The 72,089-nt window shown below is 41.8% G+C and overlaps 1 protein-coding gene across 1 annotated transcript; it reads right to left on the reverse strand.

The window, feature by feature from the left end:
• Nucleotides 1-20,620: 20,620 nt before the first annotated feature.
• Nucleotides 20,621-31,527, reverse strand: VMA21 (vacuolar ATPase assembly factor VMA21). Its single transcript, XM_030846951.2, has 3 exons — nucleotides 31,355-31,527; nucleotides 25,398-25,507; nucleotides 20,621-24,828 (listed from the first exon to the last, which is right to left on the reverse strand). Exons 1-3 carry the CDS (start codon nucleotides 31,405-31,407, stop codon nucleotides 24,686-24,688), a joined length of 306 nt encoding a protein of 101 aa, XP_030702811.1. The 5' UTR covers nucleotides 31,408-31,527; the 3' UTR covers nucleotides 20,621-24,685.
• Nucleotides 31,528-72,089: the final 40,562 nt, after the last annotated feature.

Raw genomic sequence — 72,089 nt, forward strand, 5'->3', positions numbered from 1 at the left:
TACAGCAAAAGTGATATATTGCATTAGTTATCTATTGTTGTATAACATATTACTCCCAAACTGACTGGCTTACAGAAACAATAAATATTGATTATCTCACAGTTTCCGTGGGTCAGGAATTTGACAGTGGCTCACCTGGGTGGTTCCGGCTCAGGGTCTCTGGGGCTGCAGTGACCTTAAAGCTTAAATGGAACTGAAGGACCTGCTTTCAAGGTGATTTGCTCACATGGCTGGCAAGTCGGGCTGCTTGAGTGTCCTCATGATGTGGTGTTGGCTTCCCTAGAACAATTAACTCAAGAGAGCAAGGCAGAAGCGGCAATGCTGCTTATGACCTAGTCTCAGAAGTACCTATGTTATATATACAAAGGAATATTATGCAGCCTGGAAGAAGGAAATCCTGCCATTTGTGAGAGCATGAATGAAACTGGAGGGCATTATGCTAAGTGAAATAAGCCAAACAGAGAAAGACAAATACTGCACAATCTCACTTAAATGTAGAGTCTGAAATAGCTTAATTTACAGAAGCAGAAAGTAGAATGGTGATTGCCAGGGACTGGGGGTTTGCAGAAATGGGGAGACGTTGGTCAAAGCGTACAAGGTTTCATTTATACAGGATAAACAAGTTCTATAGATCTAATGTACAGCAATGTGACTATAGTTAACAATATTATTGATATATTGTATATTTGAAGTTTGCTAAGAGGGTAGATCTTAAGTGATCTCATCACACACACATACATACACACATACAAGGTAACTATGTGAGGCAATAGAGGTGTTAATGAGCTTGATGGTGATGATCATACAACAATACACACAGTGTAAACACATATCAAAACATCAAATTGCACACCTTAAGTATATGCAATTTTTATGCATTAATTATCTGAATACAGCTAGGAAAAAAGAAAACAATATTCAAAAATTAATTAAATTAAATCAAAATAAAGAAGTACTACATACCTGTCATTTCTGCAATATCCCACTGGTCTCACAGGACAACCCTATTTATGAGAGGGGACCACACAAAGGTGTGAAAATCAGGCAGTGAGGACAATTGAGGCTGTCTTGGAAGCTGGCTACTAGAGATATTTTTACCTGGTTAATACTTTGAAGTGACTTGGCATCAGCAAGAGTGGGAGAAAATGGAAACTCTCACACACTGCTGGTTGGTATTTAGCCTTAAAATGTGCAGAACCCCTGACCCAACACTTTACATTCTAGGAATCTGTCCTAAGGAAATAATTATAGACGTGCAAAAAGACTTAAGTGTAAGGATATTCATCTTAGTTAATAATATGAGAATGTTGCAATAATTTAAATTTCCATAATAGAGAATTGGTTAAGTCAATTAGGGCACCTCATACAACGAAGTATTATGTGGAAGAGTATTTAATGACATGAAAAAATATTCATTGTGTATTGTTAGGTTTTCTTAGAGGAAGCAACAAATCAGTCACTCACTCTATGAGCACATTGTTAAAGCATTTGTGTAACATACGTAGGTAGATGATAGAAAGACTAAACTTCAGGTATGTTTTAAATGTAAGCAGTGGTTATCTCTGGTGGTGGTTTTGCTCTATATATGTATATATATTGCTTTTTGGAAATAGTAACTTTCTACAATGAATATACATCCTCTGATAATAAGAAACAAATGATATATTTTAAATTTTACAAAAGACTCAGCGCAGGCATCACTGCCTCCCAGATGCTCCCCTTAATCTCTGGTTTTGCTGCCCTTGCCCTCCAGCCTGAGTTAGCCGCTTCCTTCTCATGGGCCCAAAGCACCCTGTCCATGCCTCCTTTGGTGCACTTTCCACGTAGTACTGGCCTGCTTGTCACTACGTTCAGATGGTACCATGTCTTACCCATCTCAATACTGATGTTGCCATGTACAGGGCCTGGTAAACCACAGGCACTCGGTGTGGTTGGCCCAGTGGAAGTGCATGGCATTGCTCGCCTACAGCCAAGCCAGCTGGTGTGTATGGGTTGGGTTCCATTACTCCTGGGAGGAGTAAGGGCGTCGTGGATGGTGTGGGCTGAGTCAGCTGTGCTTCTGGCCCAGACCCTGGCACCTTTCTTTGGAATGGCTCCAGAATTGAGGAGCAGCTGTGGCACAGTACCTATTTAGTGGTTCTCTAGTGAGAGAACTGAACTGGTGAGATGTTATTAATCATGCTGTTTGGTTTCAAGACAGTAGACTGACCAACAAATTGAATTTGAACTTTGTTTTGCTAGCCTTTAGTTCTGTCCCAGGTTTCCGCAATTAATCGATGGCAGGCCAAGTTGAAGCAGAGATGAACTGAATTCAATTAATAACGTCTCAGGAAATGCACTAAAAATAGCACATGATCCAGTACCTAAGTTGGCTCCTTTACCATCACCCATTCAAACAGATCAGATAATGCTATATATACAGGCACTGAAATATGACTGCCCAAGTCCACCAAGGCTTCTACATTTCAAACAGTTATGAACAATTTAATCGAGATGACAAGCATTTGGGACAAGAACACATGGCAAAGTTGAGTTATAAATGTTCTTTCCTTACTGAAAACATTGGGGACATTTTAATTGGGTCTTGAATGATGTTTATATTACCAAAAGGGAAAATTTATTATTTTTTAAATTATTTATTTATTTCTTTATTTATTGGTTGCATTCCGTCTTCATTGCTACACGTGGGCTTTCTCTAGTTGTGGCGAGGGGGGCGCTATTCTTCACTGCAGTGCGTGGGCTTCTCATTGCGGTGGCTTGCCTTGTTGCGGAGCACGGGCTCTAGGCACGTGGGCTTAGTAGTTGTGGCTCACAGGCTCTAGAGTGCAGGCTCAGTAGCTGTGGCACATGGGCTTAGTTGCTCTGCGGCATGTGGGATCTTCCCGGACCAGGGTTCGAACCCGTGTCCCCTGCATTGGCAGGCGGATTCTTAACCACTGTGCCACCAGGGAAGTCCAGAAAATTTATTATTAATGAGGAAGGCTGTTTCAAGCTTCTAAACTTCCTTTCTATAATAAATGTCACGAAATTAATCAAGGACAAAAGGACCACAGATGACTCGTGCCTAAGACTCAATTCCGACGGGATCCACATTAACGGCAGAGCTGGGAAGTTTCTTAACATCTGAAATGTGGAGCCGGCTAATGATAGCAATACCCTTTGGTGGCAAACTTTCCTCAGAGGGGCCAAGAAAAAAGGTGAGTGTGGGGAGAGATGCACAGCTCAGCTCAGGAGCCCTGCGTGGGGTGCGTGCGCCTGGCCTGAAGGGTTGGCTCTGCTGTGGCTCTGGTTTGCCTGGGTGATCTCAGGCCTGTCCTGAGCCAGCTCTGAGACTCTGAGTCTGCCATCACCAGAGGACTTCAGAATGGATTGAATTTTTTTCCCAAGCTCTTCAAGGCCATGAGCTTCCTGGAAAGTTTCTCAGGGGCTGCAGGTGGGTGTAGTGGGTATGGGTGGAGAGAACATTCCTCAGCTCCCCAATACACACACACACACACACACACACACACACACACACACGTGTGTGCACTTCAGCCAGGGTAGTTTTGCTCACAAAACTTTCCCATAATGACATTAAATTTTGGTAGGAAAAGATGTTCTGTTTAAAAAAAAAAAAGGAAGACTGTTAAGAAACTTCTGGATTCTTCAAGCTCTAAGATTCTATGATCTCTACGGAAGCTTTGTTGGTTCCATACTTCGATAAGAAGTCAGTGAAAATATTGTTTTTTGTTTTTTATTTTGATTTTTGGTCTTGTTTGTTTATCTTCATGTTTCTATTCCCAATTGTCAGTTGCCTTCCAGCCTCCTTGTACAGAACCAAAACAAACTGCTCAGGTAAGTGACAGCCTGACATTTTCGGATTTCTGATTCATTTGATGTTAGTCACATTTTTCCCCACTGGGAAGATCCATATTTTCATGACAAGCACTTCATATTAATTTTCAAAGTGGATTCAGTGATGTCATAATTCCTCATTTTGTTCAGTCCTGAAGCAAATAAGTCATTCCCTGTAGAGAAGGGGGATGCATTCCACCAGAAAATTACTGTTGTTTATTATGGAAGCAGAAAGAGCAATAATATCTTCTTTTCTAGCATATTCCCCTAATTCATAATAAGGAGATTAATAAAAGATTAAGGAATAATGAGGGGATCGTTATTCTATTACGAATTATTCTTTTATTTACTGTTCATAGGTACTTGGTAAGAAAAAATGTTGGACTTTGAAAAATAAGAAGGTCTTTCTGAAACTTTTGTAGCTAATTCCTAATATTCGGTGGCAGTTATGTAATCTGACTTGGTCCGAGGTGGCAGTGAGGTTCACTCGGGAAAAAATGTTTTCTGTAGATACAGAAAATGTTAGGTTTCTTTTAGAGCTCGCTTGAGCAGTGACCATTGGAAATGATAAAAGCAAGGTTTCTGCTCACCATCTAAGTGTCAGCCTGGTAAAGTATTCTGACCTGGATGTGTCTGTCTGTCCCCAGGCCTGCAGTTAATTAATGTTGCTAGCAAACAGCTCAGGAGGTAATTGTGCTGTGGCTGGAAGGGTAGTGAAATGGTAGGTGCAGACTCCAAGGTGGTTCTATTAGAGGCTCATATTTTTAAATTGCAGTTATTTTCTGCAGAATGTAGCCTTTGAGGGACATTTGTGAGTTCACAGAGTGGACCATGCTAGCCACAGGAGTGGATTTTCATTTTGTTTGGGTACATTTTCCAAAATCAATTTCAAAATAAGCACCATTAATCAGCAACTAGGAGTAATAATCTCAATAAGGGCACATTGAATTCACCACCCCACCCCCTGCAGCATGCTCACCCATGAGGACATTAAGACACAGGGTGATTATGGGAATTAGCCAAAAGTGTCCCCCGAAACTTGTGATACACTTTCCCTAATGTTATTGCTTGTCCATGAGACATGCCTCTTAAAAATGGAAAAAACAAACGTGGGCCCAAATCATCTCCATCAAGTCTCAGTTCCTGGGTGCTACCCACCCTTGTATTTCTGAAAATCAAGGAAAAATAGTCTCTAAGTAGAAGGTTGGACAGTCTCCTGATGCCCACTGCCACCAGAAGAAGCACCAGGTTAAATGCCCAGTTGGCCCGTCACTCAAAGAACACAGGCTTGTAGCAAAGCCACAATGTTCATATAGAATGCAGCCTCCAAGTTCCCCTTAGTTCAAAGCCAGCCTTCAAAAGTCCACATAAAAGCATCCCGAATCCCTCCCACTGCTCTGCAGTCCACCATGCTCTATTAAGCGCTAGCTCATTCATTCTGTCATTCCTCCTCCCTAATCCCTGTAGGGGGGCATTCAGCAAACATTCATTACATGTCTGTCGTGTGCTAGGTGCTATGTTTCCAAATGCTGAAAAGTTTCTAAATAAAATAAAAAGTGATTTTGTCAAAAGCATTTTCTTCTTCAGGATATTGTTTCAACTCAAGATATCCCATCATCCTGCCACACCTTACTACCCAGACTTACCTTGCCCTCGTCTCCCAAGGTTCAGATTGGCTGGGCTCCCTCCTATTCCTTCAATATGCCAAGTCCATGCACTGTTAACTAAAAAATCCTATACCCACCCCACCACCACCGCCACCAGGCAGCCATGATTACATCCATGTTTCAAGAAGCTCACTGGCACCAAAGCCAAATGGTACCAACACTGGGCATCTCAGTGGATCAGAAAATGTCTCCTCATATTGGGCCAAAATCTACCTTCCCTGGCCCATTTACACAGCCCGGGACACGGAGATGCTGGTTATCAATACTGTTACCAGGAAAACTTGTCAAAGAGGTAAGCAAGGGAAAGTTTTCTTTGTTTGTGTGTTCATTTTCCTTGTTCTTTCTTTTCCTTTCTATATAACTCACATTTAAATTACTTGCTGGGGGAGGAATATCAATGAGACTCAGTCGGACCTCATGAGTCATCGTTTCAGTGGGACACAAAGCAGCCTTGCTTCAAAAAGCAATTTAATTAATTTTGTTATGTGCTGTGGAAATAAGGTTTTAGAGATGATTCAAAACACGTGAAATTGTCTAAAAATAAGTGAACAACGCAATTACTGTCTCTTTTTTTGGTGTGGGAGTATTAAAATAATAGGAAGATATTTTAAAGTGTAAAATAACAAAGTTTTCATGTAATATTAAAAGAGGAAAAACCCAAAGTGGATTCTTAGCTGGGTGCATGTCAAAGGTAAACAAAAGCAAACATGTCATCCACGAAAGACAAGGCTCAGTTTTGTTTTTGTTTTTTTTTGTATTTTATCTTTTTTTTTAACATCTTTATTGGGGTATAATTGCTTTACAATGGTGTGTTAGTTTCTGCTTTATAACGAAGTGAATCAGTTATACATATACATATGTTCCCATATCTCTTCCCTCTTGTGTCTCCCTCCCTCCCACCCTCCCTATCCCACCCCTCCAGGCGGTCACAAAGCACCGAGCCGGTATCCCTGTGCCATGCGGCTGCTTCCCACTAGCTATCTACCTTATGTTTGTTAGTGTGTATATGTCCATGACTCTCTCTCGCCCTGTCACAGCTCAACCTTCCCCCTCCCCATAACCTCAAGTCCGTTCTCTAGGAGGTCTGCGTCTCTATTCCTGCTTTACCCCTAAGTTCTTCATGACATTTTTTTTTCTTCTTAAATTCCATATATATGTGTTAGCATATGGTATTTGTCTTTTTCTTTCTGACTTACTTCACTCTGTATGACAGACTCTAGGTCTATCCATCTCATTACAAATAGCTCAATTTCGTTTCTTTTTATGGCTGAGTAACATTCCATTGTATATATGTGCCACATCTTCTTTATCCATTCATCCGATGATGGGCACTTAGGTTGTTTCCATCTCCGGGCTATTGTAAATAGAGCTGCAATGAACATTTTCGTACATGACTCTTTTTCAATTTTGGTTTTCTCAGGGTATATGCCCAGTAGTGGGATTGCTGGGTCATATGGTAGTTCTATTTGTAGTTTTTTAAGGAACCTCCATACTGTTCTCCATAGGGGCTGAACCAATTCACATTCCCACCAGCAGTGCAAGAGTGTTCCCTTTTCTCCACACCCTCTCCAGCATTTATTGTTTCTAGATTTTTTGATGATGGCCATTCTGACTGGTGTGAGGTGATTCCTCATTGTAGTTTTGATTTGCATTTCTCTAATGATTAATGATGTTGAGCATTCTTTCATGTGTTTGTTGGCAGTCTGTGTATCTTCTTTGGAGAAATGTCTATTTAGGTCTTCTGCCCATTTTTGGATTGGGTTGTTTGTTTTTTTGTTATTGAAGGCTCAGTTTTAACAGCCCTGTTCTGACCTAGGAAGAGAGGACATACCTCCTATTCCAGCCTTTGGACTTCCCCCTCTCTGCATCCCAGTTTCCTCTCCTGGAAAATGAGGATGAATCCTGTCGTACCAACTTCCAGAGTTGAGAGTCAGATGGAAAAGTGGATATGAAAGCACTTTGTAAACTGCAGAATGCTGGACCCGTATATGACATTGTTCCACTTACTCATGAATGACTCTGAACCTGTGGGTAATCGTTAGTCAAATCCGTTTCACTTGCCTTCACTAATCAAGGTCGTTTTGTTGCTACAAAAGATTTGCAGGTCCTCCAACTGGCAGGGAGCCTAAACAATAAGATGTTTGCTCAAGTTGTTTTCCAGGAACTTGGAGTCAACTGTGTCTAGTTGGAGCTGAGCGGGTTAAGACTGGGCAGGACCACTGACCCTCCAGCTGGGAACTTTTGTCGCCAGAGGGCTGAAAATTCTACCCTTAGACCCTAGGAAGCGCCTCCATTTTTGAACATGCAGAGGCCTGGCGCTTAGTTACACCTGCCCAGAAGGACAATTTCCACACTTTCTTTCCAATCACCTTTCCCCTTGCTCCCCATGCCTCAGACCACCCTGCTTCTTTATTCTGCAACCCAGAAATACCCCAAGCCCCTTGCCTTCAGGGAGGTGGATCTGACACTTGCTCTCCCATCTCCTCGCTTGGCTTCCTTGCGAATAAACCCTGCCTTTGCTGCAAACCTCGGTGTCAGCGTTTTGACTTGCTGCGTGTCTGGGCAAAATGAACCTGTTTTGGTTAACAGCTCTATTTCTTCCGAGTAGAAAAATATCACTCTGAGTTATAGCTCTTTTAAGCAAAAACACTGCCTCTGCTTTATTTTCTCACCTCTATTACGTGAAAATATGGTGAAACAAGACATTGAGACTGGCTCCTCACATCTACATCAAAACTGCATCTGCCCCATCTCCTGGAATGACACCCGGTTGTCCCAGCCAGAAACCTGGGGGTCCTGCTTAATTCAATTATTTCCCCCAATATCCAGTCCATTGGCTTGTCCTTCAAGTTATATCCAGAATCCAACCACCTTCATTCTGTGAAAGGTCCCTGGGTCCGAGGCCCCATCATTTTATCATTTCTCTCCTGGACGATGGCACTGGCCACTGGCCTCCTAAGTGGTCTCCCCACATCCCCTCTTGCCCCTTCCAATCCAATCTTTTCATTTTTAACTTTATACTTGGAGCAGGTACTGTTGCCTGTTTGCTGCTCTATCCCTTCCCCCCTCCTAACTGAAGCCTTCTCTACACTCAGAAGATCTGACTGCTTCTTCCCTCAGCCCCAGGATAGCCATGTGACCCACTTCTGACCAGTGGGATTTAAGGTGGAATCTGCTAGAAAGTTTCTGGGAAAGAATATCCTCCCTGTTAAAAAAGTGAGAGACACATGAGGCAATACCGCCACCCCTCCCAACCAACCCACCTCAACCTTTGGACATTGTCATGTGATACGTGATGTTTGGACCATTTCAGTAAATGGCAGGGGTCAGCAAACTCTTAAAGGGCCAGACAGTAGATAGTTTAGGCTTTGCAGTCTATCTCTGTCTCAACTCAGCTCTGCCCTTGGTATGCAAGCGCACCCATAACCAATACGTAAATGAAAGGGCATGGCTGTGTGCCAATAAAACTTTATTAATAGACATTGAAGTTGGAATTTCATACAATTTTCACACAACCCAGAAATTCTTCTTTTGAATTTTTTCAACCACTTAAAAAGGTAAAAAATATTCTCAGCTCATGGGTCATATAAAAACAAGAGCAGGGACTTCCCTGGTGGCGCAGTTGTTAAGAATCTGTCTGCTGGGCTTCCCTGGTGGCACAGTGGTTGAGAGTCTGCCTGCCGATGCAGGGGACACGGGTTCGTGCCCCGGTCCGGGAAGATCCCAAATGCCGCGGAGTGGCTAGGCCCGTGAGCCATGGCTGCTGAGCCTGCGCGTCCGGAGCCTGTGCTCCGCAACGGGAGAGGCCACGACAGTGAGAGGCCCGCATACCTCAAAAAAAAATTAGTTAATTAATTAAAAGAATCTGTCTGCAAATGCAGGGGACACAGGTTCAAGCCCTGATCCGGGAAGATCCCATATGCCGTGGAGCAACTAAGCCCGTGAGCCACAACTCCTGAGCCTGCACACCACAACTACTGAAGCCTGTGCGCCTAGAGCCTGTGCTCTGCAACAAGAGAAGCCACCACAATGAGAAGACCTCGCACCGCAACAGAGTAGCCCCCGCTCACTGCAACTAGAGAAAGCCCGCATGCAGCAACGAAGACCAATGCAGCCAAAAATTAATTAATTAACTTTTTTTAAAAAAAGTGATGATATCATTAGATGTTTAAAAAAAAAAAAATAGCAGGCCAGATTTGGCCCACAGCAGGCTGTAGTTTGTCAACGCTTAATGGGATAATTAAAAATCTATTCTTAGGTCTCTTTCTTATTCTCTTACTTGCAGCCAAGGGTACAATAGTTGATACAATAGTATTTTTCTTTTCTTTGTTCTACTATAAATTTGAATTTTGAAATATTTCAAACACAGAAAATAATACAACAGACACCTATGTCCCCATTACCCAGATTTCACTGATGTTAACATTTTACTTTTTATTTTTATTTATTTATTTTTATAATTTTTTGTTATTATCTAACTTTAACAAAAATTTTATTGGAGTATAGTTGATTTACAATGTTGTGTTAGTTTCTGCTGCACAGCAAAGTGAATCAGTTATACATATACATATATCCACATTTTTTTTAGCTTCTTTTCCCATATAGGTCATTACAGAGTATTGAGTAGAGTTCCCTGTGCTATACAGCAGGTCCTTACTAGTTATCTATTTTATATATAGTAGTGTGTATATGGCAAATATCATATGATATCGTTTATATGTGGAATCTAAAAAAATGGTATAAATGAACTTACTTACAAGACGTATAGAGTCACAGACATAGAAAACAAACTTATGGTTGCCAAGAGGGAAAGGGGGGGAGGGCTAAATTAGGAAATTAGGATTGACATATACTTTTTTTAAAATAAATAAAGCCTTACCAAACAGCTGAAGGCCAAACCCTGCTCCCTTCCCCTCTCACTACAGGGGCACCCAATAGCTGAGGTAGGTGTGTGCTCTTCTATTCACCCCATGCACTTGCTTATCCACAAACAATGTGCCTTATTGTGTGTTTTTAAACTTCACATAAGTGGTATTGCACTGCACGTAGCCTATTTTCAACTTCCCTTCTCCCCCTCGATACTATCCACATTGATACATGTGCAGTTGGTTCATTCAGTTTTGCCATTCTATGAATAAGTCACAATTCATCCAGTGGTTCCCCAGCTTGGGGGGAAGTTGGTCATTTGCCTATGATTTTCCTTGCACTCAAGGAGACTTATATGGGGGTGTTCACTGCAGCAGAGTTGTATCAGCAAAATAATGGAAACTAGCAAAGTATCCCGACACTTCTCCCCACTGTTGGTAAGGGAGCTTTCTAACAGCACGGGTTTGATCATGTCCTTCTCCTGCCAAAAAACCTTTCGCTGGTTCCCTGTTGCCCAATCTCGTGACCCTTAGACCTGTGCTTCTGCCCCTACTCTCTGCCCTTGAAGATCTGCAGCTCTGTTCCAGTCATATTGAACTCCCTTCCACCCCTGGGCCTTGGCACATGCTTTTCCTTTGGGCAAGCATGGCGCTCACAAGGCCCTCTGTGTCCTGAGCCTGCCACCTCCCCAAACCCCATACCCTCTTCCCCCTTCCCACCCTGATACGCCACCTCCTGCTCTGCACTGTCCCTGACATGCCCTCCTCCCAGCACCTCTAAACATGGAGTATCCCTACTTCCTTGCCACTTCCCCTCTCCAATCTGGGAGCTAGTTGCATTCAGGAACCATGTCCTTCATGCCTCTCTGGACCTCACCCCTGATTTGGCAAATGGAAGTTACTCACTAAATATATTTGATGAATTAATATCTGAATGAATGAATAAAAAGTCTGATCTCTATGGCATTAGCCCCCAGAAAAATGAATTCAAGAATTACACAGACTAGGATGTGTGTGACAGAGTCCAATCTAACTGACTCTTCCCCATGGATATTTGAAACCAGTAAATACTGCTATTTATAGCCCTTGAAGCTTCGTTTTGCTTGATGATTCAACCAATTACTGAATTGCCTAAGTTTTCTTAAAATTCATTTAAAACGATTTGGAAACATAAACAATCGACTCAGTTATCTACTTTCAGTTCAGGCAGGCTTCTTGTGAAAGTATGTAAATTTTTAGGAAGAAGAAAATCCGTATCTACTAGGAAGCGAATTTATAAAAAGGATGACCAGAGACTAACTAACTAGTAACCTAACCCAGGGATAAAAGAGTTAATATAGCCTCCAAAAGGTGATAATCGGCCCCTTATTCACCAGAAGGATCTGTTCCAATGACTACACATTAGTGATTTTATTTCCACTACTTTGAGGAAAAGATTTTCTTAGTACCTTATGCCAAAGCCGAAGTCTATACATGGTGTTCCGTGAAGTTATGACTCTAAATTTCTTGTGTCTCTTGTGGAAATCAATCTTACTGACTTACAAGCACATCATGAATCTAAAAGCATCTTGCTTACTAGAGACCAAGAGGCAACACAGAAAGGAATTTTTAAAATATCTTAATTTACCCTCTTTGAATCCCAGACCTTATATGCTGGGACCACTTGGAAAAGCAATGTTTGTAAATATACTATAGACTTCTCAAGCAGATGGCACAGAATATCATTTAACAACACTCTCCTGAACACCCAACATTACCCCCAGGGGCTCCGATTCAGAGGGGCTACTGAGATACCAAGGGGCTGGCCTGGGAGCTGGAGAATTAAAGTGTTGCCTCAGCTTTTCCATGGCTTGCTGTGTGACCTTCAGCAAGCTACTTCCCCTTTCTGGGCCTCAAATGCACATGAAGAGTGAGACTAGATGATCGATCGTGAGATAGTTGCTTCCAGTTGTGTGAGGTATTTATCAAATTTTCAAGTACGTGCAATTTTCTGTTAGTATTTTACAAGAGGAATATAAGTAGGCTAGAGAAGTTTGGATTAAATTAAGCACAAATGATAATTATTATACTTATTAAATATTGCCTTGACATATAATTGAATAAGACCAGGGTATGTTGAAATAATAAGCAAACTGTGTCTAATGACAAGGCCTTATTTTTAATACCCAAACTCCTGATGTGCTCATTTCGTAAGTGGAAAACAATAATTTCAACACTCTTGCCATCGAGTATCCACTTCTACAAGTGCAGACACACAAATAACATACATGCGTAAAGGGCTTTGCATCCACCAACTATGTATGAAAACTAGTCCAGAGTGCAAAACAAGCCCCCTAAGACCCTTCCAATTACAGAGGCAATGACAATTAACAACTGATTCGGTGAAAAATTATTTCGTGCATTCAAAGCCTAAATTACAGACAGAAGGGGAAAACATCAACAAAATAATATGGTTGGGCTAGATGGAATCCACGGGACATATTATACAAGAGGCCCTTAACCAGCTGGGCAAGGGATGGGCTTTCTCACCTGATGAAGTTAATAAAAGACCCTTTGACCAAGATTTCCATGACAAAGCTCTGCTAATTTTCTCAAGAAGAATCTGCTCCAGTGGTGAGTCACTGCCCTTTTACTGGCATTATTCTAATGACATGAAGTAGAAGAAAAGGTCGCAATTTAGATCAATGCCATCTTTGGATGACAAAGTGGGTGAGTCATCAAATGAGATTAATGCTGAAGCGTGGTTACCATTTTTGCTGTATATACTCTCCCCTGATACACTCTATGTACGACACATTCAATGAGGCATTTAAGGAGAGCTGGTTGCTAGGTTTCAGCCTCATTCAAAGCTCTTCATTTCAGCACAGAACAGAAATATGGAAAATTTTCAAGATGATAATATAAAATTTACCATGAGGCAATCAAGGGGCTCACATGTCTCTATACTGACAGGGGCCATTATAGTGACTGACTTAAAATACAAAAGAAAAAGAAAGCCGTAGTTGAATCTTAGACATCACCCTTACTTTATAGAAGACACTGAGATTCAGAAAGGGAAGTGACTTGCCTCAATTGAAACATTTGGTGGCAAGACGGAACCAGAACTCAGATCTTCTGTCTCCTTGACCAATGCACCTCCCCCAAATCGGACATTCTTAATTTACACAGTTGACCCTTGAACGACGCACGTTTGAACTGCACAGGTCCACTTACACACAAATATTCTTCAATAGTAGATATTACGGTACTGCATGGTCCATGGGTTAACCCTCACGTTGTTCAAGAGTCAACTGTATATATTTAGTTAGTAGACTTTAGATTTTACAAACTGTTTCTTACTACTGGTAATGTGAAGCAACAGTGAAACGAACAAGATGACTTTAAAAAAAAGGGTTTGAAAAGTTTGTCAGGTTTTTTATCTTTATTAAAGCATTTGTTATAAAGATGTGCTTTAACACCTCACTAAAGAAGATATACAAGCAGAAAACAAACACATGGAAAGCTCGATATCATACATCATTAGGGAATTGCAAACTAAAACAACAACGAGATACCACTGCACGCTTATTAGAAGGGCCAAAATCTGAAACACGGACACCACCAAATGCTAGGGAGGCTGTGAGGGAACAGGAATTCTCATTCATTGCTGGTGGAAGTGCAAAATGGTACAGCCACTCTGGAAGACAGTTTCTTACAAAACTAAACATACTCTTACCATACAATCCAGCAATCACACACGTTTGTATTTACCCAAAGGCGCTGAAAACTGAACTCCACAAAAAACATGCACACACGTTTATAGCAGCCTTATTCATAATTGGCAAAACTTGGAAGCAACCAAGATGTCCTTCAATGGGTGAATGCACAAACTGTGGTCCATCCAGACAATGGAATATTATTTAGCATTAAAAAAATGAGTTTTCAAGCCATGAAAAGACATGCAGTACCCTTCAATGCATATTGCTAAGTGAAAGAAGCCAGTTTGAAAAGGCTATATAATGTATCATTCCAACTATATAACATTCTGGAAAAGGCAAAACTATGCAGATAGTTAAAAGATCAGTGGTTGCCAGGGGTTGGGGTGGGGGGAGGCAGAGGGAGGAAGGATGAATAGGTAGAGTACAGGGGCAGTTTTAAGGCAGTGAAACTATTCTGTATGATAATAGTGGATCCTCGTCATTATACGTTTGTCCAAAACGATAGAATGTACAACACCAAGAGTGAACCCTAATGTAAACTACGGACTTTGGGTGTGGGTTCATTGCTTTATACCGAGTGTACCATTGGGGCAGTTTACAAGGGACAGTCACATGGATTCTCAGAAAATTCACTAAACGTTCTTTGGAACATGAAAGATCATGACTTTACCCCAAAGAAGTTGATATTTAGTACAGAGAGAAGATCTCTTTAAGCATCAACAACCACATGGCATATTCATAATGAAAATAATTAAAGATTCAACATACCAATGCTTATTTTGTTAAAACAATTAAATACATTTTAACGTGTGATCAGGATTCAGGAAGCTTGTTCCTTGAGCTGAATGTGATGATTAAAACATCTGTCATTTCTGGTTAGAGGGGTCATGCTGAAACAGCTACCCTAGCAGTCTATGCTAAGCCTGTTGGATTGGACATAATCATCAGGTTACCTGAAGGTTATTATAAGGAGGAGACTAACTACTATTAGTAAAACCAAAGCTTAATGAAACAGATGAGAACACAAAAATTATCACTTATTATTATGGAACTGCCACAAATTAAACTTTTTAAACCCACTGCGTTAACAGAAAGAACACACACCTTCTAGAATGAAAACTACATCTATCTCTGACATACGAAGAACCATGTGTTTGAACGATGTCAAATATGAATAATGTGCGTTCTGTAGCAAACACTGTGTTGAGGGCAGATATGAGGCCTAATTCTTCGCAGGGCTGCACCTGCCCCCAGGACTCCCCCTCCATGGCAGATCCAGCTGCCTCAGGGACTCAAGGAAACGGGAAGCATATATAAATGTCAAACTCACTAGAAAGAATTCTTACAAGGCACATGATACGGAATAACATTCATTCACCCAACATACGCACTGGACAACTATTCTGTGTCAGGCACAGGGCAGGGCACTGGGCAAACAGAGTGTGAGCAAAATTGGTTGCTGTGGTATCTGCCCGCGTGGAAATGCATGGAACACTAGAGCTCGCCCAGGCAGACACTGGGGGTGGGAGTCAGGCCCGTTGAGAAGCAAATAGTGAAGCTCCCCTTGAACTCTCTTAAACTCGCCACTGGGCGGTTGGTGTTTTGAGAAGCCTCTTCCAGCTTCTGGTGGCTGCAGGCTTCCTTGGCTTGTGGCCACATCACTCCAGTCTCTGCCTCTGTCTTCACATGGCTTTCTCCCCTGTGTGGGTCTGTTTCAAACTCCCTCTGCCTCCCTGTTATAAGGATACATGAGACTGCATTTAGGTTATCAGAGATTAGCAAAGATTATCCCACCAGGATAATCCAGATAAACTCCCCCTCTCAAGATTCTAAATTTAATCACATCTTTCCCCATACAAGGTAAGATCCACTCTTTTGCCACTCACAGATTCTAGGAATTAGTAAGTGAATATATCTTTGGGGTGCCTGTGTGATAACACTGGGCCCACCCAGGTAATCCACGATACTCTCCCCCTCTTAAGGTCAGCTAAATAGCAACCTTCGTTTCATCTTCACCTTCAACCCCCCATTGCCAGGTCTGGTAACATACTCACAGGTTCCAGGGATTAACACGTGAACATTTCAGGGGAGTCATTATTCTGCCCACCACATATACAGCATAATTGTTACGGGCTGAAATGTGTTCCCCCAAAATTCAAATGTACCTCAGAATGTGACTGTGTTTGGAGATAGGGTTTTTAAAGAGATAATTGAGTTAAAATGAGGTCAATAGGACAGGCTCTAACCCAATATGGCTGGTGTCCTTGTAAGAAGAGACAGGGACACAGACACCCACCGAGGGAAGACCATGTGAAGACAGCCATCTATAAGTCAAGGAGAGAGATCTCAGAAGGAACCAACCCTCTTAACACCTGGATCTCTGCCTTCTAGCTTCCAGAACTGTGAAAAGATACATTTCCAATTGTTTAAGCTGCACAGTCTGTGGTACTTGGTTATGGTAGCGTGAGCAAACTAATACAGTAACCAAATCAAGGGAGCTACTCTCCCAACATATTCACAGGTTTCATCCATATTCAAGGGGAAGGGACTGTACAAGCATGTATATAGGGAATGGGGCTCTTGGGGGTATCTTACAATTCTGCCTTCCACAGGGGGCCTTACCCACCAGCCCTTTTTGCCAAGTCAGTCAGAAGAACTCATTTAACTTCTCTTTGCTCGTTCCATTTTACCGAGCTTTCTATTCCTTTCCCACTCACCTTTTTTGTTAAAATTTATTTTCTTGATCACTCAGCTTACTAATCTTAAATTCTAGTTGGTTCAAGGTGGGCTGGGAGGGAAGAGTGAGCAAAGAGTGGAGGATGAGAACTGTGTCTCTAGCTAACAGCAGCAGAAATACTAGGAAAAAAGGCACAGTGCTCTCAATCTGTCCTACATCCAATTTTTTTCGGAAAGAAATGGAATATAGAAATGTGAACAGACTTCATTTTTCACAGTCCCAAAACATTTTCATTTTCTATTGTGAGTCTTTTTAAAATAACAAAGTCTGGCTATGCCACATACGTTTTTCTTTAAAATACATATTTGTATAGTTTGCACATAGCTGAGAAAATCAGATTCTGTTTCTACTCTCATTCTTTCTGCTTTTGTGCATGTTAACAGGCCAGAGCTGAACTTGATGATGTTACCGATAATTGCAGAATCACATAGTAGAGCACTGGAGAGTATTCCTGGACCGGGATGTCTGGCCGCCTCTTGCCACTGTTGTCTTTGGGACATGTCTTCAGCGGGACCCCAGCTGAAACACAGATGCAGTGCTGAAGGGTGGGAGTGGGGAGCGATTGAGAAAGAGAGTGTGTTTTAGGGCTTCAGAGCAGAGTGCACACCCTGGGAACAGAGAGCCACAGATGCCGATGGGAGAAAGAATTTGATGACCCTCCAACTGTTTCAGCCTTCTTCCCGAGGCAGAGCTGACCAAATTTCGTAGAGGGACTGTATTGGTATCTTGCCACCTACTAGGGCCAAGCCCTCATGCAGCTGTAAAGTCCTCTGGAAGATGGTCCCGCCCCAGGCCCTGCCCTGTCCTGACCCCCAAATGCATGCCTCTCACACCTCCATTCCATATCTACGTGTATGTCCATATCCACGCCCGCAGCCATATCCGAATCTATTGTACATATACGTGTATACACTGCACGTTGCCTCATCCAGTTAACAAATCAGTTGAGCCCTGCAGCAAACATTGCTGGGAGCCTCACCAGTATCTAACCCCTCCTCCAGGGGTGGGCATTGAGTGGCCTGAGTTAACCAGTATAACCCCCAAGTGATTGGTTTGGGACTGGGCACTTGTCCAGGCATAAACCCACCAATGCTTGGCACTGCGTGGCCAAAGTGATTGTTTCACTGGTGGGCACATAAACTGAGTTACTCCGGAGTAAAAAGCCCAGGGGGGCTGTTCGGTGGTTGGATGACTGTCTGTGGTGTGCTGATGAAGCCCAGGAATGGCCGCAGTCATTTTGTCCTCATGAGGGAAGGAAGCCTGAGGATGTTACCAACACACTGAGAAGGACATGCAGAAAGAATTGCAGAGAAATGGAGCAGGCACCCTAATTAACTGTGCCAATGGCTTAGTCCCATCTCTGGCCTTTTGCATCGTTTGAACAGCATTTTCTGTTACTTGCAGTTAACCAAGAACATCCTTATTAAAACCAGTGCTAGGCCCTGGGGATTCAGTGGTGAATAAGACAGTGCCTACTCTCCTGAGCTTATGCTTTCATGGAGGGAGGCAGATAATAAACAAATAAGATCATTTCAATCAATGTTCTGTGAGAGTGATGTGGGACTTGCGACTTTCGATTAGGAGGCCTCTCTGGGGAGGTGACTTGAGAGTTGAGACCTGAAGGCTGAGAAGGAGCCAGGGGAGAGGGAAGATCTAAGGGATAGGGAAGAGCCCATGCAAAGCTGTGCGGTGGGAGTGGTCATGGGAGATCTGCGGAAGGGAAAGCAGGCTGCCCAATGCTGAGCAAGGGGGAGCGAATGAAACAAAGGGAGGAGGCCTGGCTTGTAGGCTGTGCATGGAGCCGGGATATCACTCTGAGGGAGACTGGGAGCTATTTGGAGGATTTTGAGCAGAGGTATGGCATGCCCGATCGATCGAAGATTTTGCGGTACGCGGGCCTCTCACTGTTGTGGCCTCTCCCTCTGCGGAGCACAGGGTCCGGACGCGCAGGCTCAGCGGCCATGGCTCACGGGCCCAGCCGCTCGGCGGCACATGGGATCTTCCCGGACCGGGGCACGAACCCGTGTCCCTTGCATCGGCAGGCGGACTCTCAACCAGTGCGCCATCAGGGAAGCCCTCGATCGAATATTTTTAAAGGAAGAAACCTTCCAGCTGCTTTGTGGCGAAATGACTACAGTTGGAGGAGTGAAGCTGGTCCAGACCCAGGCGGTAGCAGGGAAGATGGTGAGAAGCAGAAAGATACAGGGACTTTCATCTCTAGCATGCATTCCCTCAGGGTAGCCCGATGCTCCTTTGAAGGGACGCTATCAAGTGAGTCGCCAGGATGTGAGCTGCTCTCCACCCAAGTCCTGTATTTTCTACGAGGATTAACCTAAACGCATCTTTAATGGGCAAAACAGCGGGGTGTGCGTGAAATGAAGTGGAAAGATGGCAGCAATGCGAGGAAAAATATTCGGGGGCAGGGGAGTCATACTATTAATGGAGTAGATATGCCTAGGAAACCCTTCTGGTTTTCTCCACTACTTCCTTTACTGTTCAGACCAAATTCACTTGAACTCCTGGGTTAGGTTTCGCCTCTCTCCGAAGACCACAGCGGTGAGGATTCCAAATAAGGTGAAGGCATCAGAGGAGCAGCAGTGGCCATTTCTTGGCACACCTAAGCCGTCTCCAAGTGGGCTGTTTCCTGTACTACAGTTTTCAGTTAACATAATTCATTAATAGTGAAGCAAAGTCAATATGGATGGTCAAGGAGCCCGTAAATTCTGATTTTAAACTAAACCTTCAATATAGCATTACACAGGATTCTACCTTTGCCTAATAAAGTGCCTGCCATTTCAGGCCTGCTTTATACAAACATCTTCAAGTCCAGCATTAAAAATATCCATGTATAATTCTCCATCTCTAGCAGTGGTTCTCAAACCGGCTGCATCAGAGCACAACCTGTTATAAATATGTATTTCCAGGCCCCACCGCCCCGGGGTTCTGACTCAGGTTTGGGTTAGGTCTGGGCACTAAATCCCACAAGGTGACTCCAGTGGTTTCTGCATTGTCATTACCTGTCTCCTGAGTTCCCTGGACATTTTACAATCTGTACTTTTGTATATAAATACAATTGTACGTAACCTGTACATTTTGATACTAAGATGTCTCAAATCTTTTTTTGGAGTGGATATTTATTAATGAGAACTAGCTGGAACCCTCCAAAGTGCAGCAGGGAGCTGGAATGAGTACAGCTGACCCTTGAACCAGCGGGGATTAGGGACACCGACCCTCCCCACAGTGGGAACTCCTCTAACTCCACACTCCCCATCTGCAGCTTCAACCGACCGGATTGTGTAGCACTGTAGTATTCACTACTGAGAAAAGCCGCGAATAAGTGGACCCATGCAGTTCAAACCCGTGTTGTTCAAGGGTCAACTGTACAATCCACAAGTGGCCTAGAGGACAGAGGAAACAGGGCACTGGCATGAGGGAGTGGTGTGCTGGACATTGCCAGGAACTGACTATCCCTGTCTTTAATTAGCCACAGGTATTCCCCACCGTCACTCCTTCAGTGGTATTTGAAGCCCATTCGCCCCCAACTGATTTTTTTTTAAGGCACAAGGCAAGGAGCTGCTTTCTTTTCCCCACTGCTACCTACACCAATTCTGACAGGCCCAGCACAGCCCTTCCAGTCTCAGCATCCCTCACAGCCCCCACCCATTTGAGCATCTCTGGCCTACATTTACTGCATAAAAGCTTACCCTTGACAGCTCTATTCATATTCTATACAGTATAAACAGAGAGGCAAACAAATGTAAAAAAAAATGAAGAGGTTAATAAACTTAACTATTAATTTAATCAGGAGACATCTAAGTGTAATTACGAACACTTTTTTAATGACAACAGACGGTAAATTTATACAAGTTACAGGTTAGAATATAATGAATACAAAATCCATCCAGATAAGTTAGAAAAACATCACTCACAAAAGTAAATCTGATTCAAGTGGGTAAAGAACTCAAGCCCCCCATTTGGATAATCACACGCAGCTTTCAAGGTAGCGCATCTAAAATCTGCCCCTTGTCAGGGCGCTATTCAAGACTACAGCATATTCAGTGACTCTAGCGACTTCAAAGATTCTAACACTTTTAGCATCAAGGTCAAGAGAAATCTCATAACAGGTTCACTATGCAAAAAAAACGAGAAAATGTGAACGTTTTCTGCAAACTGTAAGGTGCTGTGCAGATGTTAGCTATTGCTATTATTACTGTTCAGTGAGATTTCACTGAACTTGAGAAAAAGGAAGACTAGTCTGTAACTGACAAATATGACCTACAGAACATCTTCAAAGGAACGCAGATATTACTTTCAAGCACACGTAGCAACAAAACAGGCAAGGAAAGTGTGGCCAGGAGTGATGTTAGGTTGAGGAATTCCAGAGTACTTTAATGAATATATAAAGGCTTAATCTGTTCACAGGTTACACGTAATATTTATCGTTAGGTTCCCAAAGTCCCTGAAAATAATTTATTTTCTCAGGTGACCCTTCCCCCTACAAAAAGGAAAAAGAAATCTTGTCAAGTTGTTGAGTGTGCTGCTTCAGGCCAGCTCTTGCAAACGCTATCTTAAATGGAAGAGCAGAGGCTGCGTGAATCAACTTGTACCATAGGCAAACCATTTATAAAATGGCCTACCAACAATGTACAACTTCACTTGAGCATAAATAAAACAATAAACATGAACTTGTCTGGAGACAAGACATATACGCTAGATGCATTTAAAACAGGATATAAATTCTTTGTCTCATGTACCTTCAGCTTTCATCTTTCCTTGGGTACACCCTATCTGTTTAACTGTTTTTACTGGTCTCCTTGGGTACTCTAGCTGTATATATAAAATTTATACGAAAACAGAAAATAAACACCAAACAAGTCAAGCAGTTGCTTTTTGGGCAAAGCTGATGAGACCTTTATGATGAAAATAATCTTACAGTATATTTCTGTTATATTCCCATGAAACGCAGGTTGTTTTTTTTTTCTTTTTTATGGAGGGTTTAAATTTCTTCAGCAATTCAAAACTGAATTCTGCTGTCATATGTAAAATGGTATCCACTTGAAGAGCTAATGACATCAGATGCATTCTACAGCAGACTTCATTTTTTAGCACAATGAGAATAAAGATTATATTCTGGGGGGCAACATGGGAGGTGAGGTGAATAAGGTCATGTGTTAAATCAGTAGCCTGTACTGACACTTCAAGTTACACTCCCTAATTGAGGTTATTCTTACAATCAGTTTTCAAACAATAGTGAACATATTCCTACCTTATAACATTTATATAAGGGCTCAATTGTAGCTTTCCTTTCTATACATCCGGAAGTATATACATTGTACAAGAGGAAATCACTGAGACATCTTGAAAAATAAATCTTACTTGTCAAATACCATGTTATTTCAACAGCAGCAAACTACTCACTTAACAGTTAAAACCCTAAGAAAATATTAACTGGTGTGAAAACAAGTCTATATTGTAATAACCCCAAACATCAACCTTAGCATCCGATTCTAACTTTCAAATGCTGGGTACCTTTTCCAAGAGGAAATTACATCTGCTTTTGCATGAATCCCCGGTTTAAATACTTGCAGAAACACACCCATGTTATCTACTCAGCAAATGTCTGAAATCAAGCAAAACAATCCAACACAAGACATTAACGTTTTACAAATAGCATAAGATCCCAAAAGTACAAGAAAAACCTTGACATTATAGAAAAAGAAATTAGGTGGACAAATTTTAGTACAACAAGGCATCTAAAGAGGGGACCATCTAGAAATCTACCATACAGTACACTAGACTCAATCTGGAGTATCCTACAATTCCATATTAAATTTGTAGAATTTTATACCAAAACTGTAGTCTTTTTAAGAAAACATTTTACATTTAGAATAACTACTTAAGACATTTAAACTGTAGATAACATTTAACTATAAGCAAGAATAAAAAAGAGTCCTACAATAATCTTTTATTTCTTCTCAACAATTAAATAAACACAAATGCCTTCTTTGCTTTTATGCCTAACTACCTCTCTACTCCTTTAGTCCAGTTCCACAACATCAAAAGTAGGGGTGAACAAACAAAATCAGTAATGGCAAACACTCACAGCAAGGGCCATTGTATTAGGGATTATCAATGACAGGAAATTTGTACAATGAAATATCTAGTTAAAAGAATAACCTACTAGAGAATGGACTTGAGGATACGGGGAGGGGGAAGGGTAAGCTGGGACAAAGTGAGAGAGTGGCATGGACATATATACACTACCAAACATAAAATAGATAGGTAGTGGGAAGCAGCCGCATAGCACAGGGAGCTCAGCTCTGTGCTTTGTGACCACCTAGAGGGGTGGGATAGGGAGGGAGGGAGGGAGGGAGACACAAGAGGCAGGAGATATGGGAACATATGTATAACTGATTCACTTTGTTATAAAGCAGAAACTAACACACCATTGTAAAGCAATTATACTCCAATAAAGATGTTAAAAAAAAGACTCAATAAATGAAAGCTATTACTATTTAAAAAAAAAAGTAAAGGTAGAATGTGCTTTTTAAGAAAACGGCCAATAATCACTCATCTGAAAAAATGCAAATAGCCGCCAGGTAAAATGGGCAGAATTTGAACTTAAACCAAAGTTTTAGTGTGTAACAAACTAGCATTAAGAAATGAGCACAGGATGTAAACCAAAATAGTGGTTATCTCCAGGTGGCAACATTACAGGGAATTTAAATTTTCTTCCTGTTTTAATATGCACTCTTTTGGGGTGTGTTTTTAGATTGCACACAAGTAGTACCAAGTGGCTAGAAAGAACACAGAGCAAGGAAACGAAAGTAAAACCACAGGGTCTTTTTCTACCAGAAAGGACCTCAAGGATTATCTAACTTAGATACATTATCTATTGATGTATCTGGGATATAACGGCACTGATTTAAAAGACTAGAGTAGAAATTCCAAGAATACTTCCTGGATGATAAAAATAACCTATTTTCAGGATTGTTTACACTCCCTAAGTATGCAAAAATGAACACATTTAAATGTAAATTCACTCATATACATTATTAAAAAGTAGGAAAAACAAATTTAAAGGGAGTTCACACAACCTTGTAATTAAAGAGTAAGTTCATTGTTGAATGACCAGAGCAAAGCAGATCGTTACAGAGTTTGTCTGAAAGCAGGAGGCTGGCCTGAAAGGGGCCTTTAGGGAGTAGGCTGGGTGCCTAGGCAGGTAGCTCTCTCTGCTTTGCTGTCTGCATTCTTCAATAAGCCCAGTCCTTTTACATGAATGGGTGTGATTCAACCTAGTTTCCCCATGAAATAATGTAATGAAAGATTTCTATTGACGAGGGATTACACTTTATGCAAAATTTCTCAGTGACATTCAGATTAATTCCAGTGTCCACCATTTAAGCAATTTCCAATACGCATTTACAACCCAAAACCCAATGATGTGGTATTTTCATGATAGTTAGGAAAAGTGTTCCAGCGAAAAATAAAGTTTAGATTTGCTCCACTATGTACATCTGAATATATCCAGAGGAGTAAAACTCAAAGCCAACCAAAAGACGAAACGCTATAAAATATTGTTTTGTTGTAAGATAATCAAATTCCTCCCAGAATAATGTGTAACTAATTTCACATACTTATTTGTAACCAATTTAACTTTTCCAAATTCTCATTTGCAAATGAGAGGCTCATACAGTTAAAACTGATGATACAAACCACTGTTTTAGAAGGATCAAAATTTACACTAGTCAAACGTGATTCCATAAGATTGATGTTCTTTCAATTTATTAAAATCATTTACCACTTACCATAAAATCATTTACTCCAGACACATTTACCATTTTAAAAAAATCAATTTAATGCTATCAAAAGGTGATGTTCACTTTAATCCTGTTTGCCTTCACGCCACTGCCTTGAGCCTTCATTCCAGGCCACGTAAACAAAGAGGGCGAGCACCACGTGGACAGCGACCACTGCAACAATAGCAGCATAAAAATAGCTGTCCCTATTGGACATCCCAAAGGCGCCTATCGAGAGAAAAAAAGTTTCCATTTTATTCCAAAATGTATCAAAATGCAAAAAACAAAGCATACTAATTTTTAGTAGCTATATATTTAACTAGTCAGACAATTAAAAAGGAATGATTTGCATGGTGATAAATCAAGTATTCACTTAAAGATCTGAATACATTCTACACAAGAAGAACATTATGTTGAATGAAAACCACAACTGATCACTTCATCTAAGGACTCCGACATTAAAAAAGGGAGCTTTATTTTCTCTTCCTTCCAATGTCTTCCACCAAAGGTACATTCCCCCAAATTCCTCCTCCCATGTCAGGCAACTCTTGCTCTCAAAGGGCTGTTAAAAGAAAGGATCTGCAAGCTATTCCACAGAAAACCATAAGCAAGTATGATGTCAAACTGAAATAACCAAGTGATGAAAAAGTTCATTTCATGCAACGTGATTTTTGAAAAGCAAAACAGAAGAAGCAAAATTAAGAATACCCAGTTTAAAGATATAAAGAAGTCATAAAAGCACAGAATCTCAAATATAGTTAAGGGGGAAAATGTCTTGTTTTATGGTCTAGGATTACCTTCAAAAACATAAGATTTAGTCGTGAAATATAACCCAATAGGTACAGTGATCATTAAAGCTGTGAAGAACAGGAGCGTCTTCAGAGTGGATGCTAGTGAACTTTCATTTCTGGAATAAAGTAAACAAAGAGAAAATCAGAGCCTGCACAGCCATTTCCAACTATTCTTGTGTCCATAAATGCTATAAATACCCACAGAAAAGATGCTGGGAACACTGCTCCTGCCTTGAAAGCAGTGGCGAGAGGAAGAAGGGGCAGTGCCAGGGACTCAAAATTAGAAGATCCTAGAAATCCAGCAGCAGATCCAGTGTGAAAGGAAGTATAAAGTACAAAAAAGTGGTTTGTAATCTCCCAAGTGCTATGCAAATGTACACGATTTACAGAATTCACAATGGAGGTAGCAAGGGAGAAGATACACCGAAAACAACTAATGAACGTCCCTTCACAAAGCATCCTATCAGTGGCTAGCTGAATACAGTACAGACAAGGTTTGAGAATCTCCAAAGAAACAGGAGCCTAGAACAATCTGAATGCAGCTGAAGGAAACGTACTCAAATTTCTTTGTAATTAAGTAGCTAGAGTACAACTTAGACGGCCTTCACACATGGATGCATTAAAAGTTTGATATCGAGACACTTTTTGTTCAGTGAATTCTATTCTTCCAGACTATTTTAAAATCAATGGAAATATTGCAATGGGAAGTTTTGTTCCACAATACAATAAAATGATTCTGAAGAATGCAATTAAGCTTTTAAAATTATATGCTTAAAGAAAAACAAGTCAGATAAACTGTTACTTAAAACATTAGCAATGTAAAGATTATAGCCACACCCGCTTGTCTGTGCATCACCTAAGACTTCATGGAGCTAAGAGGCAGAGCTTAGTGGTGGCGCCAGACCACGTGGCCCTCAAAACCTAAAATATTTACTATCTGGCCCTTTCCAGAAAAACTTCGCCAACCCCTGACGTATACTATTCCAATTATGTTAAAAATGTGTGCACATGAAAAAGGACTCCAGATTAATACACAATAATAAAGTTATTTCCCCACTTTCAAATATTCCTTAAGTTGTTTTACTGATAAGTAGATATACGTCAGCATTTGTCCTAATGCACTGTCACAAATGAGCAACTACTGACAGTGAAGCGTAGTAAGCTTCCAGCAACCCTGGACACACACATACCTCATACATACCACCTCATACGTTACGTTTAAAAGCAGTAGGCCCTACAGCTTTTACCCTTTAGATAAAGTCTTTTTTTCCTTAAATCTAACCATCCTCACACTACCTTGTCAGAGAGGAAGAAATTTTCCTCTACCCTCCTGGGTTCTTCCGGCTGTTCTAAGAATTAAATTGACATGAGACATATTAACAGGAGAAATATCAAACAAAGTTGAGTAACACGTATACGTGGAAGAGACCCAGGAGAACTGAGTAACTCGCCAAAATGGCCGAAACCCTTGCCTTAAATACCATCTTCAGCTAAAGACAAGAGGATGTTGCGGGTAGGGGTTGGGGACTTCAAAGGGGAAGGCGGCAATTCACATGAAGATGGCAAAGCAAATGTTTGGTAAACAAGTGCTTGCTGGGCCATGCAGAGTCTATGGGACACAAAGTGGACACCGGTCTCTATGCCCCATTTCCCCACACCTGGCCCATACTCTTTGCAGGTATCTCTGGTGATAGCTCTCTTCCAGGAACAGGCCCTCTATCTAAATTTTTTTAGGCAATTAAGGGGAAGGTCAAAGTTTCTTCCTGAGTCTTTTGGGCCTTGACTGTTTTCAGTGTGAAATAATCTGCATAGCAAAGAGACATTTCGGGGTGGCAAGTGTCGCTCCCCTACAACCTGAACACACATCCAACTTTATGCTCAGAGTCAACACTTGAACTTAATTCTTTCTGGTAATACTCAGCAAGAGGTCCCAGTTTTTATCTATATCTCTAGGAAGAATACAGCCCAGCCTTCAAGGTCCCCCCAGGATAACCTCTCTTCTAGGCACCTTTCCTGATAATGCCAGCTGGAACGGTTCATCGCTCTGGGATCCAACCACACTTAGTTCATGCCTGTTGTTACAGCACTTAACATGACAGCTTGTGTCCTAGGCAGTCCTGCACATTCGTCTGTACCCCTAGACAATCCAGGCAAAGGAGTTCGTATAATTGTGTATACCACTACAGGAGAGGCTTCTGGCAGGCCACAAAGGAAGGGAACATTTCACGTTTATACCAGTGGTATACAAACTCTTTTGACTGTGCAATCCATCATTAAATAAAAGTTTTGAGCACATACCCCCATACAGGCATAATGGTTTTTAAAATAAATTATCTATACACATATTACTCATGCATTATTTAAAATGTAAAACACATGCAAAAACAGACACTAAAAGGGATAAGGTTAAAAAATTTTTAATTTATGTAGAAATTCTACTATTTTCTTTCCATACTTCAGTGAATCATCTTTTAATACATACCACTTCGGTGATCACTCAGCTATACATTCTCATCTAACATACATAAGCTCCCTTACACTGTTTCCTAACAGAAAAATTTTAGAAAAATTTATTGCATAATCTTTATGAATAATATGAGTGTCTGCAGGAGTTCTATATAAAAAATACAAAAAGTCACATCCAAAGAAAACAAAAACACTAATTTGAAAAGATACTTGCACCCCAATGTTCGCAGCAGCATTATTTACAATTACCAAGATACAGAAGCAACCTAAGTATCCATCAACAGATGAATGGACAAAGGAGATACGATATATATACAGACACAAACATATCAATACATACATATAATGGAACACTACTCAGCCATAAAGAACAAAATTTTGCCACTTGCAGCAACATGGATGGACTTGGAAGGCATTATGCTAAGTGAAATAAGTCAGAGACTGTATGATATCACTTACACATGGAATCTAAACACTACAACACACTAGTGAAAATAACTAGTGAAAAAAAGCAGCAGATTCACAGATATACAAAACAAACTAGTGGTTACCAGTGGGGAGGGTGGGAGGTGCAATACAGGGGAAGGGGAGTGGGAGGTACAAACTATTGTGTAGACAGGCTACAAGGATGTATTGTACAACACGGGGAATGTAGCCAATATTTTGTAATAACTATGTATGGAGTGTAACCCTTTAAAAATTGTATAAAAAATTAATACATACATAAATACATAAAGTCGGTATTTGGCCAATTCTTTTGTGGACCCCAACAAAAAACTTGACCTTCATGGTGTTTCTTTGGGGAGTTAAAGTATGTGTTTTTCGTATGGATGCCAAGGGGGGAAAACCACGGTGGGGTGGGGATGGTGGTGTGCAGATGGTGGTGTGCTGAATTGGGCAATTGGGATTGACATATATACACTGATGTGTATAAAACTGATGACTAATAAGAACCTGCAGTATATAAAAAAAAACAAACAATACTAAACTTTCTTTGGGTTATTTGTACAGAAATATGTTAATATAAATGTTTCAGACATTACATGAAATTTCTAAAAATCTTGTATGTTCTTCTATAATGTTATAAGTCATAATTCTAGTTATTACTTTAAAATGTATATCTCAAAGGTAACTAAATTTCCTTGTCAATTGCATTATTATGAACTTTCATCAAATCTTTAACCGTGGTCATTTTTAAGTCTTTTGTCATTACAGACAGTTCTGGGTGTACTCTGATGCTTTTGCAAAAATGTTCCTATAAAAGGGTTTCATCTTCAAGGAATTCATGGAAAAGACTGACAAGTACAGGTTTCTGGTAACTGACTATACTGCTGAACTGAATGAATAAGCATTTTCAGAACTCTAATGGAAAACTGATGAATTCATAAAAGTGCCAACAAAAGATCAAGATGAAAAAAAATTAATTATATGGGACTGAGTGAACTGATGAGGATGATTATAATTTTTGTGACTTTCTGTTTGAATAAAAAAAAAATCCCACAAGGACTCAGAGGCAAAAAATATACAAATCAATTTTCACTGCAAAGTAAAGGAGCTGTTACAGTGGAGGATTCCTGGACTGAATGTCAATATTATGACATAGTGTGAGTGTGTTTCGTGTTTGGTAATTGCAATCATTGTTGCTTTTGTTGTGGTCACCCATTTATAATGCTTGGTGTTAGTTTATTTATCTCTTGTAAAAATAAAATACAGTGTGTGTGTGTGTGTGTGTGTGTGTGTGAAAAATAAATAAATAAATAAAATAAAGTATGTGTTTTTGGTGTGCAAAATTCAGATCATCTAACCTGATAAAGAAACAAAGCTTGAGAATCTAGAGAAAGGGAAGGTTAACCGGTTCTCCTGTTCTTTAGATCATCTCTTGAATATCTATTATCTGGCCTGGCTTTGAGAAAAGTTTACTATTGAAAAGATGATATAATACCATAAAAATGTTTTAAAGCACACAAAATCACTTATGATCCCACCACACGAACAGAATCTTTTCTGCATGTTAATTTCTAGCCCCACGCACTCTACACATAGCATATCTTAACAATTTGTAGCTTATCTCCAACTCCTTCTCACCTCTCTCTTTACCTTAAGCTCCAAAAATTTGACTTTCAGTCTCACAAATATAGGACTAAGTACAAAGTTAAGCATACAAACTTCTGAGAACTAGTTTTTCAAACTTCCTCTAGTGTTTATAGGACATTTTCTCCTTGCCAGCTTGAGTATAACAGGTGATTTATTCTAAAACAAAGCTACTGATGTCATTCAACTGATTTCTCCTATGTGTCTCTGATCGGGTGTTACTGAGACTTGTTAGAAATGAATGAGAACATTCAGAATTAGAACTGGCCTCACACAAAACAAATAATTCAGGATGAACCTTACTGTGTCCCCACTCTTAAAACCATCTAGAGTTTACCCACTTCATATAAACTTCTGCAGCAAACACTAAGCAGATAGAGCTTACCATGTTCCCTTTTATGGCAAGCAAGACTTCCACTGCAAGTAGATTTCACTGCAAATTCCATTAGGAAACACTAGAATCTGTCTAGGAGGGCTATACTGTATTCTAAGTGTACTTAATAAAAATACCTGTTGGTAGCGTCACTACTAAACAGTAATAAAAAAAATAAACACCTACATTGCCATTGTGAGAGTGAAAAAGATCACGGGGCTCCAAAAATCACGGGCTTTGGAGTCAGTGGGCTTGGACAACTGCCAGCTTCAACACCTATTGTGTGACCTAACCGTGTGATCTTGGGCAAGTCACTTATTCTGAGTCAACTTCATCATTTTTAAAAATCAGGAAACTAAGCACTTTCTTAATTCTGATAATGTATGTATAACAAAGCACCTAAGCTGAGCCTGGCACACACTGAATGGCGGCTAAATCCCTCCCCATCCTCTTGCCTCGTGAGATATCAAGAACCACCCACTCTCTCCTCAGGTTCCCTCTACTCGGCCACCAGCCCCCATCCGACTGACTCCCCAAGTGAAGAAGGCTCAAATCAGGGAGAGCCCTTTCTCCCTTCCATTCGTTCATGCGTACAGCAAACATTTATTAAGCCCCGACGATGCAGGCCCTGTGGGGGACACGGAGACGGAGAAGGCCAGGTTCCTGTCCTCAGGGAGCTCACCCTGCAGTGGGGAAAAAGACTGCAGACAGCAAGATCGCAATATAGACAACAGCGAGAAGTGATGCTAGGCCAGAAACAGGAGCTGAAAGCCTCCCTACCTATCCCCCAAGACCCCGGGCCCCTTGCTCCCGAGCGAAGGGTAGGGGCCGGGCGTGCAAACACTGCAGGTCCCAACCTACTTCCCCTCTCTCCTCTAGCCCGCAGCTCCGGCCTCGAGGGTCCAGACCTCACGCCCACCCACCGCAGGTCAGCCCGGTCGGCCCAGGCCTTCCCTCCTGCCCCGCTCCCAGACAGGGACGGTCCGCCTCGTGCTTGAGGCCCCCGCCCGACCCCACCCCTGCTCCGGACTACCTGAAGTCGCACGGCTGCAGCGCGTTCAGAGCCGCTTTATCAAAACGCTCCATGGCGTCGCCACGCCCGCAGCAGGCGCTCAGAAGCGAGCTGGGCTCGGCGTCCGCGCTTAATCGGCTCCGCGGGAGACCGGTCGAAGCAGACCGCGCCGGAAGTGCCGGCGAGCGCCGGGCGTTGGGCCGCAGCGCGCAGGCGCGGCGCGCCGTTGTGACGCCGGGCGCAGGCGCAGGCGCGGTCGCGAGCGTTCACGTGACTTACCGGCAGGGGCTGCGGGGCGTGCGCCCTGCCAAGAGAGGCCTGCGCTCCAGGAGCAGGCCGGGCGAGTACCCCAGCCACTCCACGTTGAGCCGGGACTTGCCTCGCAGCATGGTCCTCCGGAGAGGGCGGTGCTGCGGCCGCCCCCTGAGCGCGCGCGAACACTCCTCGTCCCCGTTCCGGCCCCTATCGCCGAGCTGTGGTTGCGAGGCGACTGGAACAGATGATCTGCGAGCAAGGAAGACCAGGCAGACGACGGGGGTGCTAGGCAACCAAGCAGTTTCCGACGACAACAACACAAAAAAGTAGTGCACATTATTCCCCAGTCCTTGAGTAAATGCCTCATTAATTATTGCCCCCAGTGAAAGTCCAGCCGTGGCAAGCTGGGAGGAGTTAGTTTAACACTCACCGAGTCCGTAAAGCTAGGGAATGTCAGAGCTGAAAGAGCCCTTGCTGAGAGAGACCGTTCCAGGCCAGACGCTGGTGATCCCAGCTTCCACTTAAAGTTAAAAACATTTTGCAGCTGCTCAGAAAGCTGCCAATGAGACAACAGGGACTCAAATAGTAAGGGACAGATGGGCCTCCCGGGCTGCGCAACCCGAGAGATATATAAACGAAAAGGGTGCGTAAGCCTAGGGTCAGGCTTGACAGAATTAGGTTGCCACTGGCTGCTAATAAGAGGACAGCCCTTACATGGTCAACGCCTGGAAAGGGCCGCTGACCGCACATCTATTTTCTGCACCACATGGATACAAAGACCACATCTGAAATCATGACTAAACCAGCAGCTTAGAGCGGTGTTAGGGGCCTCGGACCGGAGAGCAGGAAGCCCGGGTCTGAGTTCAAATTACTAAATTTGTAATCCCTCACCGGTCCTCACCTAGACCCTTGGGGGTATAAGAACCACCTAATGCCAGAACTAGAGCAGAATTAGAATCTAAGCTCATGGGTCAGCAAACTGTGGCCAGACGGCCAAATATCTACAGCCTGCCTGCCACCTGTTTTTCTACAGCACATGCGTTAAGAAAGGTCTTTCCGTTTTCAAATGGTTTAAAAAAATCAAAAGAAGAATAACATTTTGTCACACGAGAAAACTACATGAAATTCAGATTTCAGTGTCCATAAATAAAATTTTATTGGAACTCAGCCATGCTCATTCTTTGTATGGCCTATGGCTCCTTTCATGCTACAATGGCAGCATTGTGTAGGTGTTTGTGACAGAGACTGTATGGGCCACAAAGCCTAAAGTATTTACTATCTGGCCCTTACCAGGAAATTTTGAGGACCCCTGCTCTAGCTAATCACCTTGTGATGAGGCCCTTGAACCCCTAGGGATCCATACATGTAGTAAAGGGGGTTCTGACAATTTTTAATATTTTTAGAAACCTAATGAATTGAATGTATTTACTTGCCATAAGGGATCAACAGCTACTTAAAAACATCACCTTCGTTTGATTTTTGGCACTAATTATATCACACTGATGAGGTAATCCTGGTTATCTCATGAGAAAATACCCAAATTATTACTAAACTAAAATAAACTCTACTATACTTGGCCAACTAAATGTTTTAAAACATAGAATGAACACAAGAGGGACGGATCTTTGCTTTTTGACTTTGTGTATCTCCAATGACTAGAGAAGAGCCTGGCATATAGTAGGTACTCAATAAATATCTGTTAAATAAATGGAGTTCACAAAAGGACAAAGAGCAAAGGGATTCTTGGTAGTGAAAAGATGGGGAACCACTGATGTAGTTGTATTAGCTTGCTAGGGCTGCCATAACAACATACCACAAAGTGAGCGGCTTAAACAACAGACATTTATTGTCACATAGTTCTGGAGGATAGAAGTCTGAGATCAAGGTGGCAGCAAGTGTGGTTCTTCCTGAGGGTGATGAAGGCGAATCTGTTCTGTGCCTCTCCCCCAGCTTCTGGTGGTTTACTGGCAATGTTTGGTGAGCCTTGTTTTGTAGGCGCATCCCCCTGATGTCTGTGTTTCTCTTCACATGGCGTTCTCCCTGTGTCTGTATCTGTATCCAAAGTTTTCCTTTTTATAAGGACACCAGTCATATTGGATTAGGGACCCCCCAACCTACTCCAGTGTGACCTTATCTTAACCAATTACAACTACAATGACCCTATTTTCAAGTAAGGTCACATTCTGAGGTACTGGGGGTTAGGAATTTGACACATGAACTTGGGATGGAGGGGGGCACACGATTCAGCCCATAGCAGTATTCTAAACTCTTCCTTGTACGGATGAGGAAACGGGTCTGGAAGGGACTTTTCAGGAGTCACACATATATCTAGTAGCTCAAGTCTTGCCTCCTAGGATGGCACCTTAGCAGCCTCTGGGGCAGTTGTGTGATAACTCAATCAAGAACCATTCATAAATGAGATTTGAGGGGGGACAAAATGCCTGGCTGATATTATTTGCACATCAGTGTTTCATATAAACTAAACCTCTGTACCTCTTTTTCTTGCTGAGTTCTACACTCTACCAGGATTTACTGTGAGCTCACCTCACCGTAAATGGAGAGAGAACTTTCAGCATAAACTCAGAAACTGTAAGAGAAAGACAGAAATTAGCCAGTCCTGTGGCCCTGAACAAAGTCCTGAAACCTCGGACCTGCAGCAGCTGCTAAAGAGCTAGAGGCCAGTGGAGCCCAAACAGAGCTGTTGCCATGGGAATGAAATGGCATGTCAGGGGGCGTGGTCATTACGGAGGCCTCCGGAACTAGCACCTCCGGTCTTCCCCCTGTGAATCAGAAAATGATTCTCAACTGAAAGAGCGCCAGTCAGGCCCTTTCATTTGAGTTGAGAAAAGTGAGAGCTAAAGTTGGGAAATGACTTGCTTCAAATCCACTGGATCAGTGATGGGATTAGAGAATTCATAGTTCCTAATTCTTCTAATAATTATTTTCCACTGTATCGTTTTATACTCTGTAGTATAAACCCAGTGACATGGAAAGTGTACACCCAAAGTACAATTTTTTTGTTTGTTTTATTTTGTTTTTTGCCGCACTGCGCGGCTTTGGGGATCTTAGTTCCCCCACCAGGGATGGAACCCCCATGTGGCAGTGAAAGCACGGAGTCCTAACCACTGGACCGCCAGGGAATTCCCGCAAAGTTCAATTTGACAACAATCCCCAATTTGCTTTACTGACTCGAAACCATAACATCCTCTCCCCCTCAAGTCCCCCTTTGGGTGGCCCGCGATAGGGTTGCAGAGGAACAGTCATACTTGAAACACCAACCCATGCTTTCTGAAGGGATCTCTGCACAGCGTGGCGTCTGAAGAACTAAGCCGTGAAGAAAACAGAAATGAGCTCCACCCTACAGTTAACAAAACTCATTAAAAACATTTATATAGAATACGTTTGCTGGCTCCTTCGGCTCCCAGGTCAGGGCTGGCCCCACGTGGCCCCAAGATACCCACCTCTCTAGTGTGCTCTCCCCTCACCCCAACACAAACACCTTGGACCACTTTGTAGGATATCCAAAACAGGCCGGTCATGGATCGGAAGCTTCCATGTCCCCACCGGAAGTGACACTGCCCCCATTTCTGCCACCTCCCAAGTGCCATCTCTCCTTTCAGTATCCCCTGTAGCACTTCAGGCCTACGTGGTAGTTTGCGATCTTACTGTGGACAAGAAAATGCTGCCGGCCATCAAGCCATCAGCTGCCGTAGCCACCCCCACCTGTGAGTCCTAAGGGGCATTCAGGATGGAGAAAAACAGGATACTGGTCCTAGATAGTTAGGATGCATCTCCAAGGACTAATTTCAACGAGCCTAGACTCTTGCATCTTCCCATACACAGAAAAGCACTAAATCCATTAACTTGAGATGTCTGGGTTTTGTGATTAACAGTAATCTTTTGATGTTCAACTACACTATTTTTTTTTTAGCAAAAATTCCTACATATCCTGGCTCCTCCCTTACCTCATCTCTCTACTGCCTTGAACATGTGCCCTCAGTCAGAGCTGCACTGAGAATCCTGCTAGGCCCACCTCTCTGGCTTCCCCCCTCCCACCTCTATCTGCTTCCCTGCTCCCTAAACTCTGCTCTGAGAATATTAAAGCCAGAAGAATAAGAATTTACAAGATCTGTTCCCAAAACAATTCCACTAAGAATCCTTAGAGTACAGAGCTGACCCGGAGCACTTGAAATATTTCAGGGCCAAGCTTCGTGCCTCCCCACGTGGCCTCCCACCCTCCAGGCTCTGAGCAATTCATTGTGTTAATCCCCAGGGAATCTAGGTTTTCTTGCGAGGAATTATGTCCAGCACCCCCTTGTGGGGGACAAGTTGGTACTTCAAGCCTGAGGAAGTCAGAGGGGGTGAGAGAGGAACCAGCTTCCTGGAGAGGCCTGTCCAGGTGGGTCCATCCCTGGCCCTGTCAACCAAGAAGGCCAAAATTTGCACCACATAGCTGCGGCTCTTTTGGAAATCCTGATTTGGAGAAGCTGTATGCTCAGTCCTCTGATTCCAGGTCAGGCTGAGATCTCACCGCAGGAGAATGATAGTTAAAAGAACTTTTGCCTGGAAAGTTCTGCACTAAGAAGGCAGCCTGGCAGCAACCCACCACCCAATTTCCTTTAGGAGCGCCACCTTGACATTGGTGTCACATACTTTATCTGGACACATGGCACTGGCATCTGGCTTTCCACCTGTCCTAGAGCCTGGCCAAGACAGCCACCATCCCTATCTTTCCTCTCAAAAAGGCCCTGAGCCCCACGAGACAAGTTAGAGCCAACATTGCCTCTGGGAATGTGTGAGGCATTGGAGGCTCACACCACCACAAAAGAAATCCTTCCTAGAACTGCCGCCAAGTGGCCATTCCACCTCTATTTCCCCTTCCAGAAACGAGGAGCTCAGTGCCTCCCAAGACGGCCAAAATTTTTTTCTTGCCTCCATAGGTAGCCTGTGGATGGTGGCCTCCTATTAACCTTGCCAACACTTGTTGCTGACCACATTTCACTGCTGAAACACATTCATCTCACTGTCAACAAGGGCCTCAAATCATCTCCCTGCAGGTCTTCTCTGTCCTGTCCCAGGTGGAGTTTTAGAGCCAAATGTGTGTCCTCACATTGGTCACTGTGGCATCTCACCTCTGTGTCCACAAGGCCAACACACAAGAGCCAGTGGGGGAAACAACTGGGTTACGGTGGCAAGGACTAGACTTGATGCCAAGGACCTGGACTTGAATCTGGGTTCCTCTGTCACTTCCTTACTGTGGGACCACCCACAAGTCGATATCCCTTTCTGGGCATTCGTTTACTTCATCTGGAGACGGTTTGTTATGAGGATCTGATGACCAAGCAGGTGTAGTAGTCACTGGATAAACTGCAAAGCCCTGATGTGGCACAGGAGACAGAGAACTGGGCTGGGGGCAAAAAGAGCTGGGGGCCACGTGTGACTCTGTCTGCAACTCCTGTGTGCCCTTGAGCAAGTCTCTTCACTTTCCCATCGGTCAATGTCTGAACTGGATCTGGGTGGGACCAAAGGCATGTCCAGTTAGCTTTCCAGGATACGTGAAGAAAGGTGGCAGTTGGAGATTCATCTGTTTTTTGAGAGCGTACGTTCTTTTCTAAGAGCCAAGGCATCTCTTTGTTCCACGGACAGTTTTGTGATCTGCCGCAAGAGAAAGAGTCCCAGGATGAAACACCGGACGCTGCTTCAGAGGAATGAGAGCAGAGAGTCAGTACAGTGGGTGGTAAGCCTCTGGCACACTGGCGTCACCTGAGGAATGGCTGCAGGAACAGGCCATGTAGCCTGAGGAAGAAAAGGACGGGAAGAGCTCTGTCTTCAGGTGTTTGAAGGGCTTTCACAGGGAAGGGAGATGAAATGAGTAGGGAGTACAGAGCGGAGCAGGTAGAGAAGTTGATCCAAGGGCAGAAGCCACGGGGAGTTTGCTTCCTCTCATTCTCAAGAATCACTTTCTACCTGTCAGACTATTAGAGCTTCTGCACGCAAGCATCTGCCCCCTTGGTCGGCTCGTCCCCTGGGGTGGAGGTGGAAGCGGACGGTGGATGCTCTTAGGTGACGAGTCCCTTCCTCCCCAGATCGGATGATTTTGTGTTGTCTGAGCCCTTGGTGAGATCAGGCCTATTTTTTATAGCACCTACTACAGATTTGTGTACACAGTTGGGCTTAGCTGAATGAGTGAATGAATCTTTCTTTCTTCATATAACAGGGAAGGCCTGTAATGGGGTGTTATCCTTGGCCCCTGACATTGGAGTAATGATGGCGTCCCACAGTAAAACATTTTTGTGTGTAAATATCACTTAAGTCTGCACAGTGGTTGTCAAACAGTGAGGCCCTGACAGAAGCCAGTGCACCGACCTGGAAACATTTTTATGGTAATCATTTCCCTACAGAACTCGGAGCTTCAAAAGGAGGGCATTCAAATACTCCCCTAGAAGGTTGCAGCTGGAAGGAACTTTCAAGATCACAGAATCCAACCCTTTCATTTCCCAGATGGTGAAGCCAAGGCACTGGCCACGGGGCTGAGGGGAGGGGAATGGCTTCCCTGGCCCAAGGCCTGGCACATAGTTGGAATCTACCAGAGGCCTGCTGCTTGCCTGCTTGCCCACAAGCCCAGCAAGGCGAGGGCAGAGTGGGTCCAGAGATCAGTCTTCGCCACCACCCAGGCAAGGCAGTGGGGCCCAGATGAGATGCAGAGGTGGCTGCAGGTAAGATGGTGATATACACAGGAACTGGAAATGAGATTGCCTGGACAGATGGGAGAAAGCAGGAAAGGAGGCATAAAAGAAAGGAGGAGGGAGGCCCTGTTGCGGAAGGTCACCCTATGGGTCCCTGTGATGTGACAGGACCAGGAACACGAGCCCGTACCTCCCTCAGGTGTGACTTGGAAGCTCAAGGAAAGACGTCATCCCTGTGGAGGAGGGGTGTCAGCCAACACTGAACAGGTCCCTCTGTTCCTCAACTCGGGGCAGACCCTGGGCACCCCTTCCCTCGCTGACAAGCACGGCTTACAAAGCCTAGTCTCTCTCTCTCCCACCCCACCGCCCTCGGTGGAAGGTGGAACGCTCTGTCCCCAATTTACAATTCCAACAGCCTTGGGGGCTCGGAATGCACTTCTCACTGATAATCTTGAAGTCCCACCCATCTTTAATAGTTCAGCCCAAATGCCACCTCTTCAGTAAAGCAGTTTTCAATGTCAACGCCTCATTCTTCATCCCCACCATCTGAGATGTCCCCTCCTTCGGCACTCATCTCGATCTGCTTTGCATCAGTCTGCTCCTGGATCAGCGCTGGTGTACTGGGTATCGCGTCTCTCTCCCTCACTCAGACATGTACATGTACTGAGCACAGAGGAAAGGAGGGGAGCAAGGGATGCTGAGATGGAGGGATGGAAGGAGAGCTGTTGAGAAAACACATAGGCTTTCATTGTCCTGAGAGCTTCCTGGGGAGAGACATGCGTGATGGTGGCGGTGGTGGAATGGAAGACCAGATTTGCCACACGAGGGGGAACATTTCACAGTTCCATTCATTGATTCAATCATTCATTCACTTATGGAGTGCCTGCTTCGTACAAGGCGCTGTTTGGTTTCGTTCTTTGGGGGTGCACCCTAGCGGTTATGAGTAAGCCTGGGTTCAAATACCAATTCTGTCACTTACTAGCTGTGTGACCTTGGCCAAGTTACTTAACTTCTCTGTTCCTCAGTTGCTTAATCAGTAAAATGGGGAACATATCAGCACCTTCCTCATAGGTTCTTGTGAGGAGTATAAATGATTTAATTGATACTGAGTGCTTAAAACCTGGCTTGGTGCATAGAAAGTTCTATTTAAGCAGTAGCAATTATTTTAGGCGCTGTGAGTATATACATCAGTGAACAAAACCGATGAAAATCTTTGCCCTTATTGAACTTAAATCCTAGTAGAGGGAGATGAACAATTAACAGCAACAACAACAAAGGAAATTGCATTAGGAAGTGATAAATGATGTACAATAAATAATGATAAATAATAAACATCAGGTAAGGGAAGTTGGGAGTAGGCAGGTAGGGATTGCAATTTTAGAGACGATGGTCATTATGGGCCTCGTGGAGAGACTTGTGTAGTAACTGCATCACCTTGAACCTGCAGCTTGGGGCTGGCCATCTCGTAGTTTTTCTAACCCTCACTAAGGGCCCCAGGGTTGCTTGCGCCCAGAAGCATCTTTTGGGGAGGCGATCCTTCGAGAGAGAACTCTTAGAGACCAAGTGCCTTGAGTTGCTGCTGAGTTAGAGAAGGCACAGAAGCAGGCAAGGAACCGGGGCCACGGCCAGCACAGCAGGGTAAACACTTGTGGCCAAGCCTGGCAGCTGCTGGGCCTCTGTGGAGCAAACATGACCCTGGCAGCTGGCACAGAGGCGGCTGGCGGAGCCAAAGCCCTTCAGCATCTTAGCTAATGAGGACCTGCAGTAGGAAGCTTGGCCGCAGCCTTGCCACTCCCATGGGACTGCATCACTTTTTTCTTGAGCTGGGCTTCCTCTTACCTGGGAAGGCTGGTGGAACAGACTGGGCGAGTCCTGAATTTTTAGTGATGCATGAACTACAGAAGTTTTGGATGTGGAGGATTCAGAGAGTGTTTTCTGTGTTTCTTGGAGGAATGACTCCTGAAAGAGTTGTAAGATCAAGGCATATTCTGAGGGCAGGATTTATCACAAGTGTCCTCCTCGTTGGCATCCCCACACCTCAGACACACAAAAGCTATCCTCAAAAGTCACTTTGCCAATTCCAAGTCCCCTCTTTGCTTCTTGACTCAACTCTTCCCCCTCCTTCTGTTTCAGTGCTGCTCATGGTGACTCCGGTGGTAGCCATTTCACTTTTGGATTGTGTCCCTGCAACTGGATTGTAAGTTCCTTAAGAGCGTGAACATTTTGGAGGAGGTGACAGATTTTAGAAGGATCCCTCGGAAGATGTAGTCAGCCAACTAGTCAGTAAGTGTTTATTGAGCACCTACTACGTGCCTGCATTGTTCTCGGTGATTGGGAAACAGCAGTGAAGAAAACAAACAAGTTCTTTCTTCACAGAGCTCATATTCTAGCACAGCAGTCCCCAACTTTTTGTCAGCAGGGACCGGTTTCGTGGAAGACAGTTTTTCCATGGACCGGGGTAGGGGGGATGGTTTGGGGATGAGTCAAGCACATTACATTTATTGTGCACTTTATTTCTATTATTATCACATTGTAATAGATAATGAAATAATTATATAACTCACCATAATGCAGAATCAGTGGGAGCCCTGAGCGTATTTTCACTTGCCACTCACTGACAGTGTTTTGATATGAGTCTGCAAGCAATTGATTTATGATGGTCTCTGTGCAGTCAAGCCCCTCTGCTAATGATAATGTGTATTTTCAGCCGCTCCCCAGAGCTAGCATCACTGCCTCAGCTTCACCTCGGATCATCAGGCATTAGATTCTCATGAGGAGGGTGCAACCTAGATCCCTCACACGCGCAGTTCACAGTAGGCTTCGTGCTTCTATGAGAATCTAATGCGGCTGCTGATCTGACTTGAGACGGAGCTCAGGCAGTAATGCGAATGATGGGGAGAGGCTGTAAATACAGATGAAACTTCACTCTCTCACCCACCACTCACCTCTTGCTGTGTGACCCGGTTCCTAACAGGTCATGGACTGCAAAGACCCCCATCACTCTCAGTGTCCTTACTCTGTTTTATATCTTCTTCATGGCAGGTATCACTGCCCAACATTGTCTTATATACATATTATGCTTATTGTCTGTTTGTCCTGCTAGAACAGGAGTCCCCAACCCCCAGGCCATGGACCTGTACCAGCTGTAAATAAAGATGAAGCTTCAGTCGCTTGCTCGCTCGCTTGCCCACCGCTCGTCTCCTGCTGTGTGGCTATGAGCCAAGCCATGTCCCAGGCAAAGGGAACAGTGAGGGAAGAATAGCAAGTACAAAGGCCCTGAGACAGAAATATGTTAGTACAGTTCTGTCACCTTGCTAATGAAAAAATTAAGGGCAAAAGAGGGAAAATGTCTTTTCCAAGGCCACATGTCACAGAGGGAGTGAATGAATGAGAGATCCTAACACCCATGGATGACCACGATGAATATTTTTATGTATTTTCTTCCAGATACATAAATATATGCACATGTGTATGTACGGGTGGATGGGTGTATGTAACCACACACGTCATTTTTTCATTAATTTCTATTTTGCAAACGTTTTTTCCCACTTAAACATATTCAGGGACAATTTCCAATGTCCATAACCATTGATCTACATTGTGATTTTTTTCAACATAGTGCTTGTACCAATTTTCAAATTGTCTTTTTGTTTACTGAAATATAATTTACTTACAGTAAAATTCATCCTTTTAAAGTGTACATTTCTATGCATTTTTATAAATGTATACAGTCATGTAATTATCACCATAATCAAGAGAGTGAATTTTTCCATTATCCCAAATAGTCCTCTCATGGCCCTTTGTAGTTAAATTGCCTTCTCCCACCTCCGGATCAGATCCCTGGCAACCAATGATGTGGTTTCTATCCCAGCAGTTTTCATTTTTCCAGAATATCATATAAATGGAATAACAGAGTACACAGAATTTTGGTCTAGCTTAGTTCACTTAGAACAGTGTTCTCTGTGATCCATTCACATTGCTATATATCAAGAATTATTTTTATTGCTAATTAGTATTCCATTGTATGGCTGTACCTCAATTTGTTTATCCATTCACTGGTTGAGGGACACTTGGGTTGCTTCCAGCTTTTAGTAATCATGAATAAAGCTATTATGAATATTCATGTACAGCTTTCTTTAATGGGCATGTCTTTATTTCTCTTGATTATATACTTAAGAGTGGGATTGCTGGGTTTATGGTAAAGGTATGTTTAACTTTATAAGAAACTGTTGTCCAAAATGTCTGTACCGTTTTGTATTCCCACCACCAAACCATGAGAAGTCTAGTTGCCCCACATGGTCATTTCTTTTTTAAATTTTAGCCACTCTGTTAGGTATGTAATGATATCTCATTGTTGTTTTAATTTGCTTTTTCTCTAATGACTAATGATGTCGAGCATGTTTTCATGTGCGTATTTGCCATTCTTTGGTGAAGTGTCAGTTCAAGTTTTGCCCATTTTCTAATTAGGCTGTCTGCTCACTGCTGAGCTATTTTAATTTCTTAGGGCTGCTGTAGCAAATTGCTACACACTTAATGGCTCAAAACAACAGAAATAAATTCTTTTTAATTTTTTTAAATTTTATCAATAATTTTTATTGAAGTCTAGTTGATTTACAATGTTGTGTTTATTTCTGCTGTACAGCAAAGTGAATCAGTTATACATATATATACATTCTTTTTTAAAATATTCTTTTCCATTATGGTTTTATCATAGGATATTGGATATAGTTCTCTGTGCTATACAGTAGGACCTTGTCGTTTATCCATCCTATATATAAAAGCTTACAACAACAGAAATAAATTTTCATATCGTTCTGGAAGCCAGAAGTCCAAACTGAGTCTTCTGGAGTGTCAATCAAAGTGTCAATCAAAGTATCAGCAGGGTGAGTTCCTTCTGAAGGCTCTGGGGGGGAATCCATTCCTTGCCTCTCCCAGCTTCTGGTAGCTGCCTGTATTCCATGGCTTGTGGCTACAACACTCCATTCTCTACCTCCCCGGACACATTGTGTTCTCCTTTTCTGTAGTCAAACTTCCTCCTGCCTCTCTCTTACTAGGACACTCGTGATTACATTTAGGGCCCATCCAGATAATCCAGGGAAATCTCTCCATCTCAAGGCCCTTAATTTAGTCACATCTGCAAAGTTCTTTTTTGTCATATAAGGTGACATTCATAGATTCCAGGAGTTAGGCCCTGGATAACTTTGGGGGACATTATTCAGCCTACCACACGAGCTTAGAGAGTTCTTCATGATTTTGATTCACTGTCCTCTATCAGATATGTGCTTTGCAAATATCTTCTCCCTATCTGTGGCTTACCTTTTCACCTTCTCAACATTATCTCTCGAAGAGCACAATTTTTAAAACTTTATTTTGATGAAGTCCAATTTATAAATTATATCAGTTTTTTTCTATTGTGGTTTGTCTTTTGTGTGTCCTATCTAAATGATCTTTGCATAAGCCAAGGTTACAAAGATTTTCTCCTATATTTACTTCCAGATATTTTATAGTTTTGGGTTTTACATTTAAGACTATAAGAATTTTGGGTTAATTTTTGTAAGTGGTGCAAGATATGGGTCCAAGTTCATTACTTTGCATGTGGACGGCCAATTATTGTTCCAGCACCACTTGTACTGGTTTTTACCTTTGTACCTGGTCAAAAACCAGTTGACTGTATCTAGTTATTTCTGAACTCTGTTGCATTCAGTTGCTTACCATTGCTTTATAGTAAGTCTTAAAATTTGATGGTGTGAATACTCCAATTTGGTTCTTCTTTTTTTAAATTGATACTTCTGTTATTTTTTATTGTATTTGTCTTCTATTTTACAGAAATACAATTGACTTTTTGTATATTGGCTTTATATCCTGTTCTAGAAGCTTTTTTGTACATTCCTTGGGATTTTCTACATAGACAATCGTGTTGCCTGTGAATATAGACAGCTTTATTTTTTCCATTCCAATCTGAAGGCTTCTATACATTTTCCTTGACTTATTGCATTGACTAAGACCTCAGGTATGATGTTGAATAGGAGTGATGAGAGTGAACATCCTTATCGGGCTCCCAATCTTCGAGGGGAAGCATTCAGTCTTTTATAATTAATTATAATGTTAGGAGCATCTTGTTGTTGTTATTGTTTGTTTGTTTGTTTTGTAAATGCCCTTTTCAAGAAGAGAAAGTTCCCTTTTATTTCTGATTTGCTGAGAGTTTTATTACGAATGAATGTGTGATCACGTGATTTTGCTTCTTTAGACTCTTAATATGATGCATAACACTGATTTGTTTTTGAATGTTGAGACAACTTTGCATTGCCAGAATAAACATCACTTAGTTTCTTTACATATTACTTGATCAATTTGCTAATATTCTGTTGAACATTTTTTGCCCTGTGTTCATGAGGAATATTGGGTTTTAGTTTAGGGTTGTTTTTTTTTTAACATACTGTTTTGTCTGGATTTGGTGTCAGGGTAATGCTGGCTGGCATTATAAAATAATTTAAGAAGTATCCCCTCATTTTCTATTTTCTCAGAGAGTTCTTGTAGAATTGGTATTACATATCCCTTAAACTTTTGATAAAAGTTGAAAATGAATTCATGTGGCTTTAATTTGTGGGAAGATTTTCAAGTCAGAATTCCATTCAATTCATTTTAATAGATTCTGATTATCTGTTTCTTTTTGAGTAAATGTTGGTAGTTTGTGTCTTTCAAGGAATATGTCTATTTCATCTAAGTAGTGAAATTTATGGGCATAGTGTATTAATTATAGTCCTTATTATGCTGTTAATGTCTGTAGTATATTGTCATTTTTCTAGTTGCCTGATATTACATTATATAAAGTATCAAAATTTATTTCACCATTCTGTTATTGTTGAACTTTTAGGTTACTTTTGTTTTTTCACCGTTATGAGTATGATCAACACATATGTATATACAGCTTTGTAAGGATGTCTGACTTCTTTAGTTAAGTCCTAGAAAGGACTTTAGGTAAGTCCAGAGTTTATTTTGTATCTATTGCTCCACAAAAATTACCCCCAAACTCAGTGGTCTAAAGCAACAAACATTCTGTCTCCTCATTGCACTTCACATATATATAAGGTTCTCACTACCTGCCAGGTATTGTTTTACACTTTATATGCATTAGCTCATTTAAAGCTTACCATAACCCTGTGTTAGCCACGTTTTACACACAAGGCCACTGAAGCACCGAGAGGTTAAGTTACTTGCCAAGGTCATGGCAGCATTTGGTGACAAAGTCAGAATTTGAACCCAGGCAGTCTTCTCCTTAACCATTTTGCTATACTGCTGATTGTTAATCACTATATAAAAGTTTGTGTTTCTAATTTAATTGACTTAAAATATTTATTACATATTTATGTATGTCTAAATAATATACTCTTTAGTTTTGCTTGCTTTATTAGCTATATGAACAGAAGCTCTTACTAGTAGTATATTTTAAATTATTAGTCTTTTCCCTTATGGTTTGTACTTTTGTATCTTGCTTAAGAAATATTTCCCTACTCCAAGGTTATAAAGATTTCATTTTGTATTACTTTCTAAAACTTCTATAGCTTTGTCTTTCATTTTAGTGTTCTTTAAAGCTCTTACTCTGAGGTAATTTTAGACTCATAAAAATTGAAAAAAATAGTACAGAGAGTTCCTGTACTCTTCACTCAGCTTCCTCAAATGTTAATAGTTGTCTAACCATAGCACAATTATTAAAACGGGGAAATTGACAGTGGTATGATATTATTATCTGAACTACAGACCTTATTAAATTTCACTACTTTTCACATGCAGGCTTTTTCATTTTGGTGTATAGTTCTATGAAATTTGACCCCATGTATAGATGTGTTTAACCACCATCACAGTCAGTGTACTACCTCCAACTACCCTCCCCTCACCCCAACCCCCAGCAACCATTGACATGATCTCCATCACTCTAGTTTTGTCCTTTCAAAAATGTTATATAAGCAGAATCATACAGTATGTAATCTTTTAAGACTAGCTTCTTTTTCACTCAGCGTAATGCTCTTGTGCTCCATCCAAGTTGTTGTGTGTGTCAATAGTTTGTTTCTTTTTATTGCTGAGTAGTGTCCCATTGTATGGATGTACCACATTTTCTTTTTCCATTCACCTACTGAGTGACATTTATGTTGTTTCCAAATTTTCACTATGACAAAAAAAAAAAGCTACTATGAACATTCATGTCTAGGTTTATGTGTGAACATGAAGCTTCATTTCTCTGGGATGAATATACAAGAGTGGGATTGTTGGCCATATGGTAAAACTTTATAAGAAACTGCAATGAGTGAGTGATCCAGTTTCTCCATATTCTTACCAGCATTTAGTGTTATCTCAAAATTTTATTTACTTTTTATTTATGATTTTTATTTTAGCCACCTGATGGCTATGTACTGATGTTTCATTGTGATTTTGATTTGTGTTTTCCTAATGACTAATGATGTTGAACAACTTTTCATGTGCTTATTTACCAGCTATATTTCCTCTGCAGTGAAGTGTCAGTTTAACTCTCTTTGCCCAATTGAATTGTTCACTTTGTTTTGTTTTGTTTTGTTTTGTTTTGTTTTTTAAATGCCAAGTTCAGAGAGTGTTTTATATTTTCTGGATACAAGTACTTTGTCAGATTTGTGATTTGCAAATATTTTCGCCTAGTCTATAGCTTGTCTTTTTATTCTCTTAACAGTGTCTTTCACAGAGCAAACATTTTAAATTTTGAAGTCCAATTTATCAACTCTTTAATGGTTACGTTTTTGGTGAAGTAGAGCAGGTTTTATCAGGAGGGTTCTGTCCTGCAGAGCTGCCCTCTTCCCATTCCTGAAGAGGACTGGCCAGAAGGAATAGGCTTTTCTTAGGACTGCTTTTGTCTGCATTTCTGGGTTGTGGCCTTTTCTAGCACCTAAGCTATGAGGCAAAACAAACAAACAAACATCTAGAGAACTCACTGCTCGGCCATCCCTTGAATCCTGAGACCCCTAGTCAGTCCTCCCTCCATTCTTTACCTCTCAGTCTTCTGATACTTATCCCTAATGTCCATGGCAATTAGTGGGAGGAGTAGGGTGGACTGCATTTAATCCATCTTTTCTGGACCTGGAGACGCACATTTAAGTCTTTAATTCCCAGGGAATGTATTTATTTATTTATTTATTTATTTTGCGGTACGCAGACCTCTCACTGTTGTGGCCTCTCCAGTTGTGGAGCACAGGCTCCGGACGCGCAGGCCCAGCGGCCATGGCTCACGGGCCCAGCCGCTCGGCGGCATGTGGGATCTTCCCGGACCGGGGCACGAACCCATGTCCCCTGCATTGGCAGGCGGACTCCCAACCATTGCGCCACCAGGGAAGCCCGTAGGGAATTTATTTTTGTGTGTGGTGAATGGTAGGGATCCAATTTCATTTTTTCAGAATCAGTTGTTTTGTGACCATTTTTGCAAATAGTCCACTTTCTGCACCCCAATGATCTATAAAGATGGCTCTGATATCTGGTAAGATCATGTCCCTCACCTCGTTCCCTTCTTCAGAATTGCCTCGCTTTTTTTCAATTTTTATATAAACATAGTTGATTTACAATGTTGTTTTAGTTTCAGGTATATAGCAAAGTGATTCAGTTATACATATATACATATATACATATATATATATATAATTTTTCAGATTCTTTTCCATTATAGGTTATTACAAGATACTGAGTAGAGTTCCCTGTGCTATACAGTAGGTCCTTGTTGATTATCTATTTTATATATAGTAGTGTGTATATCTGTTAATCCCAAACTCCTAATTTATCCCTCCCCCGCTTTCTCCTTTGGTAACCATATGTTTGTTTTCTATGTCTGTGAGTCTAGTTCTGTTCTGTAAATAAGTTCATTTATATCATGTTTTTAGATTCCACATATAACTGATATCATGTGATATTTGTCTTTCTCTGTCTGACTTACTTCACTTAGTATGACCATCTCTAAGTCCACCCATGTTGCTGCATTATTTCATCCTTTCTTATGGCAGAGTTAGATTCCATTTTATATATATATATATATATATATATATATATATATATATATATGAGAAACATCCTATTTATATATATATAAAACACCTTTATCCATTTATCTGTCGATGGACATTTAGGTTGCTTCCATGTCCTGGCTATTGTGAATAGTGCTGCTATGAACATTGGGGTGCTTGTATCTTTTTGAATTATAGTCTTCTCCAGATATATGCCCAGGAGTGGGATTGCTGGGTCATAGGGTAGTTCTATTTTTAGTTTTTTGAGGAACCTCCATACTGTCCTCCATAGTGGCTGTACCAATTTACATTCCCACTGACAGTGTAGAAGGGTTCCCCTTTCTCCACACCCTCTCCAGCAAGAAATGCCTTGGTTTTTCTTGGCCATCTGTTCTCTCATCTAAAGTTTTGAATCTGCTTGTCAAATACCACAAGAAAAATACGTTGAAATTTTTATTAGAAATGTATTGAATCTGCAGGTTAACTTGGAAGAGAATGGTCATCTTAATGTATTTAGGCCTTCCTTAATACCCTTGCATATCTCTTGTCAAATTTATTCTTATTTACTTTAAATTTTTGACGCTAGGAAACTCTGAATAGTTTGGAAAATTGGAAGATTATTGGCACCAATGAAAGATTTCACCAAAGTGACTGGGCACAGACTAGATACGCAAAAAGCCAAAGCTTGCTTATAATGTGGCAATAATTAATTTGAACACATAATAGAAAAAAGCTCCTATTCACAAATGTAATATAAAATATACAAAATATCCAGGAACAAACCTAACCTGAGAAATATATTTGTCAGTAAACATTTGCAACAAACATTTTGGACCAAGGGATAATCCCCTTAACCTAAAACATTATCACTAGTCAACAAGAAAAATACTGATTCTTCCAGGAGGAAAGTGGGTAAAAGATTTCAATACCATGTGCCCACAAGAAATTACATAAATGAATAGCAAACATAAAAAATATCCAACCTCACTTGCAAAGAAAGAGATTAAAAACAATGATATATTTTTTCACCCATAAGTCTGGTAAACATTTCATTGGGTCTTCACAGTGTGAGGAGGGAAGGAAAACATCTGTTTCCTATGCTGCTGATGGGAGTATAAATGTGCATGTTTCTGTAGGACACTTGGCCACATACATCGAACAGTTCTACTTCTAGACATTACTTCTAGGGAAGTCATCAGATTGGCATGCCTCACTTTCTTTATCTGCAAAACGGGGGTAATAGTGCCTTCCTCGTAGACTTGTTCTGAGCATTAATGAGACCATGCCCTTAGGGCTGCTAACCTGTATGATTCTTTGGGGAAATTCATAAAAGGTGTCCACACTCTGGGCATGAACTGCGTCTTTTCCACGCAGATGTCCAGGATACTGTGCCTGCCGAGTAAAGAGTGGGCTTGACGTAAGCACCTACTTTGTCCCCTGGCTGGCACCTTTGTTCCGTACACCTATATGATGACCCTAATGTCGTTTTTAGCAAAATGCCTAGCATTTAATGACCATGACATACCATCTATCACTATGTTCGAGGACGTTCAACTCAGTGATATTATAATGGTGAAAAAGTGACAACAAAATAAGTGTCCAACAACATGGGAATAGTTACATTAATTTGGCTCATTAATATAATGGAGCTGTTTTAATTCACATTTTTGAAGAATGTTGAATAATATTGGGAAATTCTCAATAAATATTAAAATATCAAGATCCAAGCTGGGTAATGAGTGATCCAAATTTGTAAAAATCCCAGTAAATTTATTTCTTTTTTATTTATTTACTTATTTATTTATACCAAAATGTTTACAATGGTTTACACTGGTTGGGAGGGTTAGGGCTGACTTTTGTTTCATATTTTACCCTTGCTCATGGTTTTACAACTTGTCTGGGATGTGTGGGAAAAGTCATTTAAGAGACCTCTTACCTGCCCGCCCCGCCTTCCCTGTCCGGCTGATGCTCCGCGAGGGCCCCGTCCGGTCTGGGGGAGCGGGGCGGGGGCTGCTTTGTCACCTGGCTGAGAACCCTCCTTAACCTCACCCAGTCTAAGGCCGACCGGGCCGCTCCGCACATTCCCACATCAGGAAGAGCGCTGTGCTTTTCGACAAGTCCCGGGACTACCAACTACTAGAGAAGCAGAAGTGAAGCGTCAGAGTCCGCCCGGCGTGGGAACCGGCTCCGGAAGGCGGCGAGGGGCGGGGCCACTCTGCAGGGCCCCTCCTCCCCTCTGGGTTCCTCCCAGGCCATAAAAAGGAAGAAAAACTAAATGGTAACCCAACTCTGCGAAGTGTACCGAGGAAAACGTGGACAGAATCCGTTCATGCAACAACAATCCCGTCCCAAGTCTCTATGAACAAAAGCAGGATACGCTTACTAGGATATAAGGGGAGACAGGTTTGGGGAAAATCAGATGAATGGACTGGGGCAGCTGCCCAGGAATGGTGGACCGAATCTAGGAGCAATTTCCCAACCATCGGTGCGTGGGCAGGAATAATGGTCCACCTCAAATAAGAGGATTCAAAACAGAAGCAGCTTCTTTATGGATTCATCAGAATAAAAAAGGTCTAGCCAGCAGGTAGAAGAACAAGGAAACTTGGAGGGAGAGGACATTCTGGAATCAGACCAGGTGGGTTCAGATCACCTCAAACTTGCTAGCTGTGTTCCTTGGGCAAGACACTTGACCTCTCTGTGCCTCTGCATTCTCATCTGTGAAATGAGCAGAATAATAGAGCCTACCAACCCCTGGAGTTGATATGAGAGTGGTCCACACTCCTGCTCATGGTAAAGTGCTCGCACCGGCTCTGTCCTGGGGTATGGGGGCCCATCAGCGGGGTTGGCTTGCACTGGGGCAAAGTGCCCTCTTCCCCTGCTCTACCACCACCCATGGCCAGTTCCCAGGGCCTCGATCCCAGTGCTTCCCACTGGAAACCAAGCCCGGCTTTCTCATCTCACCTCTGAATCTGCTGAGAGGCAGACTCCTGGGTGCGGTAGAAAACCCAACGGTCTGGAGAGCCAAGCCCTGGGTTCCAGGTCCAGCCCTGCCACACTCTTCTCTTGATGTTGCTTTGGCAGTAATAGCTGCAATCTGCGTATCGCCCAAATGAGGCTAATCATCTTGCCCTTCATCCCTCATAGGGCTGCTGTAAGGATCAAATGACATAACGGAAGGGAAATAATTTTGTAAAGGAGGGATGATTAGTCTACTAAACGCCCAGGGAATATTTTCGCATAATAATGGCCTCAATTTTGTATTCAAAGGGTGTGCTTTTCTGTATAATCTTTTCCAGAGCACTTATCTGGTTCTGAAGCACTGTAATACCTAGTCACATGGATTTGCAATCATTTGCAATTGGTCACCTCTCTTTTTTAATTGAAAAAAGCTGGGTTTTTTTTTTTTTCAGAACCGGAGCTTTGTCGCATTCAGCCTGTATTTCTACCCTAAATCTTTCTGTCCTTGAAATTATCCTGTGTAGGGGATTTCATTTCTTGCCCTATCTCGTCTTCCACCAGAAACCCACTCAGTAAAACAAATGGAGGATCTAATCCCCACCCGTTGGGGACACTAATCCCCAGTGGACCCCACAGGTAAAGCTGATGCTCCTGCCTAGGTTGCCATAGGGATGAAGCAAGGTAATGGGTACAGGAGTGCCAGGCAGTGAGTGGAAAGTCAAGAACAACAGAATGCGGTCAGTGCAGCTACTCAACCTGGGTGCAGCGCTCTGTACACGTTCTCTAATTTGATCAAGTTGTCTTTGGGCCAGTATTTCAGTTTTGTCCTTTATGTTATGAATTTTAATGGTCATCTCCTTTAAACAAATTACTATGGACAGCTTCCTTTGAAGACATATTTCTTTAGTGAAATCCTGGGGCCAACAGTGTAAGCTTTCTTTGTGGGCCCCCTACTTTTCCCAAAGGGTCCCTTACTTTTACTGGGAATTATGTCTGACATCTTTCCCGTGTAAGTCAAGTGGATTTGCTATTATGAAACAGGAAGGGGGGCCACTCCCAGGGACCACCTGAGTGACCACCTGAGTGGCACAGATTCGTTGGGTTGGACTTTTCCAATAATCTGCACTTCCCAGGACAAACATACAGCCCCGAGCTATTTGGGCCTCTCTCCACAACAGAAGTGATGGCACGTGTTGGGACAGGAACTGCTTCCAGGCTATTCATTTTCTGGGCGGGGTTGTCACAGCACAGAGCCTGGCCCCAAGCCGCCGCTTTTCTGCTAGGAATCATCTTGCAACTGTTTCAACAAGCTTTCTAGTGTTTTAAATGAAACGACTGTGGGATTCTGGCTTGACAGTAAGCAAACAAATAGAACACTGCTCATTTTTTACAGAACTTGGTGTCTCAAATCTCAGGCATGTTGAATGGTGACACCTGTTTGAGGTAGCGACTTAGATATTGAGTTTAAGAAACAGAGTGCTTAATCTGAGCAGGAACTGCTCGGGGAGTTCTACAGCCATGAGGCACCCACTGTAACCTTCACTGATGAGAGGGGAGTGCCTGCCCCACCCACCAGCGAGCCCAGCCATACTTGGGCAATAATGACGACTTGATGAGGAAGCGTGAGGATCGGAGTGGGGAAGTCATCAGTGCTACAGCATCTGATTCCAGACTCCACGCTCTTAACCACCATCAAAGGACAGATCAGGCCCCAAGAGCAGCCACAGGGAAGCTTCACCTTGCCATCTACCAAGCCCCGCAAACGGTGCACATGTCTGCGTCCCACAGAGCTTGCCTATGGGAGGTGGCCAGTAAATGGCCGTGGCATGCAGGAGGGCCTTTTTTCTTTCCCTAGGCATGGAGGAATTTCGCAGCATAGAAGGTCCAAGCCGGAAGGGCCCGTGGAGATCATTTAATCCACTCTTGTCATTTACAGGTGGGAAGAGTGACGGAGGGACCTGCCTGTGGACACACTGCAACTCAGGGGCAGAACTCAGGCTGTCCTCACACGTGCTTAATCCAGGACTCATGGAGGGTACACGTGGCCTCGGTTCTGGGACTGGACAAAGACAGAGGCCAGCAATGGTGGACGAGAAACATTGGCAGCAGTTCAAGAGCCAGCCTGCGTTTTGTAATTACAGTGAACAGGCCATTTATCATCCAAACCGGGATACTTCTGAGCGCGGGCGGGGAAGCTGTTTCATAATTACGCTGGGACAGCAGCGCACATGGGCCTGTCCCTAGCAACCGGGACATATGCTCACCCTTATTAAAATGAATAAGAATGACAGCGATGGTAAGAGGATCAACCGCTGCAAAAATGCTAACTTCCGGCTCTGGGCTGCGCCCTTTGCATCCACTAGCTCCTTTCCTCCTCCCACAGACGCTCTTCACGCTTGAGGAAACTGAGGCTGCAAGACGTTGAGTCACCTGCTCAAGGTCACACAGGGAATGAGGGCTGAGCCTCGACGGGAATCCAGGTCTTGCCTGAGTCCAAAACTGATACTCGTCTCACACCCTTGGGTCACCTCCCTCTTTGTTCATCTTTTCTGCACATAAAACGTTTCCACACTGGCTCAATGTGGTGGGAAGGGGATCTGGAGACCTGCTGGGTGGTGGAACACCACTAACGTGGGAGTCCGGTGGGCCCGGCTCCGACTGGTGTCTTCTACTACCTCTCTTTGCAAGCTTGGGCAAGTCCCCGTCTCACTACGCCACACACCCACTCCCAGGCCTCAGCTTCCTTTTCTAGGCCTTTCATCCAAGGCCTTCTATAGGCAGGACCCTGGGGATCTTTCCAGCTTTATTTCTATCTCTACTTTCAGGCTCCCTGCTCTTCAGCTAAACTGGCCCCCGTGATGTTCCCCATGTACACTTTGGGCTCCCCCAACACTGTGCCTGGCCTCTTGTGCTGCCACGCCCTCCCCCACCTAACGCGCTGCAAAGCCAGCCCCCTCCTCCGTGAAGACTTCCCTGATTCCTCCGGGAAGATGGCGCCTCTCCCTTCTCTGAATTCTCATGGCCGCTCATGCACGTGTCCTTTGTACCTCGTCTCAGAGTCAGCCGTTTGCTTTCGCCCGTCTACATACTCCTGGAGGACAGGGTCCGTATCTGACTGATTTTTGTGTTGCCCCCCATCCCCCGCCGCCAAAACCGCCCATCCCACCCTGCCCGCACCCCGCACAGTGTCTGATCCATCGTGGCATTCATCAATGTGCCTTGAATGGATCAATCAACGAATGAATGCTGTTTCCCCTCCACGCCCCGCCCCCCCCCCCGCCATGGCCCCCACCATGGGTTCTAGAGACAGGCAGTGGCATTCCCAGTAGCTGTCCCCACCTGTAAAACGGCATGCACTTTACAGTGTCACCGGGAGAAATGACTTAGTGCATGGAATAGCCTTACAACAGTACCTTGCACACAGTAAGGGCCTGTTCTTACAATCTTATTTCTTCTTTTTCCTTTTTTTTTAATTTCTCACTCTTATAATCCTAGTCTCTCCACATGCCCATGGCCCATTCTTGATTTGCTTGACTTGGTCTGACCCGCCTACCCATGCTTTCCCCCAGTAAAGAGAAGCAGCTCTCTCGGAGATCCCAGTGGGACTCTCACAGGGGTGGGGAGCTCTTCCTTTACTGCAGATAAATGCTGTGTGGCTGCAGCTGTGACGCCTTCGCTTGGGGTCTTTTCTCTTCTGGAACTCAAAGCTACAGAACTCAGTCCAAGCACGAAGCAAGACTTGAGTGATACAGCAAACATGCCCAATGCTTCCATATTGCACCTGGGGCCAGAGTTGAGCCACAAACCTCTTGATAATCGTGTGCCATCCCTGAGATGAAATCTGGCCCTGGGGCTGCCGTGGAAATGATGCCAGACAAACACTGGCTGAGAGATGCCACCTCGACATACCGCAAGGCACCCCTGAGTGGAACCACAGGCGTGCAGGGACAGAGAGAAGGATGCCCACACCCAGACAGAGGCCTGCTTGGAAATAAGAAGAGCAGCTCTCAATGCACCCCAGATGGAAAGATGGCCAAAAGACAGATGACAGACAAGAGCCACAGAGAGACCCAGGAACGTTCTGCCACAGATAGGTGGTGGAATTGGGTCTTTTCCTTACTTCTGCTTTTATGTTTACTGTCCACATTTTACATAATTAGTATGTATACGTTTTATGATGGAAGTAGTCTCAGTAAATAGAAAAAGAAAAGGAAAAAAAGAGGGAAAGTTAAGGTATCAGTGAGTCAGGATCAGATTTGCTGGGTCTTAGGCTCATGTCTGCCACCAGCTCCCTGCTGGCCTTGGCCTTGGCCCTTTTCTTCTCCGGGCCTCCTTTCCTACCTCTGTAAAAGAAAGCAGGTGAACTGGGCCACCGTACAACAAGCTTATGGTCATCATACCCAGAGGGCACATCACTGGGGTGTAGGTGGACGGAGAGCTTTGTCCTGCGTCTTGGCAAGTGATCAAAAGGCAGTTTGTTTGCTGCCGTAACAGCTGTTATGATTGATTTCGTTTCTAGTTTGATTGTCGTCTTCTCTAAATGTCACTGGAGTCCCAGCTAGACCTTATGCTCTGACGCTGGCCTCCTCTCCAAGCCCACCAGAAATCCCAAAGTCCCTGGATCTCTTTTCTTTACTCATGGAGTAGGTGCATCTTTTCTTCTGGACCTCATCAAGCCCCAACAGCTCTCTAGAATCAAAGGTATCTCCCTAGTAGTAGGGAGCCCAAATGCATATGAAAGTGAAAGTGAATAAACAAAATTGTCTCCCTCTCTCCCTTCCTTTCTTGATCTTTTTTTTCCTGTTTTTTTCAAGAAAACATTTTATTGTATTTCCATTACATGTGTAATACATACTCGTTGCAGAGCAATCAGAAAGCAAAGATTTGGATATATCTGTACATGATAATAATATGCAGCTGTCAAAAGGCATGCATTTTTTTTAAGCCTAAGGAAGGTCTATATGTCTTGACGTGGAATGATGTTCACGACATATACTTTAGTGAAAAACACAAGTTACAGCACAGTGTATATATTGTGGTCCCATTTGTATTAAAATACACATATATCTGTTTATATGTACATACATAATGTCTGGAAAAACATATACCAACATGTCCACAGCAGTTCTGTCTGGGGAGTGTAGAGGTGAGAGGAAAAGCCTCTGTATACTTCTGTCTGGTTTGAATTTTTAAGGTAAGGAAAAAAAATGTCATGAAGAGCCTAGGGGTAGGACAGGGATAAAGACACAGACCTACTAGAGAGTGGACTTGCGGATATGGGGAGGGGGAGGGATAGGCTGTGACGGAGCGAGGGAGTGGCATGGACATATGTACACTACCAAACGTAAAATAGATGGCTGGTGGGAAGCAGCCAGCCGCATGGCACAGGGAGATCAGCTCGATGCTTTGTGACCGCCTGGAGGGGTGGGATAGGGAGGGTGGGAGGGAGACACAAGAGGGAGGGGATATGAGGATATATGTATATATATAGCTGATTCACTTTGTTATAAAGCAGAAACTAACACACCATTGTAAAGCAATTATACTCCAATAAAGATGTAAAAAAAAAAAAACAAGCCTGTATTACTCTTGTAATTCAAAACAAAAATCTAAGAAAGTAAAAGAAAAATAAAGGCCATAGAAGAGCTAGTATGGATATTTCTACATTGAAATAGAAAGAAAATTATATCAAAAGCCAAAAGGAAAAACGTCATGTATAATTCTTACTTCCCCACCTGGAGGCAATCAATATTAATATTTTCTTGCATAGCTTAATCTATTCTTCATTCATATTATACACACAGTACTTTTATTTACATAAAAGAGATTATATTATGCATACTATTCCCTTTTAATCTGCTTTTCTCACCTAATAATATAGCATGGACATCTTTCTAAGTTGAAAAAAATATATCTCTTTTCATTTTCATTGGTTGTTATACTTAGGTTGTACCATTTTTATGCCTCTATTTTTTTTTTTTTTTTTTTGTGGTACGCGGGCCTCTCACTGTTGTGGCCTCTCCCGCCACGGAGCACAGGCTCCGGACGCGCAGGTTCAGCGGCCATGGCTCACGGGCCCAGCCGCTCCGCGGCATGTGGGATCCTCCCGGACCGGGGCACGAACCCGTGTCCCCTGAATCAGCAGGCGGACTCTCAACCACTGCATCACCAGGAAAGCCCTATGCCTCTATTTTTAAAAAGGCTACTGTCAGCACCCCTGGGCAGTTAAATTTTTGCATGCATCTAGTATTATGTCCTTAGGATAAATTCCTAAAAATGAAACTGCTGGGTACAAGGATGTGTAAAGCTTGTCAAGGATTTTAATCTATGACAACAAATTGCTTTCCAGAAAAGCCTTGCCGTTGCTCCATCCCTCAGCAGCATGTGGGCCAGCCTGGTCTCCACATAATCTTTCCCCTCCACGAGTTAGTTCCACTCTTTGAAATTTTTGTTCATTTGGTAGTTGAAAAAAAATCTGTGTCGTTTTAATGATCATTCCCTGATTACTCCTAGGGCTGGCCATTTCTTAATGTTTCTAAGTCATCTGTTTGTCTTTTGATGAGTTGCTTATCATGTATTTTTCCAATTTTCCCACTGGGGTGTTTGTCTTTTTTCCTTGATTTATAAAAGCTCCTTATATATTAAGGATATTCATCACTGTTTTTCATATATGTCATTATTTCCAAGTACATTCTTATGGTTTTTAACTTTATCTATGATTTTTTTAATACACAGAAGTTTTTAAACTTTGAATTAAATGTATCAGTCTTTGCCTTTATAGTTTCTGTGTTTGGTGTCATATTTAGAAAGTCCTCCCACTCCAAGTCTTTACAAACATTTACCAATGATTTCTTCTACAGTGACATTAAACTCTTCAATCCGTTTGGATGTTATTTGAAAGCATGGTGTGTGGTGGAGGTTCAAATGGCCTTTTTTGAAATGGCTACGTAACTGTCCCAACACCCAAACTGGCTGTCCCTCCACTTCGGTTCCTGGCAATGCTATCTTTATCTCATCTTCTGAACAACTCCTGCATGGGGGTGACTTGCAGGACGTGTTTTCCTGTTTCTACTATTTGGTGAAGACTAGAGGTTTGGGGGTGGCTCCTGGCTGTCTCCTGAGCTTTTTATGTCATGGTGGCCATAAGAGGATGCATTGGGGGTGGGGTGACAGCTACAGGAGGCAGGCTCTGAGAGGACTGAATGTACAACCACACACCCAGAAATGACCTTCTCCAAATATAGTTCAGCCAATCACACTTCCAAACCTCCAAAGCACCAGCTACTGCAATCCCCCAGAGTCCCCCATTCAGAGACAAAAGCTCTTTCCACCGACTGGCTCTGGCGGCCTCTGGGTGGCACTATGGAGCTGTTCTGTGTCGCCTGGAGGGTGCAGGCTGGAGGAAGATGCTCCCAGACTCTCTGGGCACCCTGGCCCCTGTGGGGCTCCAGGAGCCTGGGCAGTAGGATGCAGTGAAAGGTCGCTGCTCCCCAAGGCTACCAGCTTGGCTTCGCTGCTGTCCTTGGCACGGGACCCCGTGCTGCTTCTTTAAAAAGGCGGGCACGACTGAGGCTCCAGAGGCAAGGCCATTACAAGGCATAACAGCCAATGCCCTTTATAGATCACCCCAGCAGCAGCAGCAGTAGGGACAGCTCACTGCCTAGTGTACTGTCTCGAGGACCAGGCCAGATGGGGGAAGGGCAGGGACCAGAAAGGGGTGAGATTGGTAGGGATACCAACAGATGCTCAGTGAGATGCTCATGGCAACACCTACATCTTCACAGTTCTGCGTTACTTTACAGGGTCTTTCACAGCCAAGATCTCCTTTAGGGAAGGCAGCTCTAGGCTAAATCATCTCTGCTTTCTAAATATCTAAGGATAGGGCTTGGTATACAGCTAAAGAAAAAGTGTTAGAAGAACAAGTGGAAAAACCCCTTTACGGGAACCTGAGCAAGTTCCTCTTCCTCTCTGATGGATTTAAAAACATTACGGTGCTGCCAGTTCATCAAGCTGAGATCCTGGGAAGAGCTTTCTAGATGGGAAGATCTGGCACGTTCTCGGGAGTGTTGGGAGAACTTATGTGTATCTAGGCACAGGTTACAACGTGGCTAGCGGTCTAGGGAGGAGAAGGCTGGAACGAGACCATGCTGGATGTGGGAGGTTCCCAGAAGTCAAAGGAGTAGATTAGTGCTGCTTTTGAAAAGTGCCTTAGAAAGTTCTGTCTGGCTGCAGCAGGGTGCCAGCTTTGGGAGGCACAGGAATGGATGAGTTGAGGGCTGCTAAGGGCTGTTGCAATTGTCCAGGCAGGAGAAAAGGCAGCTCCGCTGGGATTTGAGATATACTTTGGAGTAACCCTAGGACTTATTGATGGATGGAATTTGTAGAGTGAGGAAAAGAGAAGACTCGAGGATGGTATCTAGGTTTTCTCTTGAATATGGCCTCCCCAGCAATACCTGGGGAGGAGTGGAGTTGGGAGTGTTATTGGAAACAAATTACAGTACTTTCTCTGTACCAGGCATTGTTTACGTGCTTTATGTACAGTAATGGATTTAATACTCCTAACAACCTGATGAGCTAGGGACCACTGTTATCATGCCCATTTTACAGATGAGACATTAAGGCACAGAGAATAATTTGCCAAAGTCATACAGTAAGTTAGCAGAGACAGGATATGAAACCAACTGATTTACTCCAGGTTCAGTGTTCTTGACTACCATGCTATGCTATCGCTCCATACTAAGGTGCTTGGGAATGAGGACTTGGGTTTTGGTCAGGTTAAATTTCAGATGCCTGTTAGACATCCAAGTGGAGAGGTCCAGAACACAGATAGATAACAGGATTACCTGAAGTGGTGGCTGTGATGGGTATGTATGTCTCCTGGAACCAAAAGAGGCCTCAGTAAATGTTTATTTTTCCTTTTTTATTGGATTTACAGTTGATTTACAATGTCGTATTAGTTTCAGGTGTACAGCAAAGGGATTCAGTTATACACACACACACACACACACACATATATATACATATATATATATATATATATACATTCTTTTTCACATTCCTTTCCCTTATATGTTACTGCAAGATATTGAGTATAGTTCCCTGTGCTATACAGTAGGACCTTGTTGCTTCCATGTCTTGGCTATTGTAGATAGTACTGAAGTGAACATTGGGGTACACGTACCTTTTCGAATTATGGAGAAAAAGGAACCCTCCTACACTGTTGGTGGGAATGTAGATTGGTGCAGCCACTATGGAGAACAGTATGGAGGTTCCTTAAAAAGCTAAAAATAGAGGTACTAGAAGGTCACAGTCCTCTGGGGAGGATGGACTTTTGAATAGCCACTTTCCATGCATGCAGATGATATGTTCTGTGATCAGGGAAGTCCAGGGAGTTGTGGGAGCAGAATTCCAGCATGTGAAAAGGCACAATGGAGAGAGAGAACAAGGTAAGATCGGGGGCATGTTGCACAAAGGATCAGTGGTGTCAGGCTGAGGAGGCCCGCAGGGCCAGGTTGTGCCCGTCCTTGTTGCCCTTGGTGATGAGTTTAGATCATATCCTCAGGACCACAGAAAGCCCACTAAAGAGTTTCAGACAGAGGGCAGATATGGTCACATTTTTATTTCTAAAAGGTTCATTCTAAAATAGGATAACCCCTATGGAAAAGAATTTGGCAATATTTAGCAAAATTGCATATTCCTTTACCCTTTGAGCCAACGATTTTACATCTATGATTCCATCACAAAAGTACACTGACAAAAATATGAAATTATATGTGCACAGGCTCTTTATTGCAGCACTGTTGGTAATATCAAATGTTTGGCAACAACCTAATGTCCATTAGTGGGGGATTGGTTGAATAAACTGAAGTCCATCCACATAAAGCTGTACTGAAAAAGAATAAGGAAGATCTTGATATACTGCTATAGAGATATCTATAGAGGATATGTAGCTGAGTAAAGAAAGCAAGGTGAAGAAGAATGTACATGGTATGAAATCTTTCATGTAAAGAAAATGAGGATCTGCAGATATATCTATATATCTTCAAAATATATCTCTCTATATCTCTCTATATCTCCATGTCTCTGTTATATATATATATATATGTATATATATGTATATATATACACACACATATACATATATATTTATATAGATAGTGATGTATAGTATACAGTAATATATATACACACACACAGTAGTGAAAGCATACCCACACACAGACACACACAGTAGTGAAAGAATAAATGAAAAAGTAACAAAAAGTGGTTGCCTGTACGTGAAGAGAGAAATTGGGGAGAGGAGACAGTGATGAAAGTTACACCTCTCGAAATCTAACTTGCTTAATAGTGTTAGATTGAGAATCGTTTAATATTTCATATAATTTTAAAACAAAATTAAATCAAAGAGAAAAAATCAATCCCTTAAAATTGAAAACAAATTCAAATAAGTAAACCTATCTGTATATCAAGTTGATGGCATAATCATACAAAACAGAATAATTTGAAGATTCTGAAACACAGTATGCTGACTGCATATCCCTGGTGGAATACATATTGAAGGCAAATAAACGGAAAGAGGTATTCAATTGCATTCAGTCTTTTGTTAGTGGTTATGATGGTATTGTTATTTTAACACAGACATACATACTAAAATAAAACACATTATGTATATTTAAACAAATTATATATATGTATATAATACATACATATATAAAGCAAATAAGTAAAAATATTCATGTTATTAGGAACAATGATTTTCAGCATAAGAGAAAAGAGATCTTGTAAAATCAAAGATTTAAGTAAAATTCACTATAATCTTTCTCAGGTATTGAAATGATCAGTATGAACTCTTTAGTTTTGCTTTCGAAAAGGTGCATATTTCCTTACTCTATCCACTGAAAAGGCAAAGAAACAATGCAATCCAGTAGTAAAGAACATTCTTAATGTCCAGCTTATGGTCTTTAAATATTATTTCCCACTGAAACATGCCAGGGATCATTGGAAAAATGGTTGATTTCAGGGCTGTGGCAGAAAATATGCAAGATGAGCTGAAAACGTCTTGTGGTGCCTAAAATTATCAAAGGTTACTTAGAGTTGAGTCAAAAGGTCATAGGAGGAAATTCACTTCTGCTAATGCCAGATTAGCTTCTTGCAGACCAAACTTTCTGCAGAGAACAACTAGAATATTTGAACAAAATATGGAAAACAATTTCTTTGAAGACACTGGGGAACTACCATGCAGTGAGGATTTGAGAAACCACGATACCATAGAGAAGGGACACACACACAGGGGTGAGCCCAATATTGGGCACCACGTTTCCCCTCAAGGCATTTGCCAATTCCAAGCAGTGGCTAAGAGACTGGGGCGCTGAGTAGGATTCCCATAGTCTTTCGGAGCTGGAGGAACAAACATTGTCAGTCAGGGCCCCCCCAAGGAGGAGAGGTCTGGTAAACAGGCTCTAAGTTGGGATCCCCAAAGGGCTAAAATTAGGATTAGGAGTGAACAAGAAAGTTACCAATCCTCACAAATATTGAAGGCCAGCTTTGAGTTGGCTCAGTACCTCTCTAGGCTTAACTGATCTGCTCCTACACACACTACCTGCAGGAAGTCAAAGTAGACCTCTTTCCAGGAAGATGACATCATCCAGTTCCTCAGATTTTCTCTTTATATATTCATATATAATGTCTAGCATTCAATAAAAAATTATCAAGTATACAAGGAGATAAAAATCACCTGGCCAAGCGGAAAAAAATAAACAACAGATATTGATCCACAGAAGATACAGATTTCAGAACTACCAGATGTGGATTTTAAAATAACTGTGATTAATAGGTCCAAGAAATCACATGGTTAAATGTCATCACATGACTAAAGATTATCAACAGAGAACTGAGAATCATATAGAAGAATTAAATGGAAATTCTAGTACTAAAAAATACAATAATAAAAAATTAACTGTGCAATCCACAGGTGTAGCAGCAGATTAGATATAGCTGAAGGAAGGTCACTAAAATGGAAGGAAAATTAGAAGAAAAAAAATTAATACTGAAGCATACACAAAAAATGAAAGGGTGAAGAATACAGAAAAGTGTGTAAGAGAAATACAGGGCATGGTTAAAAGGCATTATTTTCCAGAAGGAGAGACACAATGGAACATAAAAAGTATTTGTAGAAATAATATCTAAGAATTTTCCAAAGCTGACAAAAATCATCAAGTTACAGATTCAAGAAGCACCACGGACCCCAGGAAAAATACAAAGAAAACCCTTCCTAAGCACATCATGATAAAACTTGAAACCAAGTTTTCTTTCTGTTGATTTTGTTGAAAGCCAAGGACAAACTGAAATATTAAAAATGATCAAAAAAGATGCATTGCCTCAAAGAAACAATCATAAGCCTCATAGTAGACTTCTCAACAGAAATACTGAAAGCCAGCAGAAAAGGGAACGACATCTTCAAAGCCTTGAAAGAAAAAACTGTCAACCTCAAATTTGATATAAACAAAGTTTCCTTCAAAACTGAAGGTGGAAAAAAATGAAGGTGAAATGGAGACTTAAAAAAAAAACCTGAGAACATTTATCACAAACAAAAATGCACTAAAGGAAAAACCTAAAGGAAATACTTTAGGCAGAAAAAAACTGAACACAGATGGAAACACGGAGATACAGAGCGACAGGAAAGGTAAATGTATGGGTAAATCAAAATTAAGATGGACTCTATAAAACAGTAATAGCAAAATCCTACAACATTTAAAACATGTACATAGTTGAAATATAGGACAGCAGTAGCACAAAAGGTGGGACAAGAGTAAATAAAATTAGTGTGTTCTAAGGTCATTATTTTATCCAGAATGTAGTACAAGTAGGCAATAATGCTAGTCTTTGATGTCTCAAAGTGATAGCTCAAGGGCAACCACTAAAAGAGTAGTGAGTTGTACAACAATGTGAATGTACTTAATGCCACTTAGCTGTACACTTAAAAACGGTGAAAATGGTAAACTTTTGTGATGTATACTTTACCACAATAAAAAAAAGAGTAGTGAATGAACATCTACAAACTTCAGAGGGGGAAATGAACTAATAAAAATACACAGGGAGGGGGAGAGATGGGGAGGGAGAGAGAGAACAAGAGTGATAAAATAAATGTGATGAAATGTTAACAATTAGTTACTTTGGCTGAAGGGTATACAGGAATTCTTTGAACTATTCTTGTAATTTTTCTGTAAGTTTGAAATAATATAAAAATAAAAAGTTAAGGGGGAAAAAGTCTTCCTATATCAAGAATGCATAGATCAGTGTTTCCAAGACTTCAGAATTTCACAGGTAAGGAAAATTTCAAAAATGTATTGATATATACAGCAATGAAAATGAATAAACTGTGGCTACACAGAACAACATCACTGAGCTCACAAAATTTAACAAAAGAAGCTAGGCTGAGTGGTTATTAATTAATATATTTAAGGTTCGAATGTAGGCAAAACTGATCTATGATATTAGAAAATAGGACAGTGGTTACTTTGGGGGAGAAAGGAGGAGGTATGGTGATTAGGAGGGGTCATGAGAGCAGCTTCTGGTTTGCTGGTAAGTTTCTTTGGTCCTGGATGATAGCTACAAGGGTATGAAATGATAATTCATTAAGCTTATGGGCTGTAATCTTTTCTGTATGTAGGCTATGTTTTAATTAAAAACCTGTTTTATAAAAGGACAACACAAGAGACTAAAAAGCAGAACAAATAAAAATAAATAGTAATAGCAAGATTTAAACCTGAAAATATCAGCAATTACTTTAAATGTAATTTAGTTGGTCTACATACCCCAATTAAAATATGAAAGTTGTCAGAATGGGAGGAAAAAAAACTTGCTCACAAACGACACTTTAAAATGAAGGATATAGAAAGATTGAAAATAAAAGGGTGGAAAAGGAGACACTATGCAGAGCATAACACATAATTCTAAACTTGCATGTACCTATTAACGTAGCCTCAAATATATACAAAGCAAAAACTATAGAACTGTAAGGAGATATAGACAAATCCACAGTCATAGCGGGAGAATTTAATACATTTCTCAGCAACTAATGGAATAACAAAACAAAATAAAATCAGTAAAAGTATACTAGATTTGAATGACAGCGTTAAAAACCTGCCATAATTGGCATAGGTGGAACAATTTACACAACTGCAGAATGCACATTCTTTTCAGGTGCACGTGAAATATTTGCCAAAATATACCATGTGTAGAACCATAAAGCAAATCTCAAAAAATTTCAAAAGCTTGAAATAATATTGAATATGGTCTCTTACTATGATGGAATTAAGCCAGATATGAAAGAAAAAGAAGTCCCCATATGATTAAAAATTAAGAAACACAATTCTAAATAACCTGAATTTAAAAAAGAAATAATGAGGGAAATTAGAAAACATTTAAGTGAGTGACTATTAAAACTTGGCACATTACAACTTGTGGGATGCAGCTAAAGCCATGCTTAGAAGAAAATTGCAGCCTTAAATGCACATACTACAAAAGAAGTCTAGAAATTAAACATGCATCAGGGCCAGAAAATAAAGAGAAAAGCAAGTGCAAAGAAAATAGAAGGAAGCAATAATAAAGTTAAGAAGAAATTAACGAAGCAGAAAAGAAACATACAGTGGACAGACTGAATAAAGACTGATCAAGAAAAAAAGAGAGAAGGCACAAATAACCTATATCAGGAATGAAAAAGGGAACATTATAAATTCTACAGACATCCAGCTTGAAGAGGTTCCCATTGACCAAAACTAGGACGCTTTTAACATAAAAAAATTAATTACTTGCAATGGACTGAAACATAACTAATAAATAAAATCTCACAAATTTATGATAAAATCCCTTAAATACTCTTGAAAAAATAATGAATCCCAATTCTAATCATGCCTCTAGCTTTATCACTAATTTACAGGAAATAAGAAGAATAAACACCTTAAAATGCATGATCTACTGAATCCAGAAAGCAGGTAATTCTGTAAGATAAATGACCCAGTTTCTTAAATAAGTGAATAGCATGAAAAAAGGACAGATAGCTATTATAGTTTAAAAGAGACTTAAGAAGAATACCAGCTAAATGTAGTATAGTAGGATCCTGATTTGAACAAACCAGCTGTAAAAAAGACATTTAGACAATTGAGGAGAAATGAATATGAATGGAGTATTAGATAATAATAAGGAATTATTGTTAATTTCATTGGTTGTGATCACAGGATTGTGGTTATGATTTTCAAAAATGTTCTTATCTATTAGAGAGACATCCTGAAGTACTTACAAGTGAAATGATATAATGTCTGAGATTTGCTTTAAAATACTGCAGCCAAGCAACAATAGCAATAATAACAAACCCGTGGATATGTGTGTGTGTGTGTGAGAGAGAGAGAGAGAGACAGAGAGAGAGACTCACACGCCAAAAGCGACAGACAGGCAGACACAGACAGACATGGAAACACAAAGAGAGAAAGGTGTCTGCAAACAAGAACAACAAGAAGTTAATAAATGTTGAAGCTGGGTAATGGATATATGAGGGTTCATTATGTGTTTGAAAACGTTCATCACAAAAAGTAAAATAAATAGGTAACTAAGTAGGTAAGTTGCTCTGGCTGCTGTGTTGTGAAGAGACTGATGGCGGCAAGGATGGAAGCAGGGAGACCAGTTAGGAGACCACTGTAATAATCAAGCTATAAAACACTGGCTAAAAGTCGTGTTCATTATAACGATTTATTTAGGCCACTTATTATTTGTGCTCATAGTAAGTGGCCTCAGTAAGTGCTCATTAAATCGCCGAATACATGCCACGTTAACTCTGTAAGTATCATGTAATTACAACAGGAAAACCTACGTATGAATAGTCAGTCTTCAGGGTTTGTTGATAATTAGAGATTTCTGCATAAAGTAGGTGTTTGGACAGTCAGGTTCTCAAACTTTTTTGACCCCAATTTTGGTAGCCACCTCCAAGATGGCCCCTAATAAGCCTCATCTGTTGGTATTCACACCCCTATATAGTTGCTTCCAACATTGTATCAATGTCGGTCTGTATTACCAGCCAAATATGGCAAAAATGATGGTATGTGATTTCTGAAGCTAAGTCATAAGACATATTGCCATTTCTTCCTTGCTGTCTTGGATTGCTTCTTCTGGGGTAAGCCAGCACCATATTGCAAGGGCACTAAAGCCACTCTATAGTAAGGACCACCCAGCAAAGAATGAGGCCGTCAGCCAATTAACCATCACCAACTTTCTAGCCATGTGAGTGAGCCATCTTGGAAGCAAATTCTCCAGTCCCAATCAAGTTTTCAGGTGATCACAGCCCTGGCTGACAACTTGACTGCAACCTCATGAGAGATCCTGAATGAGAACCATCTAAGCTCAGTTACCCCTAAATTTCTGACCCTCAGAAATGGTGAGATAACAAATGCTTGTTGAATTTTTATGCAGCAATAATAACTGATACACCACTCACTGTAAGAAATAAATTGTACATCATGACCCAATACACACATACATATATGTATGTAAAAATATAATAAATTCCATGAAACCGAATAACACCAATCTGATACTTTCATTATATTTTACTTTTTAAAAATTGCTGATCATCGCCCACTAAATTAATTTTACGATCCTTTAGTGGGTCATCACACAAAGTTTGAAAAACGCTGGAGTAGAGGACATTATCCCTGTAGTTCTGAAATTCTATGGCTTCATGTAGCAGGAGTATATGCTTATAACATGAACAAAATAGAACATTGGCTTCAAGGAGTAAAACATACGGGCATTTCAATAAGAGTCAGTGGAACAGGTGGCTGGATGGAGAGAGGTGCTTACCACTCACAGAGGCTGTTCTATTCTCTCTCTACTGTGTTTCCCATTGCTTCAATCTTTTGGACCTAAATCCCTCCATGTTAGTTTTAGATCCTTTCCTATGGAATAACTCGGACTTCTCATACAGGTGTGTCTTTCCTGCTTGGATGTATAATTCCTCATCTGCACCGCTGGAGAGATGTCAGTCATCTACTGGGTTTTTTGTCTCGTCCTTGACCTTTTATTGGCATATGTCAGGCAATGACAGCCTGAATTCACCCACCCCTCAGTCAATTAGGGGGAATTCCTTGAAGGATGCAAGACTCTCTTTCCCATGTACTATCTGAAAGGAAAACATGAAATTAAAATTGTAAACCAATTGTTGACATCCAAAGGAAATACTGATCTTCAGAGAAAGAAAGGGAGAGAGAGAGTAAAGGAGAGAGAGCAAGAGATGGGGTGGGAGGAGAGGAAGGGAAGAAACAAGCAAACCAATTTGCTACAGTATAGCATCCGTCACCTGGAACATAGGAACAGAGGTATTTTAAGATTTGTACTATAACCAGGCAGAATCATACAGCTGCTGGGAGCTTGAAACCCTGCAATTTTTTAAAAAATATAGAACCACAAAGTGACAAAGCTGGAGGGAATATACCCAGTTTACAGATGGAAAACTTGTGGCACAGCTCTCCAATTTTCACTGTCAGACAGATCTTTCCTCTGGAAGAACTCCTGGGTAGGAGGCCAGCAGCATGGCCAAGAGATAGATGAGTTGCTGGGGAATCTGGGCCTCAAGAGACAGTTAATCCTAAAGCCAGCACCCAATTTTCTAATTTCCTGCTCCTGGGGGATGAACTGGCCCCCACTTGCTCCTATCTTCAGCCAAATAAAAAGGACACAAACAAGCACACAATATTAAAAAGAAAAGGCCCAAGAAGTGAGATCCCAAAGGATTTAAGGCCTAAGCCACACAAGAATTCCCCCATTTGTCTAATTGCTCCCAGAAGCCCTGTTTCAATCTGTGCCTGGACCTGAAATAAAACGGCTAATAACCATTTTACAGATGCTCTTCTTTAGAGGAGGAGATTTTCACAAGTGTGCAATTGATTGTTAGAAACTAATGCAGTCACATAATTGTACAGTCTTAGGTAAACAAAAGGTCATACCCTTCAGATGCTTGAGTCCCCTCCTAAGATTCCTACCATGTGGTTCACCAACCTGGGCTTGATCTCTTCAATGGCAGGGAGCTCACCACCCCCTGGAGTTAGCTAGCCAGATAACTCTAGCCTTTGGGGATCATTGATATGGAAAGAACTGTAGTCATTTGTTGTGTATTCATCCAACAGTGAAAGGACTAGTCTCTTCCTCTTGGAAAGAATGCCGTGGACTTTCTTGGCCTCTGTAGCTCATCTGTATGTGTAACAGCAATGTACCTCCAAAGCATTGTCAGGCTGTCTCATCAACCAACTGAACAGCAATCAGTTCCAGGCTGGTCCCAAGTCAGTTCTTTGCAAAATAGTAGATGGCTTAATGGAATTCAAACAATTAAAAATATTTGCACCTGGCTTATGCATTACCATTGTGCCTGGGACCATACGCATCACTGTAAAAGATAGGGCAGCTTTGGTACTTATTAGGTACATGGTAAACAACGGTAGTTTTCACTCAAGCAGTTTGTCCTTCACTTTATACATGAGGTTCATAGAAATACAACCCAATTTCCATACTTATTTCTTTTAAAGTGGGGTACTCACTTCAGCAAGGATTATTAAGTGCTATTCATGGATGGTATTGCACAGAAATGGGGACAAGGTCTTTCTATTAACCTCAATGTCATTAGACTAGGGAAGGGGGATGACAGTGTGGCCCATGAGGTCCTTAGACGATGAATCGTAGTTGGGGAAGAACTGGTTCATTCCAGTCTGGCCCCAGCCATCTCAGCATCAGTCTATGATTTTATGCAGCTTTCAAACATCTAGAAGTGGAGACAGTTATCAGGAGCTAGGTATTTGCCAAAGAGTGAAATAGAATATTAAGAAGGAAGATTTGGAGATACATAACCAAGCCTGGCTCCTTACTGTACACCGTGAAGCTTTCCTGCTTCTGCGCACTTGTCTTTCACTTGAATGATTTCCGTTTCCTCTCACCAAGTCTAAATCAAATCACATCCTTATCTGAAGTCTCAATTCATAAGCCACTTCCTCTTTGAGCTCTCACTTAATTGCCTCAGTAAAAAGCAAGGATTTAAAACAAAAAGACAACCTATGGGCTAAGGGGAAATATTCACAAATGACGTGATTGACAAGGGCTTAATTTCCAAAATACACAAACAGTTCATACAACTCAATATCAAAAAAAAACAACAACAACCTAATCATAAAAGGGGCAGAAGACCTAAATAAATATTGCCCCAAAGAAAATATACAGATGGCCAAGAGACACATGTAAAGATGCCCAATATCGCTAATTATCAGAGAAATGCAAATCAAAACTACAATGAGATATCACCTCACACCAGTCAGAATGGTCATCATCAAAAAGTCAAAAACAATAAACGCTGGAGAGGGTGTGGACAAAAGGGAACCCTCCTGCACTGTCGGTGGCAATGTAAATTGGTTCAGCCACTATGGAGGACAGTATGGAGGTTCCTTTAAAAACTGGAAATAGACCTACCATAAGATCCTGCAATCCCACTCCTGGGCATATCCAGAAAAGACAAGAACTCTAATTTTAAAAGGTATATGCACCACAGTGTTCATAGCAGCACTCTTTACAGTAGCCAAGACATGGAAGCAACCTAAGTGTCCATTGACAGATAAGTAGATAAATAAGATGTGGAATATACATACAAGGGAATACTACTCAGCCATAAAAAGATGAAATAATGCCATTTGCAGCAATGTGGAAGGACCTGGAGAATACCATACTAAGTGAGGTAAGTCAGAGAAAGGCAAATATCATATGATATCACTTATATCTGGAATCTAAAAAAATGATACAAGGGAACTTATTTACAAAACAGAAACAGAACTACAGACATAGAAAACAATCTTATGGTAACCAAAGAGAAAAGTAGGGGAGGGATAAATTAGGAGTTTGGGATCAACAGATACACACTACTATATATAAGATAGATAAAAAACAAGGACCTACTGTATAACACAGGGAACTATATTCAATATCTTGTAATAACCTATAATGGAAAAGAATCTGAAAAATTATGTATAATTGAATCACTTTGCTGTATACCTGAAACATTGTAAATCAACTATACTTCAATTAAAAAAATTTTTAAGTGAGGTTTCCCCTAGTGACTGAAAAGTCCTTAAGTAGGGCTTAGCTCTGAGCACAAGAGCTTGAGGTGCTTAAGGGACACATGAGTTAAGATGACCAGAAGACAGCTGAGTATATGGATCTGGGTTCTCAGAAGAGAGGTCTGGACTGAAAATACAGATCTGAGAGTCACTAGCATGAAGATGGTAGTTGAAACCCTGAGAGCAGATGAGAGAGATTGCCCAGGGAGAGTATGTAGACCAGGAAGAGGAGTGTGTGTCGTGAAGAAGTTGTATTCCAGTGCAAGAAAGGTCTGTTGGCTAGCTCTGAACAATGTGAGAATTGAATAAGTAAAAACTCAGGCAGCTGCACCCTGGATTGTGAATACTTCTAATAATGGTAACACTAGCTTGTGTACACTATGTATTAAGCACTCTGCTAAAGATTTTGCATGCGTATCTCAGAGAATTTTCCAATTACTGCCTAAGGTAGACAGTAATACCCCCTCTTGATGGATGAGGAAAATGAGGCACAGAGAGGTCAAGTAACTTACCCAAGGTCACACAGTCAGCCAGGGATGAAGCTGGGATGTGATCCCAGGTCTGTGAGAGTCAGAAGTCTGGTGCCTTGACAGCTGCACCATATTGCTTCTCACCATGCCAGTTGCCTGTTGCCATGTTAATTATGTTATTATTGCATCTGATGGAGACAGGCGTCTGTCACTGAGATCCAATTCAGGGATAA

This window comes from Globicephala melas, chromosome X (assembly GCF_963455315.2).
Source record: "Globicephala melas chromosome X, mGloMel1.2, whole genome shotgun sequence".
Taxonomy (NCBI): Eukaryota; Metazoa; Chordata; class Mammalia; order Artiodactyla; family Delphinidae; genus Globicephala; species Globicephala melas.

What these genes read in the sequence shown, in the direction of transcription:
- VMA21 (XM_030846951.2), bottom strand. Translation starts at nt 31,407, where the DNA reads ATGGAGCGTTTTGATAAAGCGGCTCTGAACGCGCTGCAGCCGTGCGAC. An exon ending in CTGCAGCCGTGCGACTTCAG is followed by an intron (nt 25,508 to 31,354) that starts GTAGTCCGGAGC and finishes ACTTTATTCCAG; the next exon opens with AAATGAAAGTTCACTAGCAT. An exon ending in TAAATCTTATGTTTTTGAAG is followed by an intron (nt 24,829 to 25,397) that starts GTAATCCTAGAC and finishes TTCTCTCGATAG; the next exon opens with GCGCCTTTGGGATGTCCAAT.